At 40.5% G+C, this 57,214-nt stretch overlaps 2 protein-coding genes across 10 annotated transcripts; one reads left to right on the top strand and one right to left on the bottom strand.

The window, feature by feature from the left end:
* The first annotated feature begins 11,103 nt into the window (after window positions 1-11,103).
* RNF14 (ring finger protein 14) lies at window positions 11,104-30,661 on the top strand. Of its 7 annotated transcripts, none has more exons than XM_079146092.1 (9): window positions 11,104-11,256; window positions 13,656-13,829; window positions 15,195-15,356; window positions 16,383-16,534; window positions 21,115-21,642; window positions 22,492-22,720; window positions 25,661-25,833; window positions 28,516-28,646; window positions 29,252-30,661. In XM_079146092.1, exons 3-9 carry the CDS (start codon window positions 15,203-15,205, stop codon window positions 29,307-29,309), a joined length of 1,425 nt encoding a protein of 474 aa, XP_079002218.1. In that variant the 5' UTR covers window positions 11,104-11,256; window positions 13,656-13,829; window positions 15,195-15,202; the 3' UTR covers window positions 29,310-30,661. The 7 variants fall into 7 exon arrangements, with proteins under 7 accessions (XP_079002218.1, XP_079002222.1, XP_079002224.1 ...); XM_079146094.1 differs by lacking the exon at window positions 11,104-11,256 and adding an exon at window positions 11,277-11,623; XM_079146093.1 differs by lacking the exon at window positions 11,104-11,256 and adding an exon at window positions 11,640-11,971.
* Window positions 30,662-37,818: 7,157 nt separating this feature from the next.
* GNPDA1 (glucosamine-6-phosphate deaminase 1) lies at window positions 37,819-48,910 on the bottom strand. 3 transcript variants are annotated; one of them, XM_079145819.1, is made up of 7 exons: window positions 48,767-48,910; window positions 47,840-47,969; window positions 45,492-45,593; window positions 43,397-43,579; window positions 42,229-42,413; window positions 40,351-40,525; window positions 37,819-39,341 (listed from the first exon to the last, which is right to left on the bottom strand). In XM_079145819.1, exons 2-7 carry the CDS (start codon window positions 47,961-47,963, stop codon window positions 39,241-39,243), a joined length of 870 nt encoding a protein of 289 aa, XP_079001945.1. In that variant the 5' UTR covers window positions 47,964-47,969; window positions 48,767-48,910; the 3' UTR covers window positions 37,819-39,240. The 3 variants fall into 3 exon arrangements, with proteins under 3 accessions (XP_079001945.1, XP_079001946.1, XP_079001947.1); XM_079145820.1 differs by lacking the exon at window positions 48,767-48,910 and adding an exon at window positions 48,441-48,731; XM_079145821.1 differs by lacking the exon at window positions 48,767-48,910 and adding an exon at window positions 48,191-48,401.
* Between the last annotated feature and the right edge of the window lie 8,304 nt (window positions 48,911-57,214).

Raw genomic sequence — 57,214 nt, 5'->3', positions numbered from 1 at the left:
CCTTCCGGCCCCATCCTTGCAGTCCATTGTTCTCTGCATCTGGTCCAGCCTCAGTCCCTGTCTGGGGAACCCCCAGCCTACGCTCCCTGTCTCAGACTTTTTGTTTCCCTCTCCCACACCTTCCTCCCCCTTTCATCTGTGTCTTTTCCTCCTATTCTTCTCTCCTCATTTCTGTTTATGACAAAGTCCCTTAAACAACAACTCCCTTGCTGGCCCCAACACTGCCTTTAGACGTCTTAAGGGGTCTCCTCCCTCCCATTCACCTTACAGAGGTGAGGTACAGGAAGAAGGAAGTGGGCAGTTTGCTTGGGTGGCCTTTGAGATGGTCTTGTTGCTTCTCACTCAGTAGGTTGTCCCTAATAGTCTCCCAGACTTACACCCCACCTCAAGGTCAATTTCAGGGGTTTGTAAAGCATTTGAGGTGATATGACTTAAGGCCAGTGTCCCCTAGATGGGTGTTTGCAGCTAAGTCCTTGGAGCCATTTGGACACAAGTGACAACAGTCAGGGTTTATCAGCTCGTCAGCCTGGAGGCCCATGGCTGTCAGGACAGAGGTGGCTGAGGAACAGCCATCTGCGCTCCTCCCTTTCCCTGTTTTTTCTTTCCTTTCATCCCATATTCCACTCCTGAAGGCTTCCCCATCATCTCACTAAAACTCATTAAATCAGAGCAAAGGTCCTGATTCTACACCATTTCCTATGGCATGGCTTTGGGGACTGACATCCTTGCAAGCTCTGAGACATTGCACAGGTGACCTCTCAGAGCTGTGGTTTGTTTTCTTCTCTGAGAGTGTGAGTGTCGCCTATCTCCTGAGTTGATGGTAAGGATTAAGGAGACGATACACATGAAGGGCTCAGCACAGGGCCTGGTTTACAGCACGTATGGACTATGATTTTACCTTCTGTCGTCTCCCAGGTTTTATGCCTCCTTTGCAAATGGAGAAGGTGGCCTTGCATTTGCCCTTTCACTTTTTTCTTTGTTTCCCTGGCCAGGAATCCTGTTTCCCAGGTCTCCCTCCACTCAACCTGGGCAAGCTGCCTGCACTGAAAGGGAGTCAAGTGGTCCTTCAGAGATCAGGGACACAGCGGGTCCTCTAGGGACAGTCAGACCACTGGATGGCTTAGCTGTCTGGCCTGCATTCATCCCACCATGTGCCAGGTAGTAAGAAAAACAAGGGGCTTATGGTCTAAGGTGCTGGTGGTGGGGAATGGAAGAAGTGAGCCTGGTGCAGCGGCTCTGGTTTGGGGCCTGGTGGTCACGGAGGGTGCTCCCTAACTCCTGGTGGACACAGAGGAGCCAGCCAGAGGAAGGTGGGTGGGCAGGGGAGAGGCAGAGCAGACAGAGGGAGCAGAATGGGCAAAGGCCTCAAGGTGGCCAACTGGCTCCTTGTGTACTACAGCAGGGTCCCTGTGGTAGAGTGGAAGGGGAGGGAGGAGCTGGGGACACAAGCAGAGGTCATCAGATGATGGAGACTTAGGGTCCCATGGTAAAGATTTGAAACTTTTCCTAAATGCCATGGGGAGCTGCTAGAAGGCTCCAAGCAGGATAATGAGAATAGCAGCAATGTGCTGAGTGCTCAGCTGTGTGCTGAGTGCTTTACCTGCATCCTCTCATGCCAGCCTCACGACCAAGTCTTCAGGCTGAAGAACTGAGCACAGAGGGTTGGCAACTTGTTTGAGATCATTCAGCTTTACCCTCTGGAAGTCACTTCCACCACACTCTGGAAAGTGGATTGGAAGGGAGAAGCAAGGAGGGAGGGAGACTCCTAAGAATGCTGCAGGGGAACTTGGATGCAGAAAACTCCAGTGGTGACAGTGTTTCCAGAATGCCATCTGGTGGCCAAAGGCAGGGAGAAAGCACAGAGGCACAGACAGGGGACAGCCACCAATATGGGAGGGCTCATAGACCTGTGCTGCCCGGAAGACCACGATGAGGAAGCTACACACAGATGACAGAAGGATCTCATGGTGGAAAAACGTAATGTGGATGGTGCTCCAGAGGGAATGAATGGAGTCCATGGTTTTACCTGTATCATAATCTTGAAAAGACATTGTTTCATGTATATTCATTATATATGTTTTGTATACGTGTTTATATTATAAACATATGAATTTGTGTGTGTGTGTGTGTGTGTGTGTGTGCACTCGTGTGTGTGTGCACTCGCGTGTGTGCATGTTGCGTTGTCTTGAATGGATTTAGAAAAGGGTCATGAGAGAGCCCGGCATGGTGGCACATGCCTATAATCTCAGCAGCTTGGGAGGCTGAGGCAGGAGGACCTCGAGTTTAAAGCCAGCCTCAGCAATTTAGTGAGGTGTTAACCCACTCAGTGAGACCCTGTTTCTAAATAAAATACAAAAAGGGTTGGGGATGTGGCTCAGTGGTTGAGTGGCCCTGAGTTCAATCCCTGGTACTGGGGTGGGGGGGGAGTAGAAGAAGAAAAGAAAAAGGGCATGAGAAAGTTTAAATTTGGATTTTGCATGTGGTTTTTCACCATTGCCATGTGCCTGTTCCACTCACATTGAGGATATAATGCTAAAACAAACCTTTATGATTCCAAAGCTAAATAAATACATTTTAAAAATTGCTTAAAGATCCCAAAACTAGCAAACAAGGCATCAGACTTTTTACATGTGGTGACCTCTGGGAATGAGGTCCCCGTTTAGTCATCTTCTTTCCTTGTGTTTGGCTATAAGGGTCAGTTGCTCTTTTAGTAGTCACATGTCGAAGGGTGAATGGATCTGTCTCTAGTTGGTCTGTAAAGGTTTCATTTCCATGAGTTTTGAAAAGAGGTTTGAAGGGGCGGGGTAGCACTCTAAAAGAAGTTTTGAAACAGCTAAGGATAGCCTCCCTCAAGCCCCAAATATTTTTTAAAAGAGGACAGAATTGAGGTCGGTCCCTGAAGGCCTTGCTCGCTGCCAACTTGAAGCTGCTCACACATGACCCTTTGGCCACAGGGAGGAGCTGAGGGATGGAGTGAAAATGGTGAGGTCACAGGATCTTTTCACAAAATGCTTGAATCTTGAGGAACCTCAAGGGGTCAGACTAGTAGTGTGCCACTCTGTCCCTTGGGGGCCTCATGGGCCAGCTGTGAAGGCTAAGATCCTGCTGGGCTGACTGTCCACTCTCAGGGATCAGGTAGGTCTTCTGGACTAACTCATGAATTTGCCCAGCAGCTGCTCAGCACCACACGAGGCAGCTGTGATTCAGCCAAGAAGCATTGTTTTCAGGGTCATTCCAATCAGAAAGGTGGCTGAACCATCCGAAGTCAGCCTGCTTTTTCAGAAAGATCTTGTTGAAGTTAGGACCAAGAATCTTTAATCTCTCTCTCTCTCTCTTTCTCTTTTTTTTTTTTTTTTTTTTTAACTTGGTACTGGGGATTGAACCCAGGGGCACTTTACCACTGAGTCACAACTCCAGTCCTTTTTATTTTATTTAATTTTTTTGAATTTTGAGACAGGGTCTCACTAAGTTGCTTAGAGCCTCACTAAATGATTTGAGGCTGGCCTCGAACTTGGGAGTCTCCTGCCTTAGCCTTCCAAGCCACTGGGATTACAGGTATGTGGCAGGGACAGGAATCTTGACACAGGGGACTCCCCTAGATGTTCTGGGTCACCAGCTCCTGACACAGCATTTTGTGGATTTTTTGGGGGCATTGTTACACACAATGACACCTCTTCCTGGGTCCAGTGCAGAAAGAGGTATGCATTTTGCAAGGAGAAACTTGCCAAGCAATAGAAATATTCAAGAAAAGAAAAGGGCTTAAGTCTTACTTAAGAGTGGCGGTTCTCTAAAGGGACCAACTATCAGAATCACATGGGAAGCTTTGCAAAATATCAGGGACAGGGCAAGAAAATTCATACTTCTCCCCCTCCCAGTCTGACAGAATATTCTATAATTTTCAGCACAATTTAACCTCCTTCTAAAATGCTTCATCTTTTAGGTCATTTGGGGCAGGATTGGGGAAGTTGGTTAGATCTTTTTGCTGGAAAGAGAGCTCAGTTGATCTACATGTTAAAATGATAACTGGATGGGAGAGGGGCTTGCTGAAAGTTGAGGAAATTACGAAGAGGGGTACATTAGAGAACAAAAGAGACTGGGAAGAAAATAGACTGGAGAAGGCAAGGGCCTTAGAATGAGTTGTTGCAAACTATGGACCTCCTTCATGATTTTCAAGAAGAATGCAAGAAAAGATTGTGTTGTCTTCCAAATTTATTTTCTGCCTTGGCAACTATAACATGACTCCATAATTGAACCACATGAGTTCTGGGTCGTTCAGGGTAATACACACAACTCATTTCTCTCCACAATCCTCAGATTTTAATTTGATACATTCCAGTCAATTCTGACATGTAACCTATCGCCTCTCCAACCTCATTGAGAACCTTGATTAGAACTTCTCAGATGCACCAGCAACCTTGTAAAGACCAAACTCTAGAGCCAACTACTATGGTTTGGATCTGGAATGTCCTCTAAGAACTCATGTGTTGAAGCATTGATTCCCAATGCAACAATATTCAGAGGTGGGGATTTGGGAAAGTGATTGAATCATAAGAGCTCTAACCTCATTAGTGGATCAATCCATTAATGGATTCATACCTGAATGTACTATAGGAGGTGGGATCTAGTTGAAGGGGTGGATCCTTGGGGGTGTGGCTTGGAAGACTATATCTTTCCTGAGCCTGGTGCCATGCTCCCTCCTCCCCCTCCTTCCTAATCACCATGAAATGAACAGCTTTGTTCCACCACACCCTTCAACCATGATATACTGCCTCACCATTGATGCAGAAAAAAAAATGGAGCCAGCCAAGCCTCTGAAACTATGAACCCAAACAAATCTTTCTTCCTTTAAATTAATTTTCTCAGATATTTTGTTACAGTGGCAGAAAGTTGACCAATACACCAATTCTATAGCTCTGCAAGGCAGCTGGATGCTTCCTTATGCAGCATCCTCCTGGACCCACCTCTCCCTGATGCCTGCATCACAGCTCATCAGAGTTGTGTACCCACCCAGTTCCCTCTCCATATGCCTGCGCATTCCTCTGTCTGCTTCTCGGACGCCTTTAGTTTACCTTTCTTTTGACTCCCAGGTGCAGGCATGTCCCCCAGATACTGTCCTCAGTCCTCTCTTCTACTTAAGTTATTGGTTCACACAGAAGTTACCAGATTTGGTAAAAATGCAGGACATCCAGTTAAATTTGAATTACAGGTAAATAATGAATACTTTTTTGGTCAAAGTATTTTTATTTGACAACCTTTTCAGAAATAACAAATGCTCTCAATACAAATTTCTTTCTTTTCTTCTCTCTCTCTCTCTCTCTCTCTCTCTTTGTTTTTCTTCAGAATTTTGGGTTACACAGTGAATTTGAAAATGTATCAGTAAACACAAAAATCAAACGTATTGACTGGGTGCATCATCTGTTCATGAATATTCAGAAGCTGACTCTGTTGATTGGCCTTGTTATGTACTCAGCATTTCTGGGTCACTCCAGGATCGAACTGTTCTCACACTGAAAGAGCCACCCGGAGGAAGCCTGGATCACGCTCAGTCATTAAATCATTCGGTCATCCAGTCACTCATTTATTTGGTGGAATTCAGCATGTTCTTCTCTGTTTACAAGGTCAGTTTTGTTGGCAAGAGAAGTAGCTCAAGTTGACCCACATTTTCCCTTCCTCTAAACCACTGGTTTTTGTTTTTTGTTTTCTTCATATAGAATCTAATCAGCCTAATTCTCTCCTTGCTTCAGAAAGGCTCTTACAGGAAGGAAAATGAGTCTTCCCATCGTTACATAAATTCTCATGGGGCTTCCCTTTACAAGTTTTTGACAGCCAAGAGTTGAGCCTGGAGCTCTGAGAGAAACAGCCACACACTGATTTATGATGGCAGCTGCTGCTAAATCTCACCTCACTTTCCTCCTCACAGAGCCGTGTTACCTTGGGGTTACAAAACTCTTTTCACTGTTATTCAGGGGAATAATAATAAAATGCCAGGTTGCAAGTATAAACATGATCATTCTGTGCCTATTATTGTAAATCAAATTTTACCTTGCATCAGAAGCACAGAAGACATCTTATACTGTCAGCAACCTCAAGCCTTTGTAAGAGTCTGTCTTTATATAACCCTGGAATGACCCATGTTATTGTTTGGCTGCACTAACCAGGGAAGCTGGTCACGTGGTGATCTGGCTATTTCTCCTTACAGACCTAACTGACCACTTTCCTTGAGAAAGTGTTGGCTTGGTTCAAGCATAGTACTGGGGTTAATGCTGTGGGCTCAGGAATCCAGTTGCCTGGGTTCACAGCTTGGGTCTGTAATTGACCATCTGTGTGACAAGGGCAAACTAGTTAACTTCTCCATGATTACTTTCCTTAACTTTAAATTAGGGATGGTGATGACAGTGATAATGATGATGACGATGATGACAGTGATGATGGTAACTATGCTATAGGGTTGCTGTCAAATTTTAACTTGGTCAATGCACTTAGAGCAGAGCTCTAAATAGGGCATGGTAGTATTCTAAGTGTTATTTATAGTTGAACTTGTAGTATAATAGCTCCTAAGTTTTCTGTTTTTGTTTTTTAAGGATGAAGCCTCCATGTAAAAACAATGAAGTTTTCAGATTCCCACATGAACATAGACTTTTAAGATCTAAATGATGAGCAAATAAACAATGACAGTCGACCAGCAAGAATTCAGTGACACTTTGGTACTAGGTGGGGCTCACCACCATCCAGTTCTCCGTAAGAGGCGGGCCAGGCCTTTTTCTCCACACTGCTGCTTCTCCATGGGTCAAGGGCTTGGTTCAGCGGTGCTTGTGAATGGTGGCTCTCAGAAAGGAGGCTGGGAAGGTGGGAGGAGCTCAGCATAATCTCCACACACCCTCTGATACCAGTGGTGGACGAATGGCGGAAGGCTCGCTCATCTCCACAGCAATGAGTCTTATTCTGTGACTCATCCCTAGTGTCCACTTAATGGCCCATGTCTGAACCACTGTCATCACCACTATTCTTTCCTAGCCTTAGGCTCCATCATGCGGGGACGGGAGATAGAGTTGGGGTCTCTTGCTCTGTCTGTATTACTGTTATGTCCTAAACTCTAATACTAACTTCTCTAGGACCTTCCCTAGAGGCTGTTGCTCTCTGTATGTTACAGCAAATTGTAACTTCTTGTCTTATAGGCTACCACAGAGGGTCAGACTGATGAGGCATTGGTCCTAACCCTTGCTCCACCGTTATGTGACACTGGTCAAATCACTTCGACCTTAGGGCCTCAATATCCTCTTTTGTAAAATAGAAAGATAAAATTACCTAAGATATGGGGGTCCTGAGCGTTTAAATGAGACAATGCATGTAAAGTGTTTAACACAGCACAGGGCTGGGCATAAGGGAAATGCTCATTTGAAAAGACTGACCACGTATACAAAACCAAAATCGTTGAAGTCTGTTATTTTCATGGAGTCAAAAGGCAAAACTTAATAAAAGACTCTCTTTATCCAATCCTTTCCTTAAAACTAGATTCTAAATCTTTTAACATCCACCAAATTATTAATCCTGCTTTGAAATGCTCTCTTCTTTTCTATCTTGTGACCTCTGACATGAGATCATGACATGATGTCATAATCCACCCCCTGCTACAACTTTGTGAGAACTTCCTGAGCTGATTCTTGGGGTTCCTCACTTTTTGCATCTCTGGGAGGTGTCTGGTCTCTAGTCTGAGCACCCTGAGGTAGGGTTGCCATGGGTTTTGCTTCTTTGGCTAAATATGATTAGTGACATTGGTGAATGGTTTTGGAGATTCTTCTTCCCTCCTTCGCATTTTTAACGGGTATGTTTTGGTATGGTTTGATGTAGTTAGGTTTCTGTTTTCTGACAATCAAGATTTATAGTACAGAAAATTGAGAGTGATTATTGATATTTCACGTTTTCTCTCTGTGATAGCCAGGTATGCCCTTTGTGTATTCTAATAGACTCACTTGGTTTTTCCTTTCTCCTGGGTATAGGATCAACTATGTAATTTTCAGATTTTAGGGAAAAATCTTGTTCAAAAATTACTAAGAATTTCAAGATGGCAACAGCATAGCATCAAATCAAATCAGAGCCCTTCTGAGTCTGGGCCCTTCTCAGAGCAGCCCTGTGTGACTGCAGAAGTTGTGGCCTGCGAAGCCTGTGAACTCAGAGTCCTAGCTCTCCATCTACTTTTTTGGGGAAAGAAATATAGGATGAGGAGGACACAGAAGCTCATTAGATCATTAGAGGCACATTAGTTTGATGGTTCCCAGGAGGAGAAGCCAACATATCTGTATTCCTTTTAAATACTGAGAACAGTGCTTCAGACCTAAAAGAATTTTTAATTGGGATATGATTCACAGATAATAAAATTAACCCTTCAAAAGTGTATAATCTAGATGCTGGATGTGGTGGTGCATGTCTATAATCCAGCTATTTGGATGGTTGAGGCGGAAGGGTCACAAATTTGAGGCCAGCATGGGTAAATTAAAAGAGACCCTTGTCTCAAAATAAGATCAAAAAGGGATGAGGGATGTGGGGGTGCATCTCAGTTATAGAGTGCTCACCTAGCAATACTTGGGTTCAATCCATGTACCACACACACATACAAGGTGTACAATCCAGTGGTGTGTACCACATTCACAAAGTTATGCAACCATCACTGTTCTCTAATTTCACAATGTTTTTATCCCTCTTCGAAATGCCCATCAACAGTCACTTCCCATTGCCTTCTGTTTTAGCCCATGGCAACCACTAATCTACTTTCTGTCTCCATGAATTTGCCAATTCTGTACAGTTCATATAAATGGAAAAATACAATGTGGCCTTTTGTGTGACTTCTTTCACTTGGCATAATGTTTTTAAGATTCCATCCATGTTGAAGCATATATTAGTCAGCTTTTCATCACTGACAGAATACTTGAGAAAAACTTAAAGGAGGAAATATTTATTTTAGCTCACAGTTTCAGAAATTTCAGTCCATGGTTGGTTGGCTCCACTGCTTTGGGCCTGAGTCCAGGCAGAACACCCGTGGCTGAAAGGAGCAGTGGCAGAGGAAAACTACTCACCTCATAGCAGGTGAGAAGCAGAGAGAGAGAACAACAGGCTGGAGACATGAAACAGTCTCCAACAGAATGCCCCCAAGGACTCACTTCCTCTAAGTTCCACTTCCTATAGTTTCCATCACCTCCTAACAGTTCATTCAGGTATAAATCTATTAAGGGACTGATCCACCAATGAAGTTAGAGCCCTCATGATCCAATCACTTTCCCAAATCCCCACCGCCGAACAGTGCTGCATTGGGGACCAATCCTTTAACACATGAGGACATTCCAGATTCAAATCATAACACAGCAAGTATCAGTACTTTACTCCTTTTTTATTGCTAGATAGTATTCCACTGTATAGATATACCACATTTTGTTCATCCTTTCATTCATTGATGGAATTTTGGGTTGTTTCCACTTTTTCATTCTTGTGAATATTGCTGCTATGAATGTTCATGTACAAATTTTTGTGGAAATATTTATTTTTCAGTTCTCTTTGATACATATCTAGAGGTAGAATTGCTGAGTTTCATTGTAACTCTATGCTTAATTTCTTGAGGACCTACCAAACTATTTTTCAAAGTGGCTGCATCATTTTACATTCCAATTAGCAGTGTATGAAAATTCCAATTTCTCTACATCCTCATCAATTCCTGTTATTTTTATTACAACCATCTTTGTGGGTGTGAAGGGGTTCCTCATGATAATTATTGATGTTGAATATCTTTTCAGGTGTTTACTGGGGATTTACATAGCTTCATTAGAAAACTACCTAATCAGATCCTTTGTCCATTTTTCTATTGTTGAGTTACTAGAGTTCTTTAGATGTTTTAGATAATCAATTTTTATTAGATATATTATTTGCAAATATTCTCTATTCTGTGATTTGTCTTTTCACTTTCTTGATATTGTCCTTTTAAGAACAAAGTTTTTAATTTTTGTAAATCCAATTTATCTATTTTTTTTTTCTTTTGTTGGGTGTGCTTTTTGTGTCATGTAAAAGAAACTACTGCCTGCTGTGCACAGTGATTCACACCTGATAGCCCAGCAAGTTGGGAGGCCAAGGCAGAAGCACAAATTCAAGGACAACCTCAGAATTCAGCAAGTCTGTCTCAAAATAAAAAATAAGTGCTGGGAGTGTAGGTCAGTGGTAGAGTACTTACCCTAGTATGCACAAGGCCCTCTGGTCAATCCCCATCACTACAAAAATAAATAAATACACACGCACATACATACATACATACATACATAGGGCTAGGGATGTAGTTCAGTACTTAAAAAAAAAAGAAAAAAGAAAAGGAACATTCACCTTATTCAAGTTCATAGAGATTTACTCCTACATTTTTTCTAAAGGTTTTATATGTTCTCACATTTAGATCTTTGATCCATTTTTAATTCTCATATTATGGTGTGAGATAGGAAGTATATAATTTTAACTCCTACTCATATGTAAATAATCATATGACCTCTGTTAAGTTCTTGAATCTAAATCTCAATTTCCTCCTTTGTAAAGTGTGAATAGCAAATGATACCTAAATCAAAAGGTTAAGTGTAGAGAAAATGTACATAAAAAAGTACAGTGCCTGACGTATCTAACTGCTTAATAAATGTGGTAGTTATTACTGTAATGAGCAATGAGTTAATGCTTCCATAGTGGAGGTGCTAGAAAGATGGGCAGCGCTTCTGAGCAGGTAGTTGGAGTGGGGTGGGAGGATTGCTTAGTCCACCTGGAGGAGCACATCTAGGATTGCCTCGGGACTCCGCCCCAGGTAGACCACTAACTGAGTTCGTGACTAGGAATTGGTAAACATTCTAATTCACGACCCCCCAACCACAACTACTGAAAGGAGTCCCTGACCACGACACCTCCAGAACCTGCATTTTTATCAAATTCTTTAGAAGCACACTGAAGTTTGCCTGGCAGGGATGGTGGTGGAGGACGGTTGGCTCGCCTGCAGCGCCGCCTATGGCCTGAGGAGGGCGCACAGGAAACCGAGACGGTCCCGGAGGCTGCGCAGAACAGTCCCCACACCGGCGGCCGCCCTGCCGTATCCGCCCCGCTCAGCTGACAGCTCTAAAAACGGAAGAGGCGGTGCGCTGGTTGAGCTGGGCGTCTCTAGGCCTGGCCGGCGAGTGGTGGTGCTGGGGCCCCGGGCAAGGGCGGAGAGCGGAACTATCGGGCCCGGCGCGGCGGGGCGGCCGGAAGGTACGGAGGGGACCGCGCTCTAGCGCGCGAGGCAGAGACGGGCGGCCGGGACTGCTTGGTGGGCCCGAGGCTCCTAGACCCGGGACCGGGCGCCCTGGCCTGGCCCGGCCCGGCTCCCCCCGGTGCGCTAAGGAGGAAGAGGAAGGTCCAGGCCCTGCTCCTTCAGGACTCCCTGGGCTGGCCCCCTCCTCGCACGGCCGCACAGCGCGCTCTTTTTCTCGGCGCTGGGCAGGTAGCTCGGTTTGGGCCTGCCCTGTGTAGTTGCTGAGTTGCACAAATAGCTCTGCACGCCGGGTGGCCAGCATGGAGACCGGCAGCGACGTGCTGAGCTTGGAGAGGGGCTGACTGCAGGGCTGGAGTCCGCACGGTGTGACCTGGAAGAATGAGTAGCATTTTAGGCTGTAGGGAAACCCGGCAGAGGAGGGGCTTCCCTCGCTGCTGTAGCGGTTTCCGGTTTGCCACAACTAATATTAAACTTTGAATTGTCTCTTGTCTGTTGGCGCCAGGGTTTATTCTTGTTCCCGTGGTACAGATGAAGAAACCGGGTTTTGTGAATCCGGATTTAGTTCTCTATTAACTGTGTGACCTTGGGCCAGAAAGTGAATCTAAACTGTCATTTTGCTCTTTTGTGTAATGGATATAGTAATTCGTGTGGTTGTGAGACTCCAGCATCAGTTAATGCATTGAAAGGGCTTAGCACAATGCCTGACACTCGGTGAGAACTCGCTAATTGTTACTGTTCTTAGTGATATTGTGACGACTGACCCAACTTCCTGCTTCTAGTGAGATGTGGCAGAGTGGTCACTATGCCCCTGGATTCCCCAATTTCAGTCCACCGTGTTTCACCCCAATTCATTTATAATTTTCCAGTGTTGAATGCAAAGCACCACTAGATGCTGGGAACAATACACAGATGAAAAAGACTTGGTCCTCCCCCTTTACAGAGTAGTAGGAGAGGAAGTGCAAATTCATCAGCTACTGTAACATCAGGTGGGATGTGACAATGTCATAATGTCTGACTGGATTTTAAAGGAAGATATGATGTCTGTTTGAAAAGTATTGGGGACTTTTGAATTGAATGATGAGGGGACGGAATCAGTAGAAAATGGAGATTAGGGACCAAAATTTAGAGGTTGGGGGGCCCACTGGTAACTTCAGCAGCTGAAGTCCGTGTGCTAGGTCATGAAGAACTATTGAAGGGAACACTGCCTGGAGTACAGGTTTTCGGCCCTGACTGAACATGATCTGGAGAGCCTGGAAAACTAGAGGCCTGATTGAATTGTTCTTGGGTGTAGCCTGGGTTTGGGGATTTTCAAAAGTAGCTCCTTAGGAGAATCTAGTGAGCAGACAAGATGGAGAACAGTAACCTAAAACTATAAATTCATCTTTCATATCATCTGCAAATATTTTAATGGAAAGAAACAAAAAGCTTAATCGTCTTATCACCACATGTCATCACCTGGTAAAATAATTGAAGCTTTTAAAAAGTAATGCAAAAGGATCTAATATAATGTATCGTAGGTGCTCAATAAATGAAAATAGAGTCTGAATATTATTCTTGACTTATTTGGAAGTCACACATCTGAGAATCTGTTTTTTGTTTTTGATACTGGGGATTGAACCCAGTTGGGCCTAAACCACTGAGCTACATCCCCAGCTCTTTTTATATTTAGAGACAGGGTTTCATTAAGTTGCTAAGTTACTGAGGCTGGCTTTGAACTTGTGATCCTCCTGCCTCAGCCTCCTGCATTGCTGGAATTATAGGTTTGTGCCACTGCGCCTGAGAATCTGGTTTTAAAATTATGGTTTCATATAGTATTTTTCATATAATTTCAGGGTACTCATTGGATTCTCCATAACCCATCTATGGAATACACTTACTTCCCTTTTTATGGACCCTAGTTTAGAAGTCTGACTCTAAAGAGTCAGAATAAAACTTAAAAGTGTGTGTATGTATATGTGCTCTTGTTTTAAATATCCTGCCATCAACATTGACCTAACCTTGAATGTCACTGCCAAGGTTAATTCATGTATAGGAGAGAGGAAAAACTAGAGGGGGATGGGGAATGAAAGGAATAGGAGAAGCAGAAGAGGAAGGAGAAAAAAATAAATAAATTTGGGAAGATGTTTGTTATGAGGCATGTTATCTTGTCCTCTCATATGACCTTGTGTTCCTCTGGGCTAAATGCAGTGAGATAAGAAGGCCTCGGTCATTGCTGCAGAACATGCAATTGCCCCTTTAACCACCTGACTCAGTCTGTTGTGGGAGAGTAATATGTAGCTGTAGATTAGGATTGGCCATATGTTAGGATGTGTTTGACATAAGTAGTGATAATGAAAATTGAGAATTTAAATTTGGACAGGGTCCTAACACCATCTTTCATATTTCTTTTCTGCAGATGGCAGTATTTCTATAGTATATCTAATATGAGTCCCACATCTTGGCCTCTTACCCAGCTTCAGCAGTCTCAGCTCCACTGGCTGGAGAATAAATGGGATTTGCACAAATTCCAAACAGAACTGAAATACAGACTGCAGTGTTAATATCATTTTCTTCTGATTGTTATTAACAGGTACTAACTGACCTCAAATAGAACATGTCACTGTGCCTTAGATAAGGGATGCAGTTTAAACAGAGCCATTAGCATTTATTGGAGAAAATTCATAACTCGAAAATGGAATAATTTTACATGGATTTTTAAAAAATTTTTGGTGTCACCTTTTTGTTTCATAGTGTTGGGATCAAACCCAGGGCCTTCATGTAGGCTAGGGCAAGTGCTTTTTATCACTGAGCTACATCCCTGCTGTTTTTTTTTTTTTCTCTCTTGGTACTGGGAATTGGACCCAGAGCCTCTACGATTGTTACATCACCAGCTGTAATGTCAACTTTTGTTTTGTTTTGTATTTTTGCGGTGCTGGGGATCGAACCCAGGGCCTTGTGCTTGCGAGGCAAGCACTCTACCGACTCAGCTATCTCCCCAGCCCTGCAATGTCAACTTCTATAATGTGTAAAACCATGTCCTAACTTTTCACTTTTGTACATGTCAGTGAAAAAAGTTTGCAGTTGAGAGGGAACAGTTGCAATTACACCCAACATTTTAAATTGACAGAATGGTAATATTTTTGTTTTTATTAAAATAATTTTAATAGCTTTTCATTGCATATTTCCCCCACTTAAATTATCTGGAATTTAGTATTCTTTCAAAAATCTATTGTTTTGCTGCTTGCTCAGTTGTCTAACTTTATTGTATAGTATCTGTGCCTGTAATATCATCTAGAACACAGTTTTCTCACTTTTGCAAGCAATTTTACTTCCCATCTGGAGATATTTTTGAGTGTCACAACTTGGAGGGAGGCACTATTGGCATTTAGTGGGCACAAACCAGGGGATGCTGTTAAAAATTTTATAATGCATATTATAGTCTCCCCATGACAGAAGTTTAGGATGCATATCACATATTCTTTTAAGTCTTTTTGTGAACAAGGTACTTTGCTAGGTTCAGTGGATAAGTCAAAGTAATTTGCACTTGTCCTTTATTTTTTTGCAGTGCTGAGGATTGAACTCAGGCCCTTGTTCATGCTGGGCTAAAATTCTACCACTGTACTATAAATAGTTAGCTGTATCCTCAGCCTAATTTGTTATTTTTAAATTTTTTTTTTAAATTGTGCTTTTTTTCCCCTGAATCAGTCATAATACCTAACTGATAGTGTCAGCAACTAGAAACATCACAAGCACCCTTTTTGAAAAAGATTATTATTGCAAAGCTAGTAGAATGCTAGATATGGCTGTCATTTTTAGTTATAGCAGAAAAGTGAGAGTATTGATTAATCCTTTGCAGTTATTTGAGGAAATTTTGTTTTATGTACCATTAAACTTTCCCCAACTCTGAACAATTTCTATTCTTAACTGATTTGAACGATTATCTTCAATTCTTCAGAACATTAAATGTCGTCAGAAGACCGAGAAGCTCAGGAGGATGAATTGCTGGCCCTGGCGAGTATTTATGATGGAGATGAATTTAGAAAAGCAGAATCTGTCCAAGGTGGAGAAACCAGGATCTATTTGGATTTGCCACAAAATTTCAAGATATTTGTGAGCGGTTAGTTAATAATATTCTCTTCACAGATTTTTCTAAATAAAGATTACTCTCAATTTCTTAGTGTACTCTCAACTATTTGTCATTTTGTGTTTCTAGGCATTAGTGATAGATGGTAGTAGTACAGATTTAATGCATGTTTCTATTTAAAAAGAAAGATAGAATTGGGGGATAAGCAGTTTGCAATTTCATTCTGCCTTTTGACCACTGAACTGAGGAATTATCCTGCATATTTCATGCATCCTGTCTTGTAACTAGCAGTTTACCAGCTGTGAGTCATTGATAGTTTAATAGGGATAATCATAGAGAATATGAAATAATGTACATATGTAAAACATTTGGAAAGCCTTAAAGTACCATAGTGGTTGTTGATACTATTTGGTTTCCAGAATCATTTCAGCTGTCATAAACAGGTGACACATCCTGTTACTTTGTGTCTGTTTGCTTCAGAAAAGACAAAACTGCTGCTTGTGATACAAACACAGAAGACCTTGAGGTACACTTTCTCAAAATGTTTCTACTATCGAGACATTGAATAAAGAACAAGTGATCATTTAAATGAAACTTTGGTTGTGAGAGTGTTGTGTGCTGTAACAAGTCCCCAAGCCTGAGATCATTGTGCTGGCACAAACATTCCCAACTGTGATTCATGGGTAGTTGGCACAATCCTGGTCTAAGAAAGTCATAAAAATAAACATCTTTTTCTTTGGATTATATCTTTAATCATTTACTGTAGACCAAACAAAAACACAACTTATTAAAGTTAGGAAGTGTACTGAGAAGTGTTATGTAACAATATGTTGTATGTCTTCATTATACATTTCATGGTGCTTAGTAGATTTCTTGAGGGCTTAGATTTTTTTTTTAAAAGTGGTGGCTATGAAGTAAAAATTAGGGAATAGAAAGTGCTTTTGGGGAGGGTTTTTATTCCCTCAACTAAAGCATTAGTCTTTCTTGAGCACTGCTCAACAGTAATGGACACTCAAGTGTTGACCAACTGATCCTTTCTAATCTTTGTTTTTGGTTCAGGCAATTCAAATGAGTGTCTCCAGAATAGTGGCTTTGAATACACCATTTGCTTTCTGCCTCCACTTGTGCTGAACTTTGAACTGCCACCAGATTATCCATCCTCCTCCCCACCTTCATTCACACTTAGTGGCAAATGGCTGTCACCAACTCAGGTAGACCCAAAACTTAATTTCTCCTATCCCTTTTAGAAACTTACAAAATCATCTTTAATTGAAGACTACTTTGATGATCTTGAATTCAGTGCATGAAGAACAAATGGCTTTGATTTTGTAATTTTTCCCCCCTTGTCTTCATGAATCTTAATGTTAATGAATTGAAAATGTTTGGTGTTTTAAAAAGGAATGGCAGTAACTGAAGTGATAAATCATGAATTGCAATGGTAATAAGTTTTAATCAATTATATTGTTTCTTGTCTTACTATTTTTTCAATTTAATCTGTATTGTAATGGAGACTATGAGATCCTCATTTTTCTAAGATTTTTTTTTCTTGGTTTTTGATCCATTCATTAAATGAAAGATGTAATTGTAATTTGGACTGAAAATTGAGCTAATATAGCTATAATAAGTAAATTTCTTGAGTAAATAAGTGATTTTCTTCCTAAAAATCTATGTTAATAAGTAATCATTGACTGGTATCACTTAGATGTAAATGTACACAAATAGAAATGTGTATAGTTCTTGTAGAGATCTCATTAAAGTTTGAAACCTTTTGTTGAGAGCCTTCATTCCCTCTGGATTATATATCCTTTTCTAGTAACAACCTCAACTCTTTTTTTAATTACACATATTTATGGGTTACATTGTGATATTTCAACAAATGTAAGCAGTGTGTATTAATTAAATCAGGTAATTAGCATTTCCTTCTCTTTATCATTTATGTTTGAAGCCTTGATGCACCTCTTCAATCTCAACTTTTGATAGACACGTAAATAACTTGAAGCTAATATAAAGTGTTCTAGGACATAATAGATCCATAAGAGCTACTTTTCTAGAGCCAGAATGAAGATTGATAGACTGTTCAGACAAAACCTGTCAAGAGTTGCTGACCTCAAGGAATAACTCCTTAGTTCTTAATTCCTCCACCCACCAATGTGATCTTTTTAGATGAAAGTGCTTTTGCAAAATTGAGATTATGGTTTTTAAAAAATTAACTCTAAAAAAGATAATACATGTAGAACAAAAAGGAATATTACTTTACATTGTAGTATTTGTACCAGAGCCAATAGATGTAAGACAGCTGAGTATTTGCCCAGGAAGATCAAGACTATTTGACATTTAGATCACTGATAGTTGACCACATTATTTAGATACTTATATTCTCATTTCTCCAGAGAGCTCTTGATATTTGACATTCATGCATTTACGCATGCACACACATGACAAACCCAGATAGATTAACCATATAGTTGTATTTTCAGATTCTAGCATGCTTAATGCTGACCTGTCAGGGACTGTAGGGGAGGAGGATTGTTCATTTTTTTTGTTTTGTTTTGCAGGTAAAATTACAGTATGATTCTTTATCAGTTAATTTCTTATGCTTATAATTGACATTTTAATTGGTCCCTTAGATTCCTTCTTGGTTGAATTCTTACTTTTTGCTGCACCCTGACTCCATGGCATTGTGAATTTTACCTGTTGATAATGAAGTTGACACATGGACCTGTTATTCATTGAATCGGGGTGTGTAGATAGGATTCAAAAAGTGGATTTAGTTTTCTAGTACTTTCCATTATTCTTCCTGCAGTATAAATACACATGGTCTTTCTCTTGCTCTTTTCCACTCTCTTCCCCTTTCCTCTTCACATTGCACTCATCCCTGCTGCATATTTTGAGAAGAGATGGAAAAGAAAAAGGGATGGCCAAAGAGTGGTTTCCTTATTGGACTTGGTGACACACGGCATACCGAGCTTCCCTTTTTTTTTTTTTTTGCGCGGTGCTGGGGATTTGAACTCAGGGCCTTGGGCTTGCGAGGCAAGCACTCTACTGACTGAGCTATATCCCCAGCCCCAGAGCTTCCCTTTTAAGTATTTATTACATTTAGTACATAGTAAGTATTTAATACATTTCTCAAGAGCATGAATGATAGCATAAGCATTCTAAGCAAATGTGAAATATTATTAGTTGTTCAATCTTATCAATAAGTATATAAGATTATACCTGTATAGGGTTTAGTCAGTAGCACTGTGCAGAGCAAGGAACAGAAAATGTAGTCCTTTTTTGACTTGTTTAAATTTATAACATTTGTTTGCCATCTGGAAGGCTTATTTTTGGGTGTTTACCTAAAAAAGGAAAAGCAGCTTATAATTCCTGAGCTCTACTTACAAATATTTTACATTTCTAACGGAAAATCCTCTTGTATTTGCCTTTCAAATTGAACAGATCACTTTTAAAGAGGAAAAGTCAAAATAGTTTAACTTTGGTTGCTTAGTTTAGAAAGCATAAGCTTACTCTTTGGCAGCCAAACCATACTGAGGGCTTGTAATTATGTCCTATAATTAATCAGGGTCTGATGTAAGCCCAGATTGCTTAATTAAAAGTAACTTGTAAATCTGAAAAACAAGACTCTGAGGTTGAAGTCTGCTAGTGATTCCTTTAGATGAGTAGACTTTTTTTTTTTTTTTTTTGAGTAGACTTTTTGATAGGACTTAATGTTAGAATAAACTTTAAAACTTGGGTGGTATTTTTATTTTTTAAATTTAAATTTATTCTCTATCTGACATATAAAACCATAAAAATTGACTATTTGTGGGGTATGTGATACTTTAATGTATGCATTAGGTATGTATACATTACATACACATTATATAAGTGTAAGTTGGGATAAACATCTACCTTCTCAAATATTTATCATTTATGGTGAAAATATTCAACATCCTTTCTTTTTCTTCTAGCTTATTGAAATATATAATACACTATTGTTATCTATATTCATATTAGGAGCAAAAAGTTCTATGTAACTGTAACTCTACCTGTTGGTCAACCTTTCCCCATTCCTCCTTCCCCCTTTTTCTCCCCAGCCTCTGGTAACAACCATTCTACTCTCAACTTCTGTGAGATTAACTTTTTTGTTTTCCAGATATGATCGAGATCATGTAGTACTTGTCTTTCTGTGCCTGGCTTATTCCATTGGTCTCCAATTACATGACTGGAGATCCTTTTATGGCTGAATAGTATTTTGTTATGTATATGTACTACATTTTCCTTATGCATTCATCCACGGATGAACATTTAATCTACTTGGTTATGGTGAATAATGCTGTATATGGGAGTGAATATGTCTCTTTGACATGCTGATTTCATTTTCTTTGGATATATATCCAGTAGTGGGATTGCTGGATAATTTTATAATTCCGTGTTTAATTTTTTGAGAAACCTCCATACTGTTTTCTATATTGGCTGTTCTAGTTTACATTTTCACTAACAGTACACAAAGTTTCACTTTTCTGTACGTCCTTGTCAGCATTTTTTTTTTTTTGATTACAGCCATTCTTGCTGGAATGAGGTAATATCTCATTGTGATTTTGGTTTGCACTTCCACTGATTAGTCATGTGCATTTTTAATTGTACCTTGTTGGCCATTTGTATTTCTTCTTTTGAAAAAATACCTTAGGTCTATTCCTCCATGCTCCTCCACTGGCCTTTTTGCAGTGCTGGGGATTGAAACCCATGGCCTTGTCCATGCTAAGTAAACACTACATCACAGAGCTGTACCCCTAGTCCCTTATTGTCCAGATTATTTAAATAAAGCTAATTGGTGGGTTTTTTGTTTGTTTTTGCTACTGAGTTTTTAGAGTATATTCTGCAGCAACCCCTTGTCAGATGTATACAGTATAAATACTTTCTCCTATAATTATAGGTTGTTTCCTTACTTTGATGATCATTTACTTTGCTGTGCACAAGCTTTTTAGTTTGATATAATCCCATTTGTCTATTTTTGCTTTTGTTTCCTAAGCTTTTAGGGTCTTGTCTGAAAAGGCCCTGCCTACTTCAGTGTTCTGAAGCATTTCTCCTATGATTTCTTTAGTAGTTTTGTTGTTTCAGGTGTTACTTTTATGTTTTTAGTCCATTTTGAGTTGATTTTTATATCTGGTGAAAAAGAGGGGTCTAATTTTACTCTTCTGCATGAGGATATTCAATTTTACCATCACCATTTATTGAAAAGATTGTCCTTTCTTGAATGATTTCGTTTGTTTTGTGGTGCTATGGATCAGACCGAGGGTCTCAGGCAACGTAGGCAAGTTCTCTACCACTGAGCCATGTCCCCAGTTCTGGATGATATTTTTAAACAGTTCTTTTTCTAATTATCATTCCAGAGTACCTACAGGGCTAGGATTCCCAAAGGAAAAGAAATAGGTTGTTTTAGAACTAGATCTCCTTCTTCTGCATAAAGGTATAATACTTAAACCAAAAGCAAAGAACAGAAAAAAAGTCTTTCATTTCAGCTCTTAAATGTAAATCTTTTATATCGTGGAATTTTGCCATTTCTCCTGTTTTCCTGGTACTTCTAACTTAGGACTTGGTGTTCTGTTCTGGCTCATGTTGCTGAATAGTTTTAAGAAGTGCTTCAATAAGAATGTTGATACAGTTCTGTAGCAGTTTATCATAGCAATAAATTGTGTTAGGAAGTGTGAGGGCCTAACTTACAAGTTAAAAAGATTCCAAGAGAGATCAAAGAGTTGGTAGTAGCTTCCTCTTGCCAAACTCAACAGCATCTTCATGTGCTTTCTCCTAGCTCTCTGCTCTCTGCAAGCACTTAGACAACCTGTGGGAAGAGCACCGAGGCAGTGTGGTCCTATTTGCCTGGATGCAGTTTCTTAAGGAAGACACTCTAGCATACCTGAACATTGTCTCTCCTTTTGAGCTCAAGATGGGCTCTCAGAAAAAAGTGCAGAGAAGGACGGCTCAGGCCTCTTCCAACACAGAGCTAGAGTTTGGAGGAGCTACTGGATCTGATGTAGACCAAGAGGAAGTCGTGGACGAAAGAGCTGTACAAGATGTGGAATCATTGTCAAGTCTGATCCAGGAAATCTTGGACTTTGATCAAGCTCAGCAGATGAAATGCTTTAATAGTAAATTGTTCCTGTGCAATATTTGTTTCTGTGAGAAGTTGGGTAGTGAATGCATGTACTTCTTGGAATGTAGGCATGTGTACTGCAAAGCCTGTCTGAAAGACTACTTTGAAATCCAGATCAAAGATGGCCAAGTTCAATGCCTCAATTGCCCAGAACCAAAGTGCTCTTCAGTGGCCACTCCTGGTCAGGTAACTTGACTTAGCTAGTGGTTGCCTTCTAATTATCTTTCACAAAAGGAGACTTTTTCTCGGGGACTTCCTTGATACAGTGTATGGAGCAATCTAAGGCCTTATAACCAGCCAACAAGTTGTTTCACTGTATCAGAATGCTATAGTCCAGCCAGGAACAGTGTCACACACCAGCAACTCAGCAAGTTCAAGGCCCATCTCAGCAACTTATACCCTGTCTCAAAAGTTTTTAAAAAATGGTGTGGATGTGGGGATGGAGCTCAGTGTTAAAGCACCCCTGGGTTCAATCCCCATTATTGATGTGGGGGAAGACTGTTAATCTGCCATTTAAGCAAATGTAAATGCTACCTTTGTTGGCCTTGGAATGGGCAGTCTTAGACAAGAAGAAGTGTTAAAGGAATTAGGAAGTAATTCTGGTGGTTTACTTTGTGTATCTTCTAGGATTCCATCAACCTTGGAATCATTAGCCTTTATTGGGGTGAGATTGGAATCTGAAGGGGATGTCCCTTGGAATGGTTAACTGAATTATTCACAGACTTTAGCATAAATACAGCCTACTTGTTTTTATTTTGTTTGTTTTTAAAATAAATTTTTAAGGCATAAATTTATTTATAATAAATGATATCCATTTAAATTGTACAGTTTGATTAGTTTTGACAAATGTTTAGATCCATGCTACCACCATTCAGTCAAGATAGAAACCATTGCCATACTTGGTTTGATTTTGAAGTAGGATAGAGGTTTCATTTTCTGTACCCATCTAATTTATACCAGCATTCTAAGAATCTCCTTGGGATCAGAACTGGTTAAGGAATTATTAAACCTATGGTGTTTTATATTTTCCTTCAGGTCAAAGAGCTAGTGGAAGCAGAGTTATTTGCCCGTTATGACCGCCTTCTCCTCCAGTCCACCTTGGACCTGATGGCAGATGTTGTGTACTGTCCACGTCCATGCTGCCAGCTTCCTGTGATGCAGGAGCCTGGCTGTACCATGGGCATCTGCTCCAGCTGCAATTTTGCCTTCTGCACCTTATGTAGGTTGACCTATCATGGGGTCTCTCCATGTAAGGTAACTGCAGGTATGTTGTAACTATGTGAATCCAAACCCCTTATCCTCTACTCATTTTCCACCAAAGCTTTATGATTTCAATTCTTATATTTAGATGTATTCATCCAATATATCTTTATATGTCAGTTACTGTACTGGGCTCTGGGCATATAGTAGTGACCAGAAGAGACAACATTTCTGCCCTCATGGAATTTGTATTCTTATGGGGATAACAGGCAAACAAAATAAACGATATTAGATAGTGGTAAGTGCTAAGGGCAAAAAAAGAAAGCAGAGGCAGGATATGAAATGTTTTGAGGGGGAAGGGATGTGGGGTTTTAGTTAGGCAGACCAGGGGGCCTCACTGGCAGAATGGTTTAAGTAAAGACTTGAAAGAAGTAAGGAAACCCATACAGATACGGGAGGAGCATTCCAGTTAAAGGAATGGTAAGATAATTTCTACCTATGAATGTGGAATAGGGTAGGTCCCAAATGACAAGTACTGAACGTTTAAGCTGCCACTCTTTTTTTTTTTTTTGATGGTATGTATGTCTGATCAGTCATCAAATGCTTTCTTGTTGAGCCTAGGAAAGCCTCATAATCTCCCTCAACAGACACTTCAGAAAGTCACCCTCTGTTGGAGTGGGCACAGGAGGTGAAACTTATTTGCCATTTCTGATCTAGATAAAGTTTAGGAAATCAGGCCTTTGTCAACTTAACTGGTCTTTTGGTGATTTTTCTCAGATTAACAGGGACGATAATAGTTACTTCATAGGGTTATTCAAAAGATGAAGAGAACTAATACAGTGTCACTTGAAGTTGTTGTTATTTGTTATATGAGTGTATGACAAAGTAAACATAGAAATTGAGGTTAGAAACTTTTATAGCAATTTATTTTATGTCCGTTAAATCTAATAAAAATTTAGTCTCATGTTTGTCTTTTTCTAATAATTCATTTGACTATATTTTGCAAAAGTATTGATTTGTGAAAGATGGAGGGGGGATCTGGTGCCTCACCATAGAAAATTTGAGCAAAAGTGGACTAATAATGGAAAATGCAAAAATGATTAACCATTAATGCTATTATATTATATTAATGCTATATTATTATAGTCACCAGTTGGTAATATGAATGTCATTATTTCCAAGAAATTACTCTAAAAGGAGACAGAAGAAAATTCCAGTTGCATAGGGCAGAGTTAATAGAGGGTAAGGGCAGATTATACTTTAAGTTATATTAAAGTATAATATAAGCCTTTACTTCTGTAACACAATTTTTAAGAGGCTGTAGTACTTTTCAGGTTTCTTGACCTTCAGAGAAGAAACTGAAGATAGGGTTGTTACTCAGCAAAATTGGGAAACCTCTATTAAAAAGTGTGTGTTTACATAAAACTTATCATCGTATATGAAATACTAATGATTTTATGATTTTGAGAATATTAAAGAAATATCCCTTGTCTTTAAGATGTGTAGGAATACAAATTCTTTGTATTATTAGGAAAAAAGTACAGTATTAAAAAGATCTCTACTCATTTGCCTAGCATGCAGGAAGTCCTGGGTTTGATCCCCAGCACACCACACACATGCACACATATAAAATCTCTGCTACATTGAAGTAGAAATGATAGAGTCATGGAAATGTACAACACAGCAAGAATTTACAGATGAAGAACTGGTCATGGTGGTGCACACTTGTAATTCCAACTACTTGGGAGGCTGAGGCAGGAGGATTGCAAATTTGAAGCCAGCTTGAGCAATTGAGACCCTGTCTCAAAATAAAATTGTTAAAAAGGGTGGAGGATGTAGCTCAATGCTTGCCTAGCATGCTGTAGGACCTGGGTTCAATTACTAGTAACTGCGCGTGCGTGCATACACACACACACCAAAAAAAAGAAGACGAAGAAGAAGAAAGAAAGAAAAAACAATTTACAGGTGAAGGGAAAAAGTAGATAGAATTCTGCCCAGAAGATGTCCATTACTTAAATGGGAGAGAGACCTCTGAACAGTATGAAGAAAGTAGACTAATAAAATAGCTAGAACATTGTTGGGAGAGGTCTTTGTGTTGAAAAATTAAGGAAATAGAATTGTGAATAGAAACTTTTTGTTTGCAGGTAGAGCTTTTGCAAATGGTTGCCTATTCCATTTACGTTAAACAGTAGAGCAATAGAAGCCAGGTAAAAGGTTTCAAAGGAAAAGTTGACAGGAAGAACTTCACAGCACCTGTAACAAAGGATAGTGCAGGGTGAGGGTGGTAAATTTCATTCACTGATTATTTTATATACAGAATGAACAGTTTGATCTTGGACCTTCAACTAACGGTGCCTTGTGTATTTGGTAAACCTTGTTAGTTATCAAACAGTGAATGATGCTGACTTAGTGGGAAATCAATATCTGTTTCAATCTTTTTTGTTTTAGATGAGTCAATCTTTCACTGTATGCATAAACATACCAACATTAAGAAATCAGAATCAGCCTGGGGGTGTAGCTCATTGGTAGAGTGCTTGCCTGGCATACATGAGGTCCTGGATTTAATCCCCAGCATGACACTAAAAAAAAAAAAGAAGAAAAAAGAAATAGGAGTCAAAGGAAGGAAATAATCATTTGCCATGTTAGCAAGTTTATCTCTTCTAGGTGGGGGATTCCCTTTCCCTCCTTTGTCATTTGTGCCTGTGTTATTTTTACCTAGTTATAACATAAGTGCCCTTGTTTTCTGGATTCTGTTTTCGCATTCTAATTATAAGTCTTGAGTAATTGAATATTGTGTCATTAAATGGCTCTTCCACACAGTTAATTTCTTAGAAATTTAATTTGCCATTGTTTTATGGATCTCCATGCATATGACTTTTCTTTGTATTCCTTCTGATAAAGTCCTTGGAATAGCATTATTGAGTAGTCAAATGTTATGGCCATTTAAAGAGAGTTTTAGCATTGCCAAGTAATATAAAAGTTAATTTTCTATTTCACTTTTTAGAGAAATTAATAGATTTACGAAATGAGTACCTGCAAGCAGATGAAGCTAATAAAAGATTTTTGGAACAGAGGTATGGTAAGAGGGTGATTCAGAAGGCCCTGGAAGAAATGGAAAGTAAAGAGTGGCTGGAAAAGAACTCAAAGAGTTGCCCTTGTTGTGGGACTCCCATACAGGTGAATGTTCTGTATCAGACTTGGAGACAGACAGACTTGAAAACATGTCATCATTATCTTAAGTTAAGAAGCTTAATAGTCAATTTTATGAATTAGTAAAAAAATGCAATTTGGTATTTATTAAGCCTTCTTATTTAGAAAATACAAATTTGATGTTAATATTTTTATTGACTGTGTTTACTTTATTATTTATGCAGTGCTGGGATTAAACCTAAGCACTAAGCAAGTGCTCTCCCACTGGGCTACATTCCCAGCCCTATTTTTTTATTTATTTTGAGTCAGGGTACTGCTAAGTTGCTTAGGCTGACCTCTAACTTGCAATCCTCCTGCCTCAGATTCCCCAGTAACTGGGATTACAGGAATGCACTTTCTCTCCCAATTTGTTATTGACCTTAAATGTATGTGGACTTCTCTTTTCACAGTGCTTTCATGTAGAGACAATTGTTCTTACAGTATATACACCTCAAAATTGGATGGGTTATGCTTTAGTCTATTTTCTCTTGCTAATTTACCATAGATTGGATAAGTTACAAAGAAAAGAGTTGATTTTGGCTCATTGTTCTGGTCCAACGTTGAGGGACCTTACTAGTAAAGTCCTGAGACAGTTACAGAACATCACATAGCAAGAGATAGGGAGTTTGTGTGATTCTTCTAGTATCTCATTTGTATAAATCCATCAGTTTCTAATCAGAGTCTTCATCCTGATGACTTTAATCCGGATCTTCTCCCAAAAGTCCATCTCTAAACACCGTAGTCAGATTAAGTTTCTACAATAGGAATTAAACTCTAACATGAGTTTTGGAGGGTACAAACCTTATTTGCACTGTAGCAAGTTAGAGGAGAACATACTAGAGTTATAATCAGCTACCTCTGATTTAAAAAAAAATCATCTAGGTATGGTGCACATACCTGTAATCCCAGCTATTCAGGAGTCTAAGGCAGGAGGATCACAAATTTGAGGTCAGCCTTAGCAACTTAGTGAGACCCTGTCTCAAAATGAAAAAATAAAAAAGCCAGGGATGTAGCTCAGTGGTGGAGGGCCCCTGGGTTCAATCCTCAGTACTACCAAAAACAAAAAAATCATAATCTGACCCAGGCACACTAGCACCTGCCCATAACCTCAGCTACTTGAGGCTGAGGCAGGAAGAGTGCAAGTTTGAGGCCAGCCTGGGCAGTGTAGCATTACCCTGTCTTAAAATGAGATAAAGGACTTAATGCAGTGGTAGAGCAATCTCCGTAATCCCAACAGCTAGAGACCCTGAGGCAGGAGGATCACAAGTTCAAAGCCAGCCTTAGCAATTTAGCAAGACCCTGTTTCAAAATAAAAAGGGGATTTGGCTCAGTGATTAAGCACCCCTGGGTTCAATCTTTGGTATCTAAAAAATAAAAACACAAAAATATCAGTGACAGAGCACTTGCCTAGCATGTGTGCAGCCCTTGGTTCAATCCCTATACAGGGGGGAAGAAAGTCATATCTTCTCAAAACTATCCAGGAAAGCAGCATACCTACTTAACAAGTATATACTTAGGAAGGAGAGATATTTTTTTCTAATCTGAGTCAAAAAACTAGAAAAATCTATTGTTTCTTGCCAAAATTTTAATTTTTATTTTATTTTATTTTATTTTTTTTTTTGCGGTGCTGGGGATCAAACCTAGGGCCTTGTGCTCGCAAGGCAAGCACTCTACCAACTGAGCTATCTCCCCAGCCCTTAATATGTTTTAAAATAAAAAATATATATCCGACCAATCCTTTATATCTGAACTGAACTTAGTGGTGATGGTGATTCTTCAGTTAATATTGGCATTATATATTCTCCAGGTTTTTTATATATATATAAAAATATGGAGCTGGGGTTGTAGCTCCGTGGGAGAGTGCTTGCCTGGCATGTGTGACACACTGGGTTTGATTCTTAGCACCACATACAAATAAGTAAAATAAAGGTCCATTGACAACTAAAAAATATTAATATATATATATAAATATTCTCTAGTTAATACTGGCATTATATATTAAGGAAATTGGCATTATATCTGATCACCTCTGATATGCCTTAGCTCTAGGATAGGTTGGAGGACTTGATATCAAATATTTACTTAGATTTAGGTAAAAATTAAATACTTAAACATTTAATCCAAAGATTTTAATGTTATCTGACTACATATATAGTGATATATATGGTTATATGTAACTACATATGTAGTCATATTTGATTTGTATCTACTGTTTATTAGAAAAGCTGTGTGAGGCACTGGGTTTGATTCTCAGCACCACATATAAATAAATAAATGGGCTGGGGTTGTGGCTCAGTTTAGAGCACTTGCCTAGCATGTGTGAGGCACTGGGTTCAATTCTCAGTACCACATAAAAATAAAAAAATAAATAAAGATATTATGTCCATCTACAGCTAAAACTATTTTTTTAAAAAAGATTCATTGACAACTAAAAAAAATTTTAAAAAAAGATTTTGCTAAGTTTCTGTAGAACACCTACTAAATATTTTCTATATTTTACTTGTAATGCAAAAAAATGAACATTAAATAGTTGTAAGTATGTTACCTATGTATTTCAATCCTGAATGAGAAAAAGGAGAAAACTAGAATTTTATATGGAATCTTTTTGGTACTTGTTTTTCATTTTTACTTTTACAGCCTTGATAATGTTCTTTTTATTCTTCCCACCAGAAGTTAGATGGATGTAACAAGATGACGTGTACGGGCTGTATGCAGTATTTCTGTTGGATTTGCATGGGTTCTCTCTCTAGAGCAAACCCTTACAAACATTTTACTGATCCTGATTCCCCATGTTTTAACAGGTATGTATATTCAAAATCCATAGACTTAGCAGTAATTTTTGGTACCTGATTTGCAGACTACAAATCCCATGTTTTACTTACGTACTTGGACTTAGAGAATTCTACTATGTGTTTTTCAAAATGTTTATATTATTTCTTGAAAGTGAGTGCATATACACTGTCTGAAAATATTTTACTTTTTATCCTCTCAATTTTTATTTGTTTGTTTGTTCATTTGGTACTTGGGATTGAACCCAGGGCCTTGTTCATACTAGGCAAGCACTCTGTTACAAACTATACCACCCAGTCCTTTTTACTTTATTTCAAGATAGGATAAATTGCTGAGGTGGCCTTGAACTTCTTATCCTCCTGCCTCAGCCGGCAAGTAGCTGGAATTACAGGCATGCACCACCACATGTAGCTTAAAGAACTATTCTTCCTAACTTTAAGCAGCTTGTTCAGAGTAACCCGGATGTCAGCCCTCCTCTATGAAGTGATTAAAAAAGAAGAAAAGATATACAAAGATATTATTAGAACAGTACAGAAAGTATTTTTGAGAGGGGAAAGACAGATTACATTCGGTTTTATTGAAGTGCATAAATATGTACCTTATTTTATGCTTCCAGGTTGTTCCATGCTGTGGATGTTAATGGAGATATTTGGGAAGATGAGATTGAAGACTAGTTAACTCTTCATGCTCATAATATGGAAGTGGAGTGGTTTGCCCCAATCTTGTCAAGTATACAAAGTAACTTTGCAGGATATTTAGGGTACCATGCATTTATAGAAGATAAGGAAGAGCAAGGTTTATATTTTCATTTGGTACTACTGATTATGGCACCTTCATACATTTTTTTCACGTAACATAAATTGATAAAATTATAAGCCAAAGGTTCGGAAAATGAAAATTACAAAATATTAAATATTATAATGTGCCCAAAGCTCTTTTTAACTAAAAGTAAATATTTATTTTCTCCCCCAAGCTTTAGTTAAGGAGAAGGGTCAAGAATTAAACCTATAGACCTATCTCCAAGAAGCATCCTTCTGAGACATTCTTTTGGAGCCCCCTCAGTACTCCATACTGCTGGGGTAGGTAGAAGCCTTATTAGAATCCTACTGAGAGCCTGATCCCAATCAGTTCACATTACTCACATTCCTTCCAACTGAAGTTTTTGCTAAGTACTCTTTGGAGGGAGCCTTCTACCCTATAACTGACTGGATGGCCCAATGTTATTTTGATCTATTGCTTTTCAGAATTTAGAAATATATAATAATTTAAAAAAATATTTTTCAGTACCACAAACACTGCGGGTGACTTGATATTTATGAGTGATATATACAGTTCGCTGATTTTGAGCCAAATCTATAACATAATTATACTGACCTGGGAGAATTTCAGCCCTATTCCACTTTCCTGGGCAGTAAAGCTTATTCACCTTTTTGTTCTACATTTTCTCCTTTTACCCTCCCTCTGCCTTCTGTTGCAAGGACAGTTTCAATATTAATTTCAGCAGCACACGTTTTCCTCTGCAGGAACAAGAAAAAGCCTAATATATTCTCAAGCTGAACAAGCTGTGTGTCCTTTAGTTGTCTGGTTTTTGAACCTCTACACATTACCATAGTGCCAGCACTAACCTGAGTTCTTTTTAAAGGTCTTCTTTAATGAGCTATGGGAATTTGGCTTTTTTGCAACAGCAATGTTTTGGGTGATTATTTTGGCTTGATACGTGGATTCCTATTTCTGGATTTTGTTGGCTTTTTGGAAAATCACTTTTCTTTATGGTTTGGTGAGTGGCTTAGCAAATTAAGTTTGTTTTTTTGTTTGTTTGTTTTTTAAAAGAGGATAGAAGAATTCAGTTGCAGCTTGTGAACATGTTATTTCTTCTACTTTGTCATTGAAAATTGAGGAATCACTTTTAACTGTTTTAGGTGTGTGTGTTCAAAAAGTCAGCAAGTGTATTTCTGGATTGTCAATGAGGATGCTTAATCTTAAAAATAAAAATAGTTTTAAAAAATCATCTTGTAATTAGAATAGAGTTGCTGCTCTTTGTTTTATCACCAAGGCAACTGATCACATTTTAAAACTATTATAACTTTTAACTTTTTTGGTGCTTGGGATTGAACTCAGGGCCCCAAGCATGCTTAGCGTGCACTTTGCCTCTGAGCTACACCTGTACACATAGAACATATTCTTACCTGGGCTTGTGACTGAGCCTAGGTTTCAAGGCTCATATTTTGTTTGAACAACTGTGTTTCATGGACTTTCATTCAGCACATTTTATATGAGAACTGAAGTTAAAGAATAAGTTGGTGATAAGAAATGGAAATTGAAAAATGATTATTCGGTGCATACCTGAGAAAAGTGATTAAATAATTTGGATTTTTTAGTAGTAGCCACTCAGAAGTTCTAGTTCATGAGCTAGTTGATATTTGCTAAAGATCATTTTATTTTAAGCTGTTGTATATTGATGACATCATAGAAGTAGGAAGGAAGCCTTTATGGTACTGTTTTGTGAAAGAAATGGAAGGATTTTTTTCTGTTTATGATTTTTAAAAATCTAACATAATCTAAACAAGTCTCAAAGACTTGTTTATTTACATGTTTTCTTTCTTTCTATACAAAATCTTTATCCCTTAATTTAAAAAAAAATTATAGGGCTTGTAAAGCCTTATTTTTTTCCCATATTTTTGAGGTATAGTTGTAAGCTGATTTTGAGATGTTATAGTTTTGGTAGAGTATTTTTGTTTCTGAGTAAAATGAAAGATTTGGGTAACTCCCTGAATATCGTGTAAAACAACTGAATTTGGGGAAAGTTGCCATGTCTAGAAAGTATATGATAGGATAAAGAGTTTTGTGCCTAAGAACAAAATATGAAGTCCTTATTTTACAAGTGGGGCTGAGAATTGTCATAAATTGACATGAACCTTATGTGGGTCTCTTTGGTAGGAGTTTGAAGAGGCCATGTCTTTTGATTTTATATGAAAGGTTTGTGGGTCTAGAGTGGAGAAATGAAAAGAAGTTTCCAAATAACTTTTTTCCTTAAGTCAAAATAGAAGGTCTGAATTTTTAAACTTGTGATGGAAAAAAGGGCCTGTCTTTTTCAGTTGAGGTACATCTTGTTTACAAATTTTTTTTTAAAAGAAACTTTTAGAATAGTTTTAGATTTATGAAAAACTGCAAAGATAGCACAGAGTTCCCATATATCCGTATATTTCCATTAATACTTAACATTAGTATGGTGCATTTGTCACAGTAATGAACCAATATTGATACATTATTATTAATCAGAGTTCATGTTTTATTCAGATTTCCTTAGTTTTTCTTTCATGTCCATTTTCTGTTTCAGGATTCCATCCAGAATACCACATTATTTACATATAGTCATCATGTCACAGTTGTCCCATCTATTTTTATTGTTAGTGCTATATAAACATCCATTATATCTTAAAACACCTAGATTGACCAGGAGCTGAAAAACTTCTCTTGAAGACTAGTTGGTCACCTAGTCCTAGCAGATATGACAAATCAGTTGTGGTCCTGGGAATTGAACCCAGGGCCTTGTGCTTATGAGGTAAGCACTCTACCAACTGAGCTATAGCCCCAGCTCTGAAATTCTTTTTGATCAAAGTCTTTAAATCAGCTATTCCTCAGGATACTTCGTTGGCTATATATGCAGTTTTAGGCTTACTTGGATGGTTGTTATCCTGCTCAGCTTCATGGGGAGAAAAAAAATTAAACACTGGACAAGTTGATCAGACTATCCTGCAGATCAGGTAGGCACACATGGCTTTGCACTGAGAGGACTAGCCTGCTGTCTCTGCTAAATCCTGAAGAGTGGAGTGCTTTTCTTCCTGTCTAGAGATGTGACAAACAGAGAAAAGACTTGGAAATGATCTTTCCAGACCTGTAGCATGGTCAGTAAGGTCATTTTTTTAGTAGTAGAGGCTCTAGTTTACATTAATATACCTGCTATTAATTTTTCTGTCAAGAGTAGTGAGTTAATCAGATAAGAATCTTGAGGTAGTTCATATGGTTTCATTTTTGACTGGAATTTGGATCTCCCACCAAATATTAACTTTGTTATAAGTATCACCAACAGGTGGCAGCAGTTCCCCTGTTATAAAAAGAGTGGCCCTAGTAGACTTGGTGGGGCAAGACTCCAGTCCTGATATTCTGGGAGGCTGAGCTAGTAGGATCACTTGAGTCCAGCAATTCAGGATCAACTTAGAAAAAATTGTGAGACTCAATCTCAAAAAACAAACATATGAAAAACAGAGTGACCGGTTAAGCTAGGAAGAGTATTTTGTTAACAGAAGCAGATTTAATTTCTGGGATTTTATTTTTCCTCATTGTGTTTCATCATAGTGTCTTTTATACCTTGGTAGACAGAATGAGACAATATCAGAAAGGCAGGAAGACAGTATTACCAAAAAATTTTAGGCCAATTGAAAGTGTACTTGATCCATAGTTGATATATTATGCAATTGTTCCACAAGGGCAAAGTATTATACCTGACAGGTACACATATCCCAGCTACTAATGGAAGGTAATTGAGTTATTTATCAACCTCCTAAGTAGGACCAAAGAATTATAACAATATGGTGTACACTGGTAATGGTTAAAAAGACAGTTTGTTCCCTAAACTTTGGCTGAATAAAAATAATTGGCTAGCAGACCAGGCTGAGGTTTGTGGTCAGAGGCTGGCTCCTGGAACTTTAGGGTTGTTCTTCACAAGTGTTATGGTGATTACTTGACTTTCAGCACCTGTAGTCTACACTTTGTACGATTACTCAGGTGGACTAAAGATTCATCACTCTAAGTATTCCCATAGTTCTCTGAACCAGAGGATGCTTTGGAGAAGATTGTGCACATTGAAAACTTTTGTGAGATTCTGATACCGAAGCAGCCACATACAGTCAGCACAGGTATTTTTTTATCTTGCTTAGATTGTTATATCCCTTCTGTTATAAAAATAACCCAAAGAAGGAAAAAATAAACTTATACAACATAAAATTTTAAAGCAATTATGTATCTTACTCTCAATCCATTCCACTTTTTGCAACCTATTATACTTCCTTGAATAATTCTTACATTTAACAAGCAGTGAGGGCTGGGGATACAGCTCAGTTGGTAGAGTGCTTGCCTCACATGCACAAGGCCCTAGGTTCAATCCCCAGCACCACAAAACAAACAAACAAACAAACAAAAAACAAATAATGAGCAACTTGTAATGGGCCTGTTTTTCTAGGTGCTGAGAATGTAGCAATGGATAAAATGGTCATACTGTCCCTGCCCTTGTGAACTTAAATTTTGGTGGATAGAGACAGACAATATAGGTCACCAGAAGATAAGTGTCATGGAGAGAACTCAGGGAGGAGATTGGGAGGCAGGGCAATGCTGGAATTTTAAAGAGGGGAGAAGGCTTCTTTAAGATAGCATGTAAACAAAGGCTTGGCAGTGTGATTCTTTTAACTGCTTGGGAAGAAAAAAATCCAGGCAGAGACAGCCAGGGCAAATGCCCTTGGGACCGGGACACATTAGAAGGTTCTAAGAGGAATATGGTGGCCAGTAGGGCTAAAACAATCCGAGGAAGGGAGAACAGTAAGAGATGGGATGTGACTGGGTAGTACCACAGACAATCCCAGGGCTAGTGTGAACTTTGGCTTCTACTCTGAGATAAGGAGTCTTTAGAAGACTTTGCACAGAGGAGTGATAGGATCTGAGTTTTAGGGGTGAGAAAGCTTAGAAACCAGTTAGGTTACCATTTGTGGTAACTCAGGTGAGAAGTACAGATGGATTGTGCCAATGTGCCAGCAGAATCTTGGGAATTGGAGCCTGGCGTGGTGGCACATGCCTATAATCCCAGGTGCTTGGGCGGTGGAGGCAAAAGGATCGCAAGTTCAAGGCCAGCCTTGTCATCTTGGTGAGACCCTGTCCCAAAATGAAAAGGGCTGAAGATATAGCCTTAGTTTCAATCTCCAGTCCCCCAATAGTACAAAAAAAATTCTTGAGAATTAGATTCTGTGCTTACCTTGAAGGCAAAATTAATAGGATTTGCTTGTGGATTGCATATGTAATATGAGATAGTGAAGCATCAGGATTGATTTCTAGGTGTTTTTGTCTGAGCAGTTGTGGAGAAGACAATGTAGATAGCACAGGTTTGTGGGTGAAGATCAGGAATTTAGTTGTGGAAAAGTATGTTTGAGATGCCACGTAGTTATCCCAGCAGAGATGTTAGATGGGCAGGTAGAGATTCATTATAGAGATAAAAATGTGGGAGACAATGTATAGATGGTCTTTAAAGCCGCGAGACTTGATAAACTGACTTATCAAGGGAGTAAGCTGTATATAGAGAAAAGGCCAAGGACTGACTCTTGGGTCACTCTGAAAGCTAAGAGGCCAAAGAAATGAGGAAGAACCAGCAAAGCAGATAGGGAATGGTCCGTAAGGAAAGGAAATCAGCAGTGTGTGTCCTGGAAGCCAAGTCAAGTTTGAAAGGAGGAGTAATCAATTGTGTCAGATGCTGCACATAAGTAATATGAGCTGTAAAAATCAAGCCATCAGTGTTAAGGTCTTTGGGGACTTTGACAAGTGCTGTTCAAGTAGAGGGGATGTGAAGATGTGGAGTGTATTTGAGAAATAAAGGGGTGTCCTTACAACAGGTAAAAAGCTAAACAAACCGAAAATCAAGTTTTTAAAAAAATTTGTTGTAGATGGACAGAATACCTTTACTTTATTTGTTTGTTTTTATGTGGTGCTAAGGTTCGAACCCAGTCCCTCACATATGCTAGGCAAGTGTTCTGCTACTGAGCTACAGCCCCACTCTGAAAATCAACAACTTCTAATTAGATCCATCAGAGGGTTAACCGCCACTGTAAAAAGGAAAGGGTCTGGGAAAATAGAGTTTACCTACCTAACGCAGAAGCTGCTAGAGCCAGTAATTGGAATTTAAACCAATTACTGAGGACTGAGTGTGGACCACCTTGAGAGTTCAAAACTGGGAGCCAGCCAGGTGGGGTGGCAAATGCTTATTATCCCAGTGATTTGGGAGGCTGAGACAGGAGGATTGCAAGTTCCAGGCCAGCCTGGGTGCGTGGGTGTTTAGTGGTGGGAACTTGTGGACATTCTTTTCTATTTTCAAGGTCATCAGTCAAGAGAAAAGCTGATGTAGAGGCTGGAGACCTTATGAATTGGTCTTCAAAGAGACTAGATGGAGTGGGTGTGATTACGAGTATGACCTGATGGCATTAGGGCTCCCTTGAAGTCCATGTAATTCTGTTCTCTTTTACTTGCCCACAGTTAAACATCAGAGTACAATCACAGAATGCCTTTTTTTTTTTTTTTTTTTTTTTGTGGGTTGGGGGGGGGCATTATCAGGGATTGAACTCAGAAGAACTTGATTTAAACACATTCTATCTATTCTTCCTGAAACACTACTCTTTGTACACTTGATATTACCTTTTCCCTTTTTGAGTATCAGACTTGCTGTTTTATAGATTTAATACATCACTGTAGACTGCATTTAGTATTTTTAATCAAATTATCACAACCTGGCCAGAGGGGTCCAATTTAACCAGCTATTTTGTCCTTTCAACACAAACAGACACCTCTGAGAGCACCCTTATTTTCTAGCAACAAGGTATTCCAGGTCCATCATGATCCATGCACCAAAACATATAATTAGTTCCTCTCCAGCAAGCCCAGAGATGCATGTCCCACTTGATTTGCATAAGCACTGGTTGTAGCAGGATGCTCCTGCTGTTGGGCCACCATAGAAACAGACCTGAGATCAGATCTCTTCAAGGTCTCAAGTTCATACAGATATCTCCAGTTTGGCTGTCATCACTAATCTTTTTAATTCTATAGTTTTTTTTTTTTTTTTTTAAATACTACATACTTAAAATATAAACCCTTCTTGACTGGATAAACAAAATGTGGTATGTCCACACAATGGAACCCCAGTACCCACCCCCCAAAAAAAGGAATGGACTACTGCCATGTTATGTGGACCACCTAAAAAAGTGCTTGGATTGGGGATGCAGCATAGTGGTAGAGTGCTTAGCATGCACAAGGCCCTGAGTTCAGTAACCAGCAACACAAACACACACAACCACCAAAGATGTCATGCTTAGTCAAAGAAGTTAGACACAAAAGATATATAAGTCCATTTATATGAAATGTCTAGTAATGGTTAGGGGTGTAACTCAGAGGTAGTGTATGTACTTAGCACATATTTGCAAGACCCTAGGTTCAATCTCTGGCACCCCCCTGCAAAAAGAATGTCTATGAAAGATAAATCTATAGACAAAGCATATCAGTGATCACCTGGGGCTGGAGGTAGAAGTAGGGAGTTTTGTGGAATGATGGAAAGGCATTGTGATAAGGATCACACAACTCCACACACTTAAAAAATCAATGGATTTATAATAGGTAGATTTTATTGGTATGTAAAATTATACCCCAATAAAATAAAAACCCTTCTTCCTTGTATGTCCTTAATTGGTTATAGTGATCTATATTTAGTTTTTAAATATATATTTTTAGTTGGAGGTGGACACAATACTTTTTTATTTTTTTGCGGTGCTGGGGATTGAACCCGGGGCCTTCTGCTTACAAGGCAAGCACTCTACCCACTGAGCTATATCCCCAGCCCAATATACTTTTATTTTTATGTTGTACTGAGGATCGAACCCAGGGCCTCATGCATGCTAGGTGAGCGAGCACTCTTGCGTGAGCCACAACCCCAGGCCCCCAAGATATTTCTTTACATGGACTTTAACACAAAAAAATTGTATTTTCCCATACCGTACAGTGCTGGGGATTAAACCCAGGGTCTCACACATGCTAGATATAAGCACTCTACCACCACTCCATCCCCAGCCCCTGCTGTATTTTTAACAGCCGTATCCCTGCTTAAATCTCGAGTACAGCTGCAATATGATAATGTATGCTCATCAGTTTATTCCTGCCTTTTTTCACATAGGTGGTGCTTCATTTTTATAAAAATATTTTTTCACCCTGATGATTAAAGACCAACAGACAGTTGCTCTGCTGGTGATCTTCCTGCAGGCTCTGTGAGGACTCAGTGTGAAGCTTGGCTTACCTGCTACTTCCCAAATTTATACACTTTGGAAACAAAATTTCAGAAGACAACCTTCTGAACTTCAGAGGTAGAAATCCACAAATGACACATTTTATTGAAAATACTGGATTTAATAGAAAATATCACATTGTAAACAAGTCCACTGATTCATTAGCTTAACATAGAATGACAGTACAATCACGTATAAAAGCTAAAGGACGAGATGCTGGTGCCAAACGCAGCACTTAGAGAGGCCTGAGCCAGAATTTTCCCAGAAGTAGGCAGCAGTAGCTTCAGACAGGCACAAGAATAGGGAGGCTGAGGCAGCAACCACTCCACAAAGGCTTAAGGGCATAAAAGGAAGAGAGCAAGGGAACATCTGGGAAAGAGGGCTGATGGATGATACATGGGCAAAGGGTTTTTGTTTTATGGAGTTATTTTTTGTGGTCCTGGAGATGGAATTCAGGACCTCATGTATGCCAAGCAAGTGCCACATCTGCAGCCCAGGCTTATAATTCTTGACATTCTGACAACATCAGATCCTACCACACAAACTTGAGAGGGTTAGAGGAGCAGGGTATGTTAAGTGGGGCAACAATACTACCAAGTATCTGGTGTGTGGTCTCAGCGCTCAACTCTGAGGGAGGCAGAATGTGGCACTTGTGTGTAACATGTGACTAAACTCAAAACTGAGCTTTCTGCCCCATCACCTTGGCTGATCACAACACTGAAATTGTGGAAGTGTCTGTTGCCCCAGTGAATCTCCTCCTTACTGACGAGTATTTAAAAGAGACCTGAAGAAAACACAGGGCTCTAGTGGAAAAAGGTTTCTACCTCTCTCCTTTTGGGTCCCCAAAGGGAAAGAAGTTTGTTGTGAATGAACCTCTGGAGGTTTGGACTTAAAAGCAAAAACTACCTCTTTAGTCCCAGCCACCTAAATCCTCCTCCAGGGAGTCCTCCTAGTTCATGGAAAGTCACCTTGAGAGCAGAAAAACAACTAGGGGAAAGAGTAAGGAACAGTTTTCTTACTGTGGTACTTGTTTCTGACCAGAGAAGCTGCTACCTTGTACATTATTTAGATATGAAGATATCAAGTTCACTCCTTATCTAGAGGAGCAGTTCTCAAATTAGGGGCAAGCCTGCTCAAGAGGAGCTCTCAAGACTCTCCAAAGAGATGAGTCCAAAATACGTAAGCCCCTAATTCCCACCCACTTGAAAATATGTGCACATAGGATAGAAATTCCTGACAGGAGTGTGCTATACATGTGAACAGTGGCTAAGACAGAACAAAAAGCCAAGAAGCCTAACTTGGGTGTGGCAGACATCAAAATGGTGGAGAATATTGTTCGGAGACTTTTTCTGATTTAAGTTACAAGTCATTCCACAGCTAAACTCCATGATGAGGCTTCTAGCCTCAGAACCAAGAACAGTAAGCTCATCCAATTACTGCAGTAACCATACTGGTCTAAAGAAAAACTGTTGTTCTAGAGAAAATTTCCTATGAGGTACTTGATACTAGGCCCCAGCATAGGCTAATCACTGTATGGTTTCTTAGAAGACTGACTTTTCTCAATTTCTTTCTCTTTGATACTGTACAGGGGGTCCACCAACTTGTTATGAACAAGCATTAAACCTATAAAAATAAAAAAAAGTAGTTAATGGAGGTAGAGGTAAGAGTTCCACAATTATCAACCAGAACTTCTAGAAGCTCTCCAATTTTGTCCTAGAACTGACACACTTTTCTCTTTGATCTCCAAATCATAAAAACCCTAAGAGCAGGAAAAGAGTTTGTTATTCCCACTGAATGTTAGAGTTCCTGGAAGTTCTGTCAACCCAACCACAAGGAGAGATGACAATTTAAAGGTTAATCTTTTTGGCTAAGAAAAATTCCTAACTTACCTGCCTATTAAATGAGAATTTTCATGTAAGTTTGCCTACAGCAGGAGGTATACTAGGGATCGAACCACAGGCTTTACTAGTGCTTGGCAAACTACCACTGAGCTACACCCCCAACCCTCTGGGTAGGTATCCTTTTAAAGTAAAAAGAAAGATTCCTATAGTAACTACTTCAGTGCCTTGACTTGAGGGGAAAGGCATGTATGAGATCTGGACTGAGAAAACCTTGTCATTACAAGGAGATCGCCTTACAGCTCTTAGACTAAAACTTTTTTTTTTCTTTCTCCTCAGCAAACAGATCTCTTCAGAAGTGGATGCTTGCTGTCATGGATGGTAGAGAAATGACTATTGTGAGGCAGTAAGGTCTGATTTTTAAAATTCTAGGTGTCCGTTAAAATGGCCAGAATGAGGGCTGGGAATATGATTCAATGGTGGAGCACTTGTCTAGCATGCAGAGCCCCTGGGTTCCATCCTCAGCATGGGGGATGAAAAAAAAAGAGCCAGAATGTGCCACATGTGGACACCTGTAATTTCAACAACTCGGGAGGCTGAGGCAGGAGGATCACAAGTTCAAGGCCAGCCTTAGCAACTTGGTGAGGGCTGGGGATGTGCAGCTTAGCAGTAGAGTGTGCCTGGTTCAATCCCCAGGACCCAAAAATAAAATAGCCAGAGTGAAAATGAGGTCCACTTCTCACTCCTAGCATACCCGGGCTTGACCACCTACTCCCACATCCACCCTCCCTCACCTTTGAAATACTTGACAGTCTTCACTTTCAGCTCCAAGGTGGCATCTTCATCACACACAAACACAGTGCAGGGATGCTGCTGGAAGGCAGACACTGTCCACATATGGTTCACTCCCTCCTCAATGGCCTTGTACAAAGCAAATGCCTTGTGAGCACCTGTGATGAGGATCATCACCTGGGAATCAGAAAACAAGCCCATGATGGAGCAGTCCAGAAGCACCAAGTGCTGATAAGGATTATTGTTTTATTGCTACTTTATAAATAGTTACTATGCAACATTCCGTGTTCAGTGCTCTGTGTGTTTCATCACACAAGTAACCTGAGATAGGAGGCATCTTTTCTTAGCCTCACCTTTTAGGATAAGGAAATAGGGCTCCAGGGAGTTAAGTAACTTGCCTAGGGTCATTTCTGACTCCAGTCTATGCTCTTGACCACCACATGACAGTGCCTCCAGACAACTTTAATGACAACTGTGAAGGTGCCCTATGCCATGCACAGGCCCACACCTGTCATCCCATAGCTAGATCAGTTTTCACAGTCTGTGAAAGGGACCCCAGCCTGCACCAGCTACTCTGTGGGTCTCTGAAGGTTGAATCCCAGAGAGGGATTCCCTTATTCTGGTCTCTTTCAGTTCACAGCATTTACCCTGACTTGAAGTGATACTTTTTCTTCATCTAAAAGATGGTATAGAGTCCACCTAAAGATGGTATAGACTCCACCTAACAGTTAAATTATCGAGAGCATAAGTGCCAGAAAATGATCCTAAAGAATTCAGCTCTACAGGTATCTTTCCATTTTAAGACATCTGTACCATGGAGTTGTGAACAGGATTTATTGTTTCTCTCTTAAAAGAGGAGAGGAACAGAGAAAACCTAATTAGTTCAGAACCCCTCAGCAACTCCAAGCTCATTTAGAAGAGATTTTTCTGATTTCCAGCCCTGATCATCCCCTGATCAGATACCTTCACCAGATAAGGATGGCCCCCAAACCCTCACGTTTATAAGCAGCAAGCAGAGCAACCCCCTAGGTACTGATTCAGGGTTACCCAACTGAAATCTAGGAGATATCACTCATTTCACCAAAGTTCACTGTATAATTAGGGAGCCTTTTCACTGACTTAGATGTTTGCTTATAGACCTGGGAAAAGAAATTTGAAGCTAAAATGTCTCCAGCCATTCCTCACTGAATTTATCTCCCAAAGGAATACTTCTGAAATTCTATTGAAAGTAGTAAGGACAATGGAAACACAAACACAAATCAAATGATTACCAACTTTCTAGGAGAAAAACTCCCTAAATTCAGTTCATGACACTGTTTTTTGGTAGTACTGGGATTGAATCCAAGGCCCTGTGCATGCTAGGCAAGTGCTCTACCACTGGCTATTTCATAGCCTTAAGACTTATCTTTTAATCACACTTCACTACATTTATTATTCCTGAACACAGGGCCATAATCATCACATCCTTGGGTTGCAGGAGAAGCATCCTTTCAAATAGTGACTGACTTCAGGGACACCAAGAGGATCCCTTTTCAGTGCCTGGGCAAGTACAAATTCACAGTCCCACGTTAGTGGTGAAGGGTTTCTCTCTACCCATGAGAAGCATGAAAGTGGCCCATCAGCAGAGGCCAGGGAACCTGCAGCCCCTGGTCAGTTAGCCAAAGACACAGAAAAAATGCTCCATGGATTTACCCACACTGAGAACAATGATTACCTCCAAAGAAGGAAGAGAAACAGGACCAGCTGGGATTTTGGCCTTATTTATAACATCTTCCTCTTCAAGAATATGTGTTCAGCTGTATATCTACAATTAACAACAAAAAGACAAGCCAGCTCTCCCCAACTCTGAGGTAAAGGCTGGTGGACCCCTGCACCCTTACCTCTCTAGCATCCATGACAGTGCCCACACCCACTGTCAGGGCCATAGTGGGCACCTTGGCAAGATCGCCGTCAAAGAACCTAGCATTGGCCAGAATGGTGTCCATGGCCAATGTCTTCACACGAGTCCTGGACACCAGGCTGGAACCTGGCTCATTGAAGGCAATATGTCCATCAGGGCCGATGCCTAGAGAGAGAGACAGCCACAACAGCCCTGTGAGTCCTAGGGATTGACAATTTCAAGAATGGACAATCTCTCCTTCCCTAACTAGGGTCTGAAAAAAAAATATCCTTGAAAACTATTTCTTTTTTCATTTGTACTCTGAGGTACAAATCTGCCCCTCCTCACCATTTCTCTCTGAGGCATAGACATTGTCAATTCGCTACCATCTTTAGAAAGCTCAGGAAGGGGCACTCCAAATAGCTCCTGCCTCCTCAGAAGTGTGACTTCTGTCTCCTGCCTGTAGTTGGGGTCCTGCTGCTGGGGCAGAGTGGCACTGAAAACACACACAGCACCTGGGCAGCAGCTTCCAAGTTCCAAAATTTCAGAACATGCAAGGTCCTTCCTCCTGCTTTTACTAGAAGTCAGATCCAGAGTGGTAAAGACAGTTCAATTTTACACCCCTGTAGGTGATACCCAAGGTGGTAATATGTAGGCAACCTGGGGTAGGAATAAGAGCATAAATCTGAAAGGCAGATTCTCCAGGGTACCATCTTCTCACTGCTCCCCACTGGCTGACCTTGATAAGTCACAGAACTTCTCTGGGGTTCAACTGCTATCAAGAACATGCAAAGGGCCATATGAAACCTTCTGAAACTATATGAGTCCATGATTTAAATGTTTAGGTAAATTACATGACTGATCCATAAAGCCCAAACACTAAGGAATAAATAATCTGCGTCCAAATCCTAAACCTCTCAGTTTACATAGGCATCAAAGTGTAGAAAAGGAGGTGTCCGTGATCATAGTTCCTTCCTGAGCAGCAGAGGCAGGGCTAGGACCCAAGGTGCCCACTTTCTCTATACCTTCCTGCCTCACACAGTAATAGATGACTCTGTCACTAGCACAAAGGGGGCTGCATGGAGACAAGCTTGGCATCATGTCCTTCCCACACATTCCAGCCACCCTGAGCCTGGCCCTGGATGTGTGCTGAAGAATGCCAAGCTCACCTCCAACAAACAGCTCGATCCCGCCTGCAGCCTTGATCTTCTGCTCAAAGGCATCACACTCAGCCTGCAGGTCAGCTGCATTCCCATCCAGAATGTGGGTGTTTTCTGGATGGATATCAATGTGCTTGAAGAAGTTGTTCCACATGAAGGAGTGGTAACTCTCTGGGTGGTCCCGAGGAAGGCCTGTAGGGTCATGGGACATTTAGTCATGCCCAGGCTGGGTTAGAGCTCTTCTCCCAAGGAAGATGCCAGGACACCACCCCACCCACAGGAACACTCAGGGGACTGTCCATCAGAAAATCTCGGACACCAGCCCCCTGCTTCCTAGCCTCTTGGGATGGGCTGAACTGGTCTCCATTAAGTGTCCACTGACTATGGGGCTGGGCCTAGGAAATCCCCTCATTCTGATCTTTCACAAGGGAATGACCATAGGTTGGAGGCTGGAAACACTCTGGGCTTCTGAAGGTGGCTTGGTCATCTGGGGTAGGACTGGGCCCATCTGGGAAAGGAAGCAAACACCCACCATTTATACCCTGATCAACCTGAACCCTAACTTAAATACCAGGTGGTTGGAGAAAATTATCTCAGGGCTTCTCAAAGTGGATTTGTTTTTTTTTTTTTTTTTTTTTTTTTTCATCCAAAAAGAAAAATAATGTTTAAAGTAAATGGTTAATGTTGAGCATTAAGAATATTTAAAATCAAGGCAGCTGTGGTGGCCCATGCCTATAATCCCAGAGATTTAGTAGCCTGAGACAGCAGGATCGCAAGTTCCAGGCAAGTCTCAGCCTGGAACTTATCAAAATGCTATCTCAAAAAAGGCTGGGGATGTGGCTCAGTGGTAGAGCACCCCTGGATTCAATCCCAGTACAAAAAAAAAAAAAAAAAAAAAAAAAAATCAGCTTTAAACATGAGAAAATCCAACACAGTGCTACAACATGGGATGAACCTTGAAGACATTCTCCTAGGTGAAAGCAGCCAGTCACAAGATATCAGACATTTATGAATCTACTTGTATGAGGTACTTAGGGAAATCGAATTCATGAAAACAAAGAAAAATGGTGGTTTCCAGAGCCTGGAGAAAACAGGAAACGGGAACTTGTTTAATGGAAACAGAGTCTGTTTTATGAGATGAAGAGAGTTCTGAGATTGGCTGCACAACAATGTGAATGTTCTTATCACCACTACAGTGTACACACAAAAATGCTTAAGACGTGAACAGCCTCGCTAGGTGTCCCAGGCTGCTCAACTGATCCTCTTGCCTTAGCCCCCTGAATAGCTAGCTGGGACTACAGACTCCAAAACCACACCTGCATCTGAGATGGCAAATTTTATGTTGTATATATTTTACCACAATTCTTTTAAAAGAATGTTTAAAGTGAAGCTATCATAAAATAATGATGGGTGTGGAGGGAGCAGAAAGGTGATAGAAGACCAATCCTCAGCTCCCCTCCAAGTGTACCTGGCAGAAAGGGGAGTTGGAGCCAGGCATGGTGGCACACACCTGTAATCCCAGGGACTTGGGAGGCTAAGACAGGAGGACTGCAAGTTCAAGGCCAGCCTTGGCAATTTAATGAGACCCTGTCTCAAAAATTAAAAGGGCTGAAGACATAGCTCAGTGACAAAGTACCCCTGGTAGTAATGGGTTCAATCCCCAGTACCACCAAAACAAGAAAAAGAAAAAAAGGGAGGTAAAGGATGCCCACCGAAGAGGAAATATAGACACAGAACCTTGGTACACACCCCAGTCAAGATTCCACTTGCAAGCATTTGTTCCAGAAAGAAACTGAGCTGGGAAGCAGGCGAAGGGGAAGGAAGTACCCTAATATTAAGTATTCATTAAAATGTTTACTACGTACAAGAAGCTTCCATAACTATCACAGTATCATAATGCTTACAACTCATGAGGTCATCTTTATTAGCTTCATTTTATAACTCATTAAATCAAGGCTGGAAGAGAGAGGTATTGATAACAGAGCCTATCACCAAATGTCACTGGTTCCTTGAGATGCTCTCATGTCTCTCCAGGGCTGAGCCTGTGAGAGAAGGAGCATGACTCCTGGAATCAGGTTAAGAACCCTGAAAGAGAGAGACTCACCCACATACTCATCCATATTGAAGGTTTTCACATATTTAAAGGACAGGTCTCCATTCTTATAGTACTCAATCAACTTCTTATAGCAGCCAAGCGGGGTGCTCCCTATAAGAGGAAAATTAAAAACCTATCCAAATCAGATAGTCATTCATAGTTTCAAAATCTAACAACAGCTTCTCATTTCACTGTCCTTACAAAGGCTCTACATTATTGGGCCCTTGGCTAACCCTCTGCATACCTTACCCTGCATTGGTCACTTTACCTCAGGGCCTTTGCACATGCTGTTCTAACAGCAATACTCTTTAGGTATCTATATGGCTAACACTTCTTCAGGTCTCTCCTCTGTCAGTTTCTCAGAATGGCCTTCCCTGCCACCATATCCAACATGGTAAACCTCCATCTCAATACTCCCTATCTTTCCTGCTTCATTTTTCTCCTTCTTTCTTACTCCTGCTTAACATACTCTACACTTTGCTAATTAACTTACCTATCTCTCCCAATTTAAGCTTTGGAAGGCAGGAATTCATATCCCTTTTGTTTGTAGCTATATCCCCAGAGTTAAGAACTGCCTGGCTAACAGAGACACTTAATAAATATCTGCTTTCCCCCTTTGGGTAAGCAGATACTTATTAAGTGCCAATTAAAATGTATAAATGCATTCTACTGTCATGTACAACTAATTAGAATAAAATAAAAAATTTAAAAAAATATCTGCTGAAATGAGTGACGACAGAAACTGCAACCCCAACCCTACCAAAAATAATCAACTGGTCCCTATGACAAGGAACCCACTTGGAAATGCTGTGCTGTTTGAAACATGACAGGCAGGAAGGGATCTGTTTTTGAAGAGACTTCAATGTCACTCTGTGGAGCTGTGGATCTGATTGTATGATGACGGGAATTAGTAATGAGCTGCTAGAGAAGTCAGACTGAGCAGGTGGAGGTTGGTTCACTCCACAATTAGCAGACAGGATGTTAGTTAACACAACTCCAACAGGGCTGAGACAGCTGGTTTTACAAGGTTCAAGCAGATACCACTCCCACAAGCCTCCAATGCAGAGTTCAGCAAACTTTGTCCCAGAGGCCAAACTGAGCCTGTTGCCGGTTTCTATGGAGTTCATGAGTTAACTATAGTTTTTAGTCAGGTGCAGTGGTGCATGCCTGTAATGCTAGCAACTTAGGAGGCTGAGGCAGTAGGAACACAAGTTCAAGGCCAGCCTCAGCAATTTGGCAAGGACCTAAGCAATTTAGTGAACCCTGTCTCAAAATGAGTAAGAAGGACAGGGTACAAGATGTAGCTCAAAGTGTGACTGGGTTCAATCCCCAGTACAAAAAGGAAAAAAAAAAATGAATGGTTTTTACATTTTAAAAATCAAAAGAATGGCACACGCCTGCAATCCCAGTGGCTCCAGAGGCTGAGGCAAGATATCTGGAGTTTTAAACCAGCCTCAGCAACTCAGCAAGGCCCTGTCTTTAAACAAAATATAAAAAAGGAGTAGGGATGTGGCTCAGTAGTTAAGCACCCCTGGGTTCAATCCCTGGTACCAAAAAAAAAAAAAAAAGTTTGTGAAACAAGAAAATTATTTAAATTCAAACTTCAGTGTCCATAAGTAAAGTGTCATTGACACACAGTCAATAAAAGTCACCAACCTACTGTTGGTGGCTTTCACACTCCAGTGGCACAGTTGTGTAGTTGCAACAGGGAAGTCTAAAATAATTTACTGTTAAGTCATTTACAGAAAAAGTTTCACAGCCTCTACTACAGTGGATGGGTCAGGTAAGACCCCTAGGGCAAATCTACCCACCTGTGAAAGAAATAATTAGGACATTCAGCTTGAGAAGCCAGGGCCAAAATATTTTCCTTATAAAGGCAACACTGACCTTTTTGAAAAAAACTGGGACTTTTCCACTTAGAGCTTGTGCATAATTAAGCCTTACAGAAAATTATTTGAATTACTACCTTCTCAATTCCTCCAGGAATGGTACTTAGCTAGCTATGCCCCTAAATACATATATAATTCATTTCATAAAATGCATGCCTTAGGGAATCAGGACTTAATTCTGTTAGGCACCCTGGATACCTTAATAGGGCTGACTTAGGATGTAGCCTAAAAATCAGGTTCTTCCTGTCCAGTCAAGATCCCTTCTGTTCCAAGGTTCTATAGGAGCAGGCAGCAACTAAACCAACCCATAAAGGAAGCCAGGCCCTCTGTTTTGTATGTAGAGGGAGGACTGCTGTTCTCTCATTGCACCATTACCTCAAGTCCTCCTTTAAATCCCTGGGCTGAGTGAGCCCAGAACCTGGCCTCTTATAACCCTCTGATGCCCACCCTCTCCATTCCACAACACACCAGTGGGGAGTCCCATGGTGAAGTACTTGTCTGGTCCTGGGTTAAACTGGATGATGCGGTTCCTGATGTATTTGGCTGCCCACTCACTGGCCTGTGAATAGTGCTCCAGGATGATGAGCTTCATCTTGTCCTGCAGTGGGTAGGTGAGATGACAAAAGGAACCAATGGTCCTCACTTTGTGAGTTCTGAGGAACAGGCTGGGCCGACACCTCTTCCACCCACCAGGAGGCGCTACTGCGAGGATAGACCAGGGTTCTAATCTCAGCTCCGTTTACCAATGGTAGGACTTCACAAAGCACCCGAGTTCTATGAAGCCATTTCCTATGTAAAAATGGGCACGACAGTACCTACCTCGCCGACTTCACGACAGGAAATAACGAATGAGAAAATGCTTGCAAACCACACTATGTTGGCGATTATTATCCTGAAGCTCGACTCAGTTCCACTCCCACAACCCTACAGGCTGGATACTCCACCCCAAAGTCTTCCTCAAGAACTAGAGGGGCCGCGGGACCATCTTGGGTCAATGGAGCAGGTGGGGATGATGGCTTTGCCCGGGGAGGTGTGTTCTTCATCAGCAGTAGAAAAAGGGGACTCTCACCGCCCGCCTTGCTTGGGGAACACTATTGGGTCCTCAGTTTCCCCAAAAGCACAAGCGGGTAAAGGTAATCGCTCCGGAAGGAAGGCATCTGGCTCCGCCAGCACGATGGTCAGTAGTGGGAGGTGCGGAGGCCGAGGAGGTCTCCCGCGCGGCGGTCGGCGGGGTTCACTGAACCCCCCCACCCAGATTAGACTTCGTCTCCCCTCCAGCCCGCTTGGAAGGGGTGAGAGCGGTTGGCCGGCCCGGGCCCGGGATGCGTGGGCACTGGGACAGCGCCGGGACCCCTGCCCGCCAGGAGGGTCCCGCCCTCCCCGCTCCCCACTTACGCGGACGCCTCCCGCAGCTGCAGAGGCAACTGCGCCGGCGGCCGGGCCTCGCGCTGGTCACGTGGCTGCGGTCACGCGGCTCGCGCGCCGCCCGCCGGGCTGACTCAGCGAGCCGCGGCCCCCGGGCGGGACTTTGGCCAGCCTGAGACCTCGGGCCACCACCTTTTCATCTCGGCCCCGGAGCGAGCAGACCCGGAAGGGGCTGTGAGAAACACACTCGCCCGCGGAGGCGGGGTCAGGGCCTGGGTTTGTGCAGGAGGAGAGACTCGGAGGCGCCAGGTCGCCCGCTAGAATGCAGCCTCCTGGCCCTGGGGCCCAGCCCGCGGGTAGTGCAGAGGACGGGGAGGCCCCGGGGTTGGCCTGACGCCGCCTGCAGCTTGTTTAGATCGGATCTGTTGACCTAGGTGCAATATTTTTGTTTTAAATACAACTGGGCTTTTTTTGTGTGCGGTTCTGGATTCCCCCTTCTACCCCCACCCCCACCCCCCCACCCCCGCTTTAAGATCAAACTTTGCAACAATATATACTAGAGACAGGGGCAGGAGCGGACGGTGGCCCATGGCCTGTTATCCCAGCAACTGAGCCAAGAAGATTTCAAGTCCGAGGCCTGTCTCAACAGCTTAGCAAGACCCTGCCTCAAAACTAAAAGGACTGGGGATGGTAAAGTACCCCTGGCGTCAACCCAACAAAAAATCCCAATAACAACAACAACAAAAAAAAAGAAAAAGGCAGGAACCTGGTCTAACAGCCCACACCAAAGTAACCATTGCTAACGGGTAGGGGTAGAGTACGTTCTATACTGTTTTTCTAAGACTGTGTTTACATTTATTTTACTATATGCACACAGTAGTGTGTGTGTTCACCAACGGTAAGATATTTGACCTGCATAATTCCACCTCTTATTGAACCCCAGTGAGGTAGTTAGCAAACTATTACTCTTTTATAGATGAGGAAACTGAGACTTAGAGACGTTTACTTGGTCAAGGGCACAAATGGCTTCCTAAGACTTGAGATCAAGCAGATCTTTTGAAGTCCAAGCCATGCTTCTCACCATTAGCCTGCATTGGCTCCCAACTGCTAGGACAGAAGATTTTGGACACTGTATGTGCCAACAAGAGATGCATTTTCTTTTAAGTTAACATTTGAGTGTACCAGACTTGTGAGAACATTTGGGAACCCTCGGTACTGAGATCAGGATGAAGGAATAAGTGGTCATTAGTAACACCTGCCCTCATGTAGGGCTTTGCCAAGAACTTTGGTGCCCATGGTTTCATATGATCCCTCTCCATAGGCAGATATGATCACTGCCATTTTGTACATATGGAAAATGGGCTCAGAGGGGCACAGAGACTTAACGGTATATGGTCTCAGTCTGGGACATTCTGGACCATAATTGGCTTTAAGGGGCTGTAGCCACACCCCCTGAGTCAGCTTAGGCTTCCTCCCGCAGCCAAAGGCCAAAGGAGCCCTGACTTTGCATTCCTGATGAACTGGGCCTTCCTCAGTTGGAGCACACATTCTGCACTTCTCTTGACTCTGCTTACTGTGGACAGTCTCAGGGGTTTGCTTCCCCTGAGCCCAGCAGTAGCTCCAGACAAGCTGACGGGTAGGTTTCATCTGCTGAGACCCTGATGAGACCAGGGATGGTGGAGCTGATACCTTTATAGATTGAGGCACTTGTTTTTGGCCTCAGTATTGGTGTAGTTTTTATTTGTTTATTTTAAAGTTCAGTCAAATCCCATCTCAGCATCAGGATTGCAAATGTTTCACAATGAAGTTCCCAACCCCAATCTCCAAACACACCAGATAATGCAGGCCTGGTCTGCAGCTGCTTCCAGAAGAGGTCCCATTTCTTAAAAAGTTTTCACTTCCTGAGCCAGGCCTGGTAGCCTATAATCCCAGTGACTTGGGAGGCTGAGGCAGGAGGATCACAACTTGGAGGCCAGTCTCTAATTTAGCAAGACCTTCAGCAACTTAGATCCTGTCTCGAAAAATAAAGAGGACTAAGGACATTAACTCAGTGATAAAGTGTTTCTGGGTTCAATCTTTGGTACCAAAATAAAATAAAAGGGCTGGGAATGTAACTCAGTGCTAGAACGATTCTGGGTTCATACTCACTCTCAGAAGATAAGTCTCCACCTCTCAGTAGCACCAGGCTGGGGAGTAAGACTTCAGCATCATGGGATTTTCAGGAACATTTAAGACCCAAACAAGGGCTCTTGCTCAGTGGTAGAGTATACGTGCCTAGCATGCATGCCCTGGGTTCAATCCCCAGCACCACAAAATAAAGTATAAAGGATCTGAAATATAACACCATCCTAGGTTCCTCCAATCTCCTAAATTATTTTTTTAAAATTTGTATACATCAAAGTTCACTCTTAAAAAAAAAAAAAAAAAAGTTCACTCTTAGGGCTGGAGATTTAGCTCAGTTGTAGAGCACTTGCCTAGCATGCTTGAGGCCCTGGGTTCAATTTCCAACACTGGGGGGAGAAAAAGATTTGCTTTTTGTGCTGTAAAACCACAGATTTTTGATAAATGAATAGTGTCATATATCCACAATCACAGTGCCATATAGAATAATTTCAGTGTCCTTTAAAAAAAAATCCCTCTGCACCTATTGAACTCTCTGAACTCCTGAACTTTTTTCTTATCACTATAGTTTTACCTCTTCCTACCAAATTTTGATCATACTTTCATCTGTGAGTGGATGCTCAGGTTGCTTCCAGACCTGGGCTATTGCAGAATTTCTTTTAAAGTGGGAAATGAGAACAAATTTAGTTGTCTTAGGTTCCACCACTGGGGACAGACAGTATAATACACTGCCTTATTGAGTGGTTTAAACATTAAATGGGAAAGCATTCAGGGCTGGAGAGAGCCACATGGGGCAGGACAGGACAGGTACAGGTGGTGTGCTATGGAAAGGATTCTAGAGCCACTCTGCCTGGCTTTGAATCCCAGCTCCACCACTTAGGGATTGCATAATCTCTGAGAGGTTACTTAGCTTATTTGTGCACTAATTGATTCATCCATAAATAGGAAAAATAATATCTATCTTACAGTTTTACTAATATTATCTAGAATAATAGCCATAGGGAAGAGTAAACTATTCATTTAACACAACTATGGCACCTAGAACAGTGCCCAGCAGAGTGCACCCTCATTAAGGGATCACTATTATTATTACTAGGGTTTTTAGATGGTTTTCAATCAGGATTTGATCTCGAAGAGAAAGGCTTTGAAGACAGACATGAACAAAGGAACAGAGGTATAGGGGCTGGGGGAATAGTTTCCAGATTTAATAAATGAGTGTACAGGACACCCAGTAAAATTTAAATAATTTCTAATTGCCACACATACGTATATTGAGATAAAAGAGCACTATTGCAAGGGATATACTTATACTAAAAACATATTCATTGATTAGCTGAACTAAATTACAAGTATCTAAATCACATACCTCTTTCTTTCATTAAATTTCCTTGGTGATTTTTTCTTCTTACTACTTCCTCATTATTTTGCAGAATTTGCTTATAAAATTCCTTTCAGTTCTGGTCTGTGTTCCATTTACATTTTAACTAGCATGCTAGGCTTCTGTAGTGGTCACATCAAACTTATTTTGTTGCTTTGGCCACTGAACAGTCATTAATGAGAAATCATGCTCAAGATTAGTATTATGAGTCAGTATTCTGGACATGTACTTCATAAAGTTAACAACTCTTGAGACTTGCTCTTCAGATTTGATTGGTTTGAAGCCCATAATAATATCTTTCTTAGCATAACTTGCTTTTATTCTTCAAGGTTACATTGCATCTCTGGATCAACAACTTTTAAAAATGTTTGCCACTGACAAAAAAAAAAAAAGAACTTTATAGTGTACTCCAATAACAGTGTTTTTCAATTTGCATAATATTACTATATTGACATTTAAATTGACACTTAAAACTATAACAAAGAAATAAGCAGGCTTCATTCAATGGATTATTTTAAAAATCAAGAATTTGGGGGGGCTTTTTCTTTAGAAAAGTGCTTCAAGTAAACGGAGGATTCTGTCAACTGCTTTTGTTAAAGATTGCCAATGGATTTTTGAATGTGAGAGACGAAAAATTCTGAATGCCAATGAAATCATTAAAATCCTATAATTGCTCAGTTAGAACACTGTGAATGCTGAAGCAGGCAATTCATGACAATTACTTCAATCTCAATGAAGACATTTGTGCAGCATTATGCAGAATACGGGCAAGACCGCTGACGACCTCCAAAAAATCATGGATACTTTACTTCAACTTCGAATAAGCATTATTTGTACCTTTCTGTAAACAACTACCAAAAGTTTTATGCATGTTATCTCCAACAAAGGCAGTAAAATTTTTCTTATTAACTACTAACTCAATAAGAGTCACTGCAAAAAATTTTCTTGTTTCTGAAATCTCATCTGGAAAGGATTCTACTTGCAATTGCCTTGTAAGTAAGCCTTTTTCATGAGAAAAATATTACACAAAGGAAAAATGGTCTCTATTATTATTTGCATCATGGCTATGACAATATGAGGCATTCAAATATTTGATAATCTCTGAAATAACAAATGAAACTATTACTATTTTTATTTTGGCAATAGATTCTACTTACTCTAGTATTTGAAAATATACTTGTAATTTTAGAACCAAAAAAATGCTTCTGTTAGTAGTATGTTCAGACAGTTGAGCTGAAAGACTGTTGATGATTGTGTGAAAAACCATTACAACTTCTGCTGTGATTATCTTATTTTTAAAAAATTTATTAACGTATTATAATTATAAGTTAGGGGGATGTGTTGTTACATATTCATACATACACACAACATAATCTGGCAAATTTCATTTCCATGGTTAGCATCTTACTTTCAATTTCTCTTGACCAAAAATGTTATCAATTCTCTTAGAACTAGTTGAGGAAATCATACCCTTTTTATGCTTAACAGTTAGTATATGCTAGTATTTGACTTTCTGCTGTTTTATACTAAATAAACAATTGCATACTGCACAAAGAGCTTCAAAAGGACCTTTTTCCTCTTTTAATAAACGTCCATCACCCAAAAAATTTACACTTGCTTTTTCAGCATTTGAGGTTCAGTTATATACAAACAATAGAAACCACTCAAGAATGGAAGATACTGAATTTGCTAAGCTCACAAACTCTTCGGCAAGTATCACAAGGCTTAATTCATAACAAACCATAAATAGGTGTGGGGAGGGTTCCCGCTTTTAAGAGTTGCGTTAAATTGAACTTGGCATCTGATGCCAAAATAAAATGAACTCCTGTTTACCTGCAAGAAAAATTGTACTTGTATGGCGAAGTCTCCCCAAAACCCCGACATTGATTCTATTTGCGGTTTCTGGAAGCTTAGCGTTCGGAACTAGTGACTTTTCACAACAGGAAGTACCGAGGGACCTAAGGACTTTCCGCTGTGTTAACACATCAGGACAAGACTGCCTGTGACTCCCTTTGCAAGTGCTAGCGCCAAAGCGAGACGCCTGCTGATTGGCTGATGTTAAGAGAGGCTTGCCACTGATTGGCTGCCTTCCGGGCTGCCGGGAAGAGGCTTGCTTCCAGGAGCGTAGTTACTGGAGTGAGGCTGTCGCTGATTGGCTGATTTTCAGAACGTTTGTACTGCCTGCAAGTTTTCTAATTAACGGTGAATATTTTTCATGACTAGGGACGTCTGCCAAGACCGCGTTTTCCTTTCCTGAATACGAACACAGCAACTTTAATTCCCAGACCGTTCGGTTCTTCCCTAGCCCAGTCTGCAGGAGACCTTAAGGGATTGTTCAGATCTTTATTTGTGGAGCTATGTTTTTTCAACGAAGTGACATTTAAATGATTTAAATGCCTATTACTGTGGAGGAAAAATAGCTCCAGCAGAAATTTAAATATCTTGAAAACCGCTGAACACAAGACATTCAGGACTTCCCTTCGAAGTCAATATATATCATGGAACAAAATATAGGATATGGCCTGTACATACAGGCAACTGTATAGAGAAAGTGGGAGAGGGAAAGAGAAGAAGCCTCATCCCCAACAGAAGGAAACTGAATTCTTATTTTCTTTAGAAGAATATTCCTTGTGTCCCTGCCTGTTAAAGAAAAATATTAGAACAATCTAAACCATCAGTCAGAAACTAGTTGAATACAACTTTGTTAACCTATAAAATAGAATAAACTGTAGCTATTAAGAAGGACACAGTTCCATAAGCTTATGTGAAGACTACTTAAGTCCAAAATAAGAGCAAGATTCAAAGATGCAGAACTGCATGTATATGGTGTCGTTTGTACTAAAATATGCCTGAAGGTCAAGGAGGTGAGAATAAATATATGTTCCTGTATTCATAAACTCTCTAGAAGGTTATTAAAGAAAGGGAGGGGAACTAAAAGCATAGAGCAGTGGGAGTCTTACTTTTCACAGAATATTCTTTTAATACCATTTGATTCCCTTACCTTTGTGTTATACTAAACAGTTTTATTTGTTTTCTAAAATAATAAAAATTGTCATAAGCAGGAGGCACAGATAAGTTTCAGGGTATGAATAGGTCTGAGCCTGGTGACCACTCTGCAGCTGGGTCAACCTGTGAGCCTGGCAACTAGTCATGTAGGAAGTTTCCCATGTCTCCAAGTCTGTTACTTATCCCAGAGCAAGGAAATAGCCTGTGTGTGAGAGGGGGAGTGGCTGGGGCTGGGGTCATGCACGGACTGAATGATCTGAAAGAGAGCTCATAATAAATGTGCTAAATCACACAAGCAGCCAAAGGGAACAGAAACCATTCTAATTATTTTGTGCAGTATTCACTTCTTGGGAACTCTCCACTGCTGATGGGGACAAAAACCAAGGAGCTGTCCTTTGAATTTCATCACAAGAAGTCTCTCATTTGGGAGTCAGCCTGCTTTGAGGGTAGTAGCTCCTTTCCTACCAAAACCAAATACCTGCAGCCCAAGATGTGTAACAGGGAGAGACCATGGTAAACCATTGTGAAATGGGAGGAGTTGGGAGCCCTGGACCCCCTGTGCAGGCAATCACCCTCAACACAGAGGCTATTTTCTCAGCACATACTGGGTCCTAGGACTGTTCCTAAGTATTTTGCACACATTATCTTTTCAGTTAGTCCTTAGAACAACCGTATGAGGTAGGCATGATTGCTCCAGTTTTATTGATAAGTAAACTTGTATTGACAGGTTTATAAGTTCACCCAAGGTCACCTATCTGGTCAGTGACTCATCCCAGGTTTGAGCCTAGGTCCATTTGACCTTACTATCTCCAGAAGAGGACTTCCCCAGAACAGCCTTAAGAATCGTTAAAACCATAGAACATTCATTGAGCACCTATTGTGTTCCCCAGGACTAGGAGAGAGGTGTTATGAGAAACATTTGGTGTCCCCGAGGGCCAGGGCTGCAAAGGAAAAAAATTTTTGGTGATATGTAGATATATATATATCTCATGAAATTTACCATTTTAACCATTTTTTAATGAGCTCAGAAGTTTCAAGATTCTTTATTATCAAGGTGAAATTCACATACCAAAATTAGTCCTTTTAAAGTGAACAATTCAGAAGCATTTCGGACATTCACAACGTTATACAACCATTGTCTCTTTTACATTTTCATCACTCTAAAAGGAAATTCTGTACCTGAAAAGTAAAGTGCATTCCCATTCCCTTCTCCTTCCTTCCTGGTCACCAGCACTCTGTATTCTATCTCTATGGATTTACCTATTCCAGGTATTTCCTATAGTGTAAGTTATACAATATGTGACCTTTTCCCATTATTAATTTCTTTTTTTTCCCATTAATTTCTTTAACTTAGCATGTTTTCAATTAGAATGTTTCAATTCGGGCATTGTAACATGTCCGAATGCTTTAATCCTTTTTACAACTGCATAATAGTCCATTGGGCAAAGATACAACAATTTGTTTATCCATTCAATTACTTGTGGAGATGTGAGTTATTTTCATCTTTTGGTCACTGTGAATGGTGCTGCTATTAAACATGCATGTGCACATGCTTATTTAACTACCTGATTCAGTTCTTAGGCATAAACCAAGGAATGGAATTACTGAGTCATGCAGTAATTCTCTGACTTTTTGAAGAACTGCTGAATCAGAATGTGATATTTTGACATCAGAATATTTCCTTGGTATCTTGGCTTTCTTTTATACAGTAAAAGGGGAAAACTTCCTTCTGGGTGAATAAGAAAAACATGATGTGCTGAAGTGGCAAGAATATGCCTTCTGTCCTGGTTTTGAATCCCTGCTCTACCACTTGTTAATGGCATGTGCACACACTTAGCCATGAGCCTCTTGGAAGCTCAGTTTCCTTATCTGTAGAAATGGAAAACTACACCACTCACTCATCCATTCGGTGACTCTTTCAAGGGCTTTCTGTGGGCTAGACACACTAGGCATATAGTTTGCAATCATGGAGT

The sequence above is a fragment of the Sciurus vulgaris genome, assembly GCF_902686455.1.
Source record: "Sciurus vulgaris genome assembly, chromosome: 6".
Classification (NCBI taxonomy): Eukaryota; Metazoa; Chordata; class Mammalia; order Rodentia; family Sciuridae; genus Sciurus; species Sciurus vulgaris.
The sequence above is the reverse complement of the archived record's forward strand: the minus strand, read 5'-3'. Positions and strand labels throughout refer to the sequence as shown.

Coding starts and splice junctions, on each gene's coding strand:
- GNPDA1 (XM_079145819.1), bottom strand. CDS start 47,963: ATGAAGCTCATCATCCTGGAGCACTATTCACAGGCCAGTGAGTGGGCA. Junction 45,594..47,839: donor CACCATGGGACTCCCCACTG/GTGTGTTGTGGA, acceptor TTCCTCTTATAG/GGAGCACCCCGCTTGGCTGC. Junction 43,580..45,491: donor CAATATGGATGAGTATGTGG/GTGAGTCTCTCT, acceptor ATGACCCTACAG/GCCTTCCTCGGGACCACCCA.
- RNF14 (XM_079146092.1), top strand. CDS start 15,203: ATGTCGTCAGAAGACCGAGAAGCTCAGGAGGATGAATTGCTGGCCCTG. Junction 16,535..21,114: donor AATGGCTGTCACCAACTCAG/GTAGACCCAAAA, acceptor GCTTTCTCCTAG/CTCTCTGCTCTCTGCAAGCA. Junction 22,721..25,660: donor TCCATGTAAGGTAACTGCAG/GTATGTTGTAAC, acceptor TTCACTTTTTAG/AGAAATTAATAGATTTACGA.